Source organism: Pseudophryne corroboree, assembly GCF_028390025.1.
Source record: "Pseudophryne corroboree isolate aPseCor3 chromosome 3 unlocalized genomic scaffold, aPseCor3.hap2 SUPER_3_unloc_9, whole genome shotgun sequence".
In the NCBI taxonomy this organism is placed as follows: domain Eukaryota; kingdom Metazoa; phylum Chordata; class Amphibia; order Anura; family Myobatrachidae; genus Pseudophryne; species Pseudophryne corroboree.
In genome coordinates, this window is record NW_026967585.1 from 2,665,661 (window position 1) to 2,737,749 (window position 72,089).

General features: G+C 46.4%; 2 protein-coding genes across 3 annotated transcripts; one reads left to right on the forward strand and one right to left on the reverse strand.

Annotated features, from left to right (window-relative positions):
* Positions 1-15,099: 15,099 nt before the first annotated feature.
* On the forward strand, positions 15,100-36,857 carry LOC134984867 (zinc finger protein OZF-like). Its single transcript, XM_063950344.1, has 2 exons — positions 15,100-15,353; positions 34,583-36,857. The coding sequence occupies exons 1-2, from the start codon at positions 15,116-15,118 to the stop codon at positions 35,875-35,877; spliced, it is 1,533 nt and encodes a 510-aa protein (XP_063806414.1). The 5' UTR covers positions 15,100-15,115; the 3' UTR covers positions 35,878-36,857.
* A 30,549-nt stretch (positions 36,858-67,406) lies between these two features.
* On the reverse strand, positions 67,407-71,979 carry LOC134984885 (zinc finger protein OZF-like). 2 transcript variants are annotated; one of them, XM_063950361.1, is made up of 3 exons: positions 71,897-71,979; positions 71,077-71,524; positions 67,407-68,754 (listed from the first exon to the last, which is right to left on the reverse strand). In XM_063950361.1, exons 2-3 carry the CDS (start codon positions 71,327-71,329, stop codon positions 67,541-67,543), a joined length of 1,467 nt encoding a protein of 488 aa, XP_063806431.1. In that variant the 5' UTR covers positions 71,330-71,524; positions 71,897-71,979; the 3' UTR covers positions 67,407-67,540. The 2 variants fall into 2 exon arrangements, with proteins under 2 accessions (XP_063806431.1, XP_063806430.1); XM_063950360.1 differs by having other exon boundaries at positions 67,407-68,757.
* Between the last annotated feature and the right edge of the window lie 110 nt (positions 71,980-72,089).

A 72,089-nucleotide genomic window follows, 5' to 3' on the forward strand; every position in this document is an offset into this window, starting at 1 on the left:
ACAGGCTGAGCTGTTTGTGATTGCGATGCAGCACCTCCAAAGCTGCTGCCGGCGCCGCTGAGGAAATCCTGGGCGCGGGTCTCGCGGTCGTGTCATGTGATGCCTCACGTCAGCCGGTCTGCTGACCGATGTATTTAATTTTTTTACAGAGGGCGGGAGCTCAGCCAGGTTGTGTCTGTCGCGGTTGAGGCAGCTGCGTAGTCCTAACATGAGAGTGGGAGACTGGCTGCTGGGCTGGCTGCCTGTAGCTCCTGCAGCTCCTCAGGTAGTTCTCCCATGGGGTTTTAATGGAGCCGGACGAGGTTCAAGGGTAGCGCCAAAGGAGAACAGGCTGAACCAGTGACTGGCTGTCTCCGGTGCTCTCACTGACAGCAGTATTAGTCAGTTCTGTGCCTCACAAATCGGGGAGACTCGGTCGACGGGTAGGGGAGAGGGGAGGTAATGTATAATAAATTAAGATGGCTGGGTGTGGCACATACTGCCCCTATCATGCTGCTAATATTATCAATAACAGCATAATACTGGGTGATGTCTTTGTTTTCAGCACTGTTTTGTTTTCTTTTGGGATTTTTTTAATACTGGCTTATAGTGGTGTTTATACATTGTATGTTTATTTGAGCCTGCGGGGAAAGGGGGGGAGCGGCCCTCCGATATTCATTAGAAACTGTTCGGTGGCCCCCCAGCTTAAATAATTGCCCACCCCTGGCCTAGCTGCTTGTTCCCGGAGCCGCGCCGTCACCCCCCTCACAGAAGACAGAAGCCGGGTGAGTATGAGAAGAACAGAAGACATCAGACGGCAGAAGACTTCAGTAACGGAAGTAAGTACAGCGGTAGCGCTGCGCTCCATGCTCCCACACACCAACGGCACTCACAGGGTGCAGGGCGCTGGGGGGGAGCGCCCTGGGCAGCAGTTACTGAGGGTCTTTTCACTGGCAAGAGTTGGTGCCCGGGCACCGTGTACGATACCCCCGCCAGTATGAAGCAGCGCGCCATTGCTCCCACACACCAACGGCTTTACAAGGGTGCAGGGCGCAGGGGGGGGGGGAGCCCTGGGCAGCAATATACTCTCCATTAAGCCTGGTTAAACACGTATAGAGTGCATAGGCTCTGTATACGGACCCCTGCCAGCATAAAAAGCTAAAATATTAGCGGGGCTGAAGCACGCCAAGAAGGGGTGGGGCTTAGCCCTCACAACATGATTCAGCGCCATTTTCTACATGTCCCCGCCAAAACAGTGTACAGTGTAAACGAAGGGGGGGGGGGGGGGGGGGCACAGTGATTAGTGCAATATAGTATGAAATATAGCACTATCTTATATAATGGGCATGTAATCATTGTGTTGTGCATATGTGTCTGTGTTTTCCCTGTCAGATATACCCACTATAGCTTTTCAGTACACATGTCGACATGTGTGAGTGCTCTGTCGCAAACAGCTATGGGATGCTCTCTGTCGGCATCGCCGACTCCTGTTGATACTTGATTCAGTAGATGAAGTGTCAGCAGGTCGGTAGTATAATGCTTTTCAAAGTAAACACTGTAGGGGAGACACAGTAGTATGTGGGTGACTTTGTCGGCACCAACTGTTATTACTGGGTGAAAATTAACATACTGTAACTAACCTGTATATATATTTATATGTATATGTGTGGTACTGTTCCATGGGCCTCTACCTCGAGCACAGACATGGTAGTATTTGTGGGGGTGTGATATTAAAATTATATATGTATAATTCCCTCTGACCCCTCGGGGTTGCAGGAATGTTATTTTGCCTGGTTACTACTCCCTCCTATCGACGAATACTAGGTTTCCTGTCAGATCCACAACTGGGGCATTCAGTACATGGTCATACACATTCAGAACACATGTCACTAGGGACCCGGACAATCCGCTTATATGTATGGTGTGTGTGTGTGTGTATGTATGTATATAATAAATATATATATATATATATATATATATATATGCAGGATATGTGTGTATTACATTATGTATATTCATATTATGATTTCCAATGAATGCTGAAGTAAAAGTATTCCTTCTCATGTGCTGGTCGCTCTGTTGATAAAGCTCTAGGTCGGCCGTGACGAGTTGGTCTCAGATCCTCACAAGGAGTCCGAATGTTTATTATTTTCCCACCGTAGATAGAATACTGTAAAAGTCAACTCCTGGTCTGCACGGGGCCCTGTCACAAAGGATCGTACACAGGAAGCTAAGTGATATTTTATTTCTATGCTTTGGAGTTATTTGCATTTCATGCGCATGGAGGAGTGTTTGTATTCAGAAAGGCATCCGATAGAATTACCCTATAGAGAGAGGGGGTGTGTCTTATGTTGGTTCCTCTCTATAACATGGCGGCAGGCTGCCGTGCGACTGCAGGAGGTGTGGCCGGGGGAATGCTGAGGCTGACTCCGAGAGATACTGGAGTGTTTCCCTGGGACGGTGTACCACTGTTTGGGGAGGCCTCAGTTCAGTCACTCTGGGTGGATACCACTGGTAAGTCTAACTTTGTGAGTTAGATTCCCTCACAACGGTTGGTGACGCATTCTGCTGTGGGATGCAGTCATTTCAACCGGTTCGATACCGTTCTTTTTTCCCTTTCTGTGCAGATAGTGGAAGGTGAAAAGTAAGAGTTCTGCAGCCTTGTCAGGTTCGCAGAAGTTGATGTCGTTTTCTGTTTCTACCACATCCACCGCATGTCGCTGGGTCTATCTGGCTGGAGCCCACTTCTGTGGGAACTCGTCTACTACTCTTCAGTCAGTCCGGGAATGGACTTGGACCTGTGAGTTAATTATAGAATCCAAAGGGGGACATACTGGCGTTTACAGATGGTTTCCCTCACTGATTTTTCAAATAGATCTTGCCGTTTCCCCTCTGGAAGGGGAGGTAGTACGCGACGCCATACCAGAGTTGCTTCAAGGTCAGGGCATTGTCCTGCCGTCCCTGGTAAAAAAAAAAGGGGGAAAACAGAGATTTCTCCTTACGAAGTTGAGCTACAGGATGGAATCTCTCAGGCCAGGGAGCTCCAGTACGTAGAGGTAGAAAGGGGTTAAATGCATTGTTCTCCACATTCAGCTTACCTGGGTTGATGTCCAGGACTGTCTTTGCCATTTCACTGGAGTGATGGCAGTAGGATGGTATTCTATCACCAGTGAGAGCCATTGTTATTCTGTACTGAGACACTCTCCTGATTAAGGCGAGGTCAGGACACAAGTGCAAATCGTTGTTTCTCTCTGACTGTTCTTCAACACAGGGGAAGGCTGTTGTTCCCAACGACGTAGACGTCGGAGGTGGGTATCAGAGTAGATACTGAACGGTTGAGGTTCTGTGTGTTCCTGTGGAAAGAGGTCTGAGGATCCAGAGTCGGATCAGATTTGCAGTGACAATCCATCAATATGTTTCGTTGATGAAGAAGATGGTGCGGCCTAAGAGGCTTTTCGGTGAGCAGGTCAAATGCCAGAGTGGTTTCACGGGGCCAGTTGGAAATGTGGTCCGAATCTCACCTGCACATGCGCCAGAATATAATCCTAATGGCCAGGATATCGCTCCTGTGGTGTCTGCTCAGTTCTCACCTCCTAGAGAGACGAAGGTTCGGAATCCAGGATGAGATCCTGGTGTCCATGCATGCAGATCTCCGATACTGGGGAGCAGTCCTTGCAAGGGAAGTATTTCCAGAGGAAAAGGTCAAGCTGGGAAGCTTGTCTGCAATAAGCTTTCTTGAATTAAGAGCTATTTTCAGTGAACATATGCTTAGTGTTCTGCCCGTGTTAATTCTGTCGGGCGACTTGACAGCAGTGGTGTAAGTAAGCCGCTAGGGCGGAACAAGGAGCAAAGCGGCAATGGCAGATGCCGTAAAAGTTTTCTGCTGGGTGGAAAGACTGGTAAACACTATATTAGCAGTCTTCGTTCCGGATGTGAACGACGGAGAAATAGTTTCCTCTGCAGACGCGATTTCCATCCGGGAGAAATACTGTCATCATCGAGAAGTTTCGCTGAAGCGACAAGTCCTTGAGGAGTGCCTCAATTGGACATGTTGGCGTCTCGCCTCAACGAGAGATCTCAGGGATATTGTTTCAAGTCAGGGGACACTCAAGCTATAGCAGTGGACGTCCTCGGGACACCTTGGATGTTTTCAGACATCACAGACCGTGTGTCCCCTCCGTTTTCACTCTTCTGAAGGTGATAAATGTAAGAAGAACAAAGGTTCAGGCGATCCTCATTGTTCCGGTCTAAACAAGGAGGGCTTGGTATCCAGTTCTTCCAGATTTACTCATAGAAGATCCCTGGCCTCTTCCTCTACGTGAGGAACTGTTACAGCAAGATCCGGGCGTGTATCAAGACTTACCGCTGCTGCGTTTGACGGAGTGGCGGTTGAACGCCATATCCTAGCCAGAAAGGGTATTCCCAGTGAAGTCATTTCCACTCTTCTTCAGGCTAGAAAAGAAGTAACGGGAAAGTCTTACCACCGTGTTTGGAGAAAATATGTGTCTTGGTATGAATCCAAGAAGGCTACTACGGAAGCTTCAGCTGGGTCATTCTTCTCCATTCTTTGCAAGCAGGTGTGGGTGCAGGCCTAAAGTTAGGCTTCATTCAAGTGCGGTTTTGGCCTTATAAATTTTCTTTCAAGAAAGAATTGGCGACCTTTCCGGATGTTTGGACCTTCGTGAAAGGAGTACTGCACATCCAACCTCCATTTGTGCCCCCATTGGCACCGTGGGACCTTGACGTGGTGTTGCATTTTCTTGTGTCACAATGATTGGAACCATTATGAAAGGTTGTGTTAAAATTTCTCTCTTGGAGAGTGGTCATGCTTTTGGCTTTGGCATCCGCAAGGCAAGTGTCGGAAGTAGCAGCTGGGTCTCACAAGAGCCACTGTTTGATCTTCCAGGTGGATAGAGCGGAATTGAGAACTCGGATAATAGTTCTGCCAAAAGTGGTTTCGGTGTTTCGCAGAAACCAGCCTATTTGATGACTGTGGTTACTTAAGCATTGGCTGATTCAAAGTCTCTCGATGTAGCCAGGGCTTTGAATATTTATGTTGCCAATTTGGCTCAGATTGGGGAAACAGAGACTCTGTTTGTCCTGTATGCTCCCAGCGTGATTGGGGCGCCTGCGTCTCTGCAGTCGGTTACACACTAGATCTGTGATCCGATTCGGCGTGCTCGTTCTACGGCTGGATTGCCATTACCGAATTCGGTGGTGACCTATTCTACTAGGAAGGTGGGCTCTTCTTGGGCGGATGCCCGAGGAGTCTTGGCGGTTCAACTTTGCCGAGCGGATACTTGGTCGGGTTCAAACACTTTTGCTAAGCTCTACAAGTTTGATACCCTGGCTGATGGGGACCTCATGTTTGCTCAATCGGTGCTGCAGAGTCGTCCGCACTATCCCGCCCGGTCTGGAGCTTTAGTATAAACCCCATGGCCCTTACGGAGTCCCCAGCATCCTCTAGGATGTATGAGAAAATAGGATTTTAATACCTACCGGTAAATCCTTTTCTCTTAGTCTGTAGAGGATGCTGGGCGCCCGTCCCAGTGCGTACTGTATCTGCAGTTATTGGGTATGGTTACACTCTTGTGGTGTTTCTTTTCTGTCAGGCTGTTGCTGACGTTGTTCATGCCATGGCATGCGGTGTCTTATTATTGGTTGTGTTGACACACTGGTTGTGTTACATATTCTCTCAGCATGTGGCTGTGTATTTTTCATGCCATTGGCTGGTATTCTATTGAATGCCACGTTCTGCGGTATGTTCATGGTGTGAGCTGGTATGACACTCACCGTGTTTAAACAATAAATTATGTCCGTCTCACTGGGCACAGAGGAGGAGGGGCATAGAGGGAGGAGCCAGTTCACACCCATTCAAAGTCTTATAGTGTGCCCATGTCTCCTGTGGCTCCCGTCTATACCCCATGGTCCTTACGGAGTCCCCAGCATCCTCTACGGACTAAGAGAAAAGGATTTACCGGTAGGTATTAAAATCCTATTATTATTATTATAATAATACGGGGGGAGCAGACTGTGGTGTCCTGTTTTTAATATTATACAGAGGAAGCAGCCTGTGGTGTCCTGTTATTATTATTATTATTATTATTATTATACAGGGTGAGCAGTCTGTAGTGTCCTGTTTTAGTTGTTGTTATTTATTATACAGATGGAGCAGCCTGTGGTGTCCTGTAATTATTATTATTATTATACAGGGTGAGCAGCCTGTGGTGTCCTGTTATTTATTATACAGGGTGAGCAGCCTGTGGTGTCCTGTAATTATTATACAGGGTGAGCAGCCTGTTGTGTCCTGTTATTTATTATACAGGGTGAGCAGCCTGTGGTGTCCTGTAATTATTATACAGGGTGAGCAGCCTGTGGTGTCCTGTTATTATTATACAGGAGGAGCAGCCTGTGGTGTCCTGTTATTATTATTATACAGGGTGAGCAGCCTGTGGTGTCCTGTAATTATTATACAGGAGTAGCAGCCTGTGGTGTCCTGTTATTATTATTATACAGGGTGAGCAGCCTGTGGTGTCCTGTTATTATTATACAGGGTGAGCAGCCTGTGGTGTCCTGTTATTATTATTATACAGGGTGAGCAGCCTGTGATGTCCTGTTATTATTATACAGGGTGAGCGGCCTGTGGTGTCCTGTTATTATTATACAGGGTGAGCAGCCTGTGGTGTCCTGTTATTATTATACAGGGTGAGCAGCCTGTGGTGTCCTGTTATTATTATACAGGGTGAGCAGCCTGTGGTGTCCTGTTATTATTATACAGGGTGAGCAGCCTGTGGTGTCCTGTAATTATTATTATTATTATTATTATTATTTTTATTATTATACAGTGTGAGCAGCCTGTGGTGTCCTGTTATTATTATACAGGGGGAGCAGCCTGTGGTGTCCTGTAATAATTATTATTATTATTATTATACAGGGTGAGCAGCCTGTGGTGTCCTGTAATTATTATTATTATTATACAGGGTGAGCAGCCTGTGGTGTCCTGTAATTATTATTATTATACAGGGTGAGCAGCCTGTGGTGTCCTGTTATTATTATACAGGGTGAGCAGCCTGTGGTGTCCTGTAATTATTATTATTATTATTATTATTATTATTATACAGGGTGAGCAGCCTGTGGTGTCCTGTTATTATTATTATTATTATACAGGGTGAGCAGCCTGTGGTGTCCTGTTATTATTATACAGGGTGAGCAGCCTGTGGTGTCCTGTTATTATTATACAGGGTGAGCAGCCTGTGGTGTCCTGTTGTTGTTGTTATTATTATTATTATTATTATTATTATACAGGGTGAGCAGCCTGTGGTGTCCTGTTATTATTATACAGGGTGAGCAGCCTGTGGTGTCCTGTTATTATTATTATACAGGGTGAGCAGCCTGTGGTGTCCTGTTATTATTATACAGGGTGAGCGGCCTGTGGTGTCCTGTTATTATTATACAGGGTGAGCAGCCTGTGGTGTCCTGTTATTATTATACAGGGTGAGCAGCCTGTGGTGTCCTGTTATTATTATACAGGGTGAGCAGCCTGTGGTGTCCTGTTATTATTATACAGGGTGAGCAGCCTGTGGTGTCCTGTAATTATTATTATTATTATTATTATTATTATTATTATTATTATTATTATACAGTGTGAGCAGCCTGTGGTGTCCTGTTATTATTATACAGGGGGAGCAGCCTGTGGTGTCCTGTAATTATTATTATTATTATTATTATACAGGGTGAGCAGCCTGTGGTGTCCTGTAATTATTATTATTATTATTATTATTATACAGGGTGAGCAGCCTGTGGTGTCCTGTAATTATTATTATTATACAGGGTGAGCAGCCTGTGGTGTCCTGTTATTATTATACAGGGTGAGCAGCCTGTGGTGTCCTGTAATTATTATTATTATTATTATTATTATTATACAGGGTGAGCAGCCTGTGGTGTCCTGTTATTATTATACAGGGTGAGCAGCCTGTGGTGTCCTGTTATTATAGTGTTCCTTCTAGGCTATCTCAGCAGGGTGCTGCCCCCTGCCCTGTCTCGGTGCACACTGCAGGACCAGAAATCGTCCCCTTGTATACAGAATGCAGCAGTCAGAGTGCAGGTTACAATGTTGTCATCTACTCCTTGCCCACCTCTGATATTGGAACACAATTTCTATCCTTAGAGAACTGGATGGCAGAGGAGGCACTGTAACTAACACAGAACTCTGATAAAGAGGAAAAGAACAGGGAAAGCAGTGAGCATGTACTGCTTACAGTATTTCCCTAGTAGAACAGACTTATTTTTTTCCTATATATTTTAACCCATTGTTTAACTTTTCTGTTTTATAACACATAGAAGACTGGACATATACAGTATGTTTCTCAGTACAGATGTTAGGGGTCTTATATGTATGTATGGGTATATGATTTACTAAAGGCAAAATGTATGTACATAAACTATAAACATATACGCTATGCTTTGTGTGCAAAGCGTCACATCAAAAATGTGCCCTTCAAAACAAAAATGTGCCCTCTTCACTGCTCAGCACCCTGCCCTAAAAATATCCTAGAGGGAACACTATATTATAATACAGGGGGAGTAGCCTGTGGTGTCCTTTTATTATTATTATTATTATTATTATTATTATTATACAGGAGGAGCAACCTTTGTTGTCCTATTATTAATATTATAAAGAACGAGTAGCTAGTGTTATTTTTATACTGGGGTGCAGCCTTTAGTGTCGTTGTTGTTATTATTATTATTATTGTTATTAATTTTATTATATGTAATTGTGGGGATTGAAAATATTGCTCAAATTCTAGGATATATTAAAGCAAGGCCCATCCTGGCATGTGTAACAGGTGATAATTGGAGCAGTATGAAGCAAATGTATATCAGACTCCTCGTAGTGTCACTGTGACATCACTTATACCTATAGTAATAATACAGGGACATGACTGGGGAGGTGAGAAGATCTGGGATAGTCACTCTGACGTCACATATATATATATATATATATATATATATATATAGAAATAATACAAGGACATGACTGGGGAGGTTAGGGGGTCCGGGATAGTCACTCTGATGTCACTTATATATATAGAAATAATACAAGGACATGACTGGGGAGGTGAGGGGGTTTGGGAGCATCACAGTGACATCACTTATATCTATAGTAATAATACAGGGACTTGACTGGGAAGGTGAGGGAATCTGGGAGTGTCAGTGTGGCATCACTTATATCTATAGTAATACAGGGACATGACTGGGAAGGTAAGGGGATATGGGAATGTCACAGTGACATCACTAATATCTATAGTTATAATACAGGGACATGACTGGGGAGGTGAGGGGGACCTGGGACTGCCACAGTGACAAGAGAAAGAAAGTAGACTTCTTTGTGAGCGCACTCTTGTGAAGAAATAATGAGATATTCTCAAAGAATAAAACTTAACTTTTATTACAAATGATTAAGAAATTATTTAATCTCCTGAGAACAAATAATGTCTCTTGCCGCCTGTTTCCTGCCGCCTTTCCCTTGCCTATCTCCTGCCACCCGCACCCTGCTGCCCACCTGCCTGTCACCTGCCACCTTTCACCTGCCTGTCACCTGCCACCTTTCCCCTGCCTGTCTCCGGCCACCTTTTCCCTTGCGTGTCTCCAGCAACCTTTCCCTTGCCTGTCTCCTGCAGCCTTTCCCCTGCCCAACCTTTCCCCTGCCTGTCACCTGCAACCTTTCCCCTGCCTGTCGCCTGCAACCTTTTCCCTGCCTGTCGCCTGCAACCTTTTCCCTGCCTGTCTCATGCAGCCTTTCCCCTGCCTGTCTCCTGCAGCCTTTCCCCTGCCTGTCTCCTGCAACCTTTCCCCTGCCTGTCTCCTGCCGCCTTTCCACTGCCTGTCTCCTGCCACCCCCTTGCCTGTCTCCTGCCACCTTTGCTACACCAGCGGCTGGATGTGTGAAACCTGAGGTCACGGAGACTGTACGCCGCAGCTCCATGAATGAGGCCATGAAATTTCCATCAGGAGACCCTGTCCCTTCACAACCAATTCTCACCCTTACACCACTTCATGGCTGCAGCCATACTTGTCTGACAACTCAGGACACCTAGAGCACATGCTCCGTACGGGCGTGCACATGAGCGGTGTACCGAACATCAGTTAATTGTGACTCCACCCACAATAGCGCTACAATCTAGATCCGTCCCACTATGCAGTACAGCCTTATGGGGCTTGGTCACAGGAACCTCGGAGACACTGACCAGGACTCTATGGCTGTGGGGAGGGGGAATAGGATACTAAATGGCCACTCTATTCCACATTAACTATGTTACATGTGCAATATGTTTTATGTATTATATTTATTCCAGGAACTCCAGCTGTGAGGAACGGAGTCTTTATTACACATCACATGTTCTGTATTCTCTCTGATTCACCGAGGATGGACAAGGACAGGAGTCACAGGACTGAGAGTATAATAAAAATCACCCTGGAGATCATCTACCTACTGACTGGGGAGGTGAGTGGATCTGGGAGCATCACAGTGACCTTATATCTATAGTAATAATACAGGGACATGACTGGGATGGTGAGTGGATCTGGGAGTGTCACAGTGACATCATTTATATCTATAGTAATAATACAGGCACATGACTGGGGAGGTGATAGGATCTGTGAGCATCACTGTGATCTTATAGCTATAGTAATAACAAAGGGACATGACTGGGGAGGCGAGGGAATCTGAGCATCACTGTGACATCACCTATATCTAAATTAATAATACAAGGACATGACTGGGGAGGTGTGGCGGATCTGGGAGTGGTACAGTGATGTCACTTGTATCTATAGTAATAATACAGGGACATGACTAGGGAGGTGTGTGGCTCTTGAGGCTATACAGTGAAATTACTTTTATCTATAGTAATGATACAGGGACGTGACTGGGGAGGTGAGGGGATCTGGGTGCATCACTGTGACATCACTAATATCTATAGTCATAATACAGGGATATGACTAGGGAGGTGAGGGAATCAGAGCGTCACCGTGAGGTCACATATCTATAGTAATAATACAGGGATGTCACTGGGGAGGTGAGAGGTCTTAGAGCATCACAGTGACATCACTTATATCTATAGTAATAATACAGGGACATGACTGGAGAGTTGAGAGGATTTTGAAGCGTTACTGATAAGTAACTTATATCTATAGTTATAATACAGGGACTTGACTGTGGAAGTGGGGGGATCTGGGAGCGTCACAGTGACATCACTTATATCAATAGTAATAATACAGGGACATGACTGGGAAGGTGAGGGGATCTGGGAGCGTCAGAGTGATGTCACTTATATCTATAGTAATAATACAGGGACATGACTGGAAAGGTAAGGGGATCTGGGAGCGGCGCAGTGATGTCACATATCTATAGTAATAACACAGGGACATGACTGGAGAGGTGAGGAGGTCTGGGAGCGTCACAGTGAGATCACTTATTTCTATAGTAATAATACAGGGACGTGACTGGGGAGGTATGGGGATCTGGGAGCGGAACAGTGATGTCACTTATATCTGTAGTAATAATACAGGGACATAACTGGGGAGGTGAAGGGATCTGGGAGTGTCACAGTGGCATTGCTTATATCTATAGAAACAATACAAGGTTATGACTGGGGAGGTGAAGGGATCTGGGAGCATCACTTTGACGTCACATATATCTATAGCTATAATACAGGGACATGACTGGGGAGGTGAGGGGATTTGGGAGCGTCACAGTGATGTCACTTTTGTCTATAGTAATAATACAGGGACATGACTGGGGATGTGAGGGAATCTGGGAGTGTCACAGTGACATCACATATATCTATAGTAATAATTCAGGGACATGACTGGGGAGGTGAGGCGATCTGGGTGCGTCACAGTGACATCACTTATATCTATAGTAATAATTCCGGGACATGACTGGGGAGGTGAGGGGATCTGGGAGTGTCACAGTGACATCACTTAAATCTATAGTAATAATACAGGGATATGATTGGGGAGGTGAGGTGATCTGTGAGTGTCACTATATCATCACATATCTATAGTAATAATACAGAGACATGCCTGGGGAGGTGAGGGGATCTGGGAGTGTATATATTGATATATGATGTCTCCACCATTACACAGGATTACACAATAGTGAAGAAGACATCCAATGAGTATGAGACACCCAGCAGCCATCCCCGTGTATCAGGAGGACTGAGTAGAACCCAGAGTCCAATCACGGTGCCTCCACCTCACTCACTGATACATGAGAGACACAGTGACAAGAAGATCCTGGAACTCGCCAACAAGATCATTCAGTTGCTGACTGGAGAGGTGACTGCTGGGAATGGGACATTATACAGTAACACCAGGAGATGTGGCTCGGTGATGACTGGAGAGGTGACTGCTGGGAATGGGGCATTATACAGTAACACCGGGGGACGTGTCTGGGTGATGACTGGGGAGGTGACTGCTGGGAATGGGACATTATACAGTAACACCAGGGAATGTGTCTGGGTGATAACTGGAGAGGTGACTGCTGGGAATGGAGCATTATACAGTAACACCAGGGAATGTGTCTGGGTGATGACTGGAGAGGTGACTGCTGGGAATGGGGCATTATACAGTAACACCAGGGAATGTGTCTGGGTGATAACTGGAGAGGTGATGCTGGGAATGGGACATTATACAGTAGCAACAGGTGACGTGTCTGGACGATGACTGGAGAGGTGACTGCTGGGAATGGGACATTATACAGTAACACCAGGGGACATGTCAGGGTGATGACTGGAGAGGTGACTGCTGGGAATGGGACATTATACAGTAACACCAGGGAACGTGTTTGGGTGATAACTGAAGAGGTGACTGCTGGGAATGGGATATATAGAGTAACACCGGGGAAACGTGTCTGGGTGATGACTGGAGAGGTGACTGCTGGGAATGGGGCATTATACAGTAACACTGTGGCACGTGTCTGGGTGATGACTGGAGAGGTGACTGCCGGGAATGGAGCATTATACATTAACACCAGGGGATGTGTCTGGGTGATGACTGGAGAGGTGACTGCTGAGAATTGGGCATTATACAGTAACACCAGGGGATGTGTCTGGGTGACGACTGGAGATATGACTTCCGGGAATGGAGCATTATACAGTAACACCAGGGGATGTGTCTGGGTGATGACTGAAGAGGTGACTGCTGGGAACTGGCTATATACAGAAAAAACGGAGGCTGTGTCTGGATGATGACTGGAGAGGTGACTGCTGGGAATGGGACATTATACAGTAACACCAGGGGATGTGTCTGGGTGATGACTGGAGAGGTGACTGCTGGGATTGGGATGTATACAGTAACACCGGGGGACGTGTGTGGGTGATGACTGGGTAGTGACTGCTGGGAATGGGACATTATACAGTAACACCAGGGGACGTGTCTGGGTGATGACTGGAGAGGTGACTGCTGGGAATGGGGCATTATACAGTAACACCGGGGGATGTGTCTGGGTGATGACTGGAGAGGTGACTGCTGGGAATGGGGCATTATACAGTAACACCAGGGGACGTGTCTGAGTGATGACTGGAGAGGTGACTGCTGGGAATGGGGCATTATGTAGTAACACCGGGGGATGTGTATGGATGATGACTGGAGAGGTGACTGCTGGGAATGGGACATTATACAGTAACACCAGGGGACGTGTCTGGGTGATGACTGGAGAGGTGACTGCTTGGATTGGGGCATTATACAGTAACACCGGGGGATGTGTCTGGGTGATGCCTGGAGAGGTGACTGCTGGGAATGGGACATTATACAGTAACATCGTGGGCGTGTCTGATGACTGGGGCATTATACAGTAACACCAGGGGACGTGTCTGAGTGATGACTGGAGAGGTGACTGCTGGGAATGGGGCATTATACAGTAACACCAGGGGACGTGTCTGGGTGATGACTGGAGAGGTGACTGCTGGGAATGGGACATTATACAGTAACACCAGGGAACGTGTTTGGGGGATAACTGAAGAGGAGACTGCTGGGAATGGTAATTATAGAGTAACACCGGGGGAACGTGTGTGGGTGATGACTGGAGAGGTGATTGCAGGGAATTGGGCATTATACAGTAATTCCGGGAGACGTGTCTGGGTGATGACTGGAGAGGTGACTGCTGGGAATGTGATATATACAGTAACATCGGGGGACGTGTGTGGGTGATGACTGGAGAATGACTACTGGGAATGGGGCATTATACAGTAACACCGGGGGATATGTCTGGGTGATGACTGGAGAGGTGACTGCTGGAAATGGGGCATTATACAATAACACCAGGGGGCTGTGTCTGGATGATGACTGGAGAGGTGACTGCTGGGAATGGGACATTATACAGTAACACCAGGGGATGTGTCTGGGTGAAGACTGGAGGGGTGACTGCTGGGAATGGGACATTATACAGTAACAACAGGGGATGTGTCTGGGTGATGACTGGAGAGGTGAGTGCTGGGAATGGGACATTATACAGTAACAACAGGGGATGTGTCTGAGTGATGACTGGAGAGGTGACTGCTTGGAATGGGACATTATACAGTAACATCGGGGGGATGTGTCTGGGTGATGACTGGAGAGGTGACTGCTGGGAATGGGGCATTATACAGTAACACCAGGGGACGTGTCTGGGTGATGACTGGAGAGGTGACTGCTGGGAATGGGGCATTATACAGTAACACCAGGGGATGTCTGAGTGATGACTGGAGAGGTGACTGCTGGGAATGGGACATTATACAGTAACACCAGGGGATGTGTCTGGGTGAAGACTGGAGAGGTGACTGCTGGGAATGGGACATTATATAGTATCACCGGGGAAGTGTCTGGGTGATGACTGGAGAAGTGACTGCTGAGAATGGGACATTATATTTGTATTGTTTAATCTATTACTGAAATCAACAATTTTACAATATTTTATTAATGGTTTACATAGGGTGAAGCACAATTAAATAATATTAAAGTCAAAGATACAGAGGGAGAAGAAGAGACGTATGTGACTGATATAAAGGCAGAAGATATAGAGGGAGAAGAAGAGACGTATGTGACTGATATAAAGGCAGAAGATATAGAGGGAGAAGAAGAGACGTATGTGACTGATATGAAGGCAGAAGATATAGAGGGAGAAGAAGAGACGTATGTGACTGATATAAAGGCAGAAGATATAGAGGAAGAAGAAGAGACGTATGTGACTGATATGAAGGCAGAAGATATAGAGGGAGAAGAAGAGACGTATGTGACTGATATAAAGGCAGAAGATCTAGAGGGAGAAGAAGAGACGTATGTGAGGAGTGATCAGCAGTGTAAGGAGGAGGAGATCCCTACAGTTATCAGCACAGGTGAGTAGTAAACAATTATTACAAAAAAGAGTCCCATATTCTCCTTTCTCAGTCACTACAGCAATCTCTTATCCTACACCCTCCTCTGTCAGTAGAAATTAGGGAACTGTATTTGCATAGTAGGGGTGTCAGGAGCCATCAGCCCCTATTATACTCCTGCTCTCCCCCTCACATCATGTCACTGTGTGTTACCAGCCCAGAGATCTGACCAGTCTCCTCCCCACACTCTCTGGTGTATCTCATACATCAGGAGCCATTAGACCCTATTATACTCCTGCTCTCCCCTCACATCATGTCACTGTGTGTTACCAGCCCAGAGATCTGACCAGTCTCCTCCCCACACTCTCTGGTATATCTCATACATCAGGAGCCATCAGCCCCTATTATACTCCTGCTCTCCTCCTCACATCATGTCACTGTGTTACCAGCCCAGAGATCTGACCAGTCTCCTCCCCACACTCTCTGGTATATCTCATACATCAGGAGCCATCAGCCCCTATTATACTCCTGCTGTCCTCCTCACATCATGTCACTGTGTGTTACCAGCCCAGAGATCTGACCAGTCTCCTCCCCACACTCTCTGGTATATCTCATACATCAGGAGCCATCAGCCCCTATTATACTCTTGCTCTCCTCCTCACTTCATGTCACTGTATGTTACCAGCCCAGAGATCTGACCAGTCTCCTCCCCACACTCTCTGGTCTCTGGTGTATCTCATACAATCAGGAGACATCAGCCCCTGTTATACGCCTGCTCTCCTCCTCATATCTTGTTACTGTGTGTCACCAGAAGCCATACTGTGTGCTAGCAGTACCTCCACCTATGGTATTACATGCCCTGAGAGTGTCCCTGTTAGCACACGCCAGTCTATGTTTAAACCACTCATTTCTGGCATTGTGCAGCTGCTTGTTGGGGCACAGGCTCGGGGTTCCTCATGCCACGTGACACAATGCTTAGGAAATATCTGGTGCAGCCCCTGTCATGTATCCACATGCTCCTGTAACAGCCGGCCTCAGGGAATTGGCTAATGAACGGCTCCTATTACTGAGTTGGAAGCATCTGAGTCTTGCTACCGTCACCTTAGGTATATAATACATTTATTGAGCTTGTGTATGGGAACCAGCATTGAGGATCCTGCACATTCCCTGCTGATTACCTGTCCCCTGGCACTTGTATGACGGCCTTCTCTGGCTTCTGATCCATGGCCTTAAGGGCACACCAATGGTTCCTAATGGAAGTATCTTCACGTTCACGTCTAAGGAGGAGGACAGGGCCTCTTGCAATATTCTGGTGCCTTCAGCATCCATTAATATATAATCCTGCAATCTCCAAGGTGGTAAAGGAGGAGTAGCGGGAAAAGGCGACCAGGACCCTATCAGAGGGGTGTGATCAGACCATGAAATTACTGTCTGTAGAAAAATTCAAGTCACCAGGTTCTGTGATAAATACGGAGACTGACACAGGACATATCATAAAGGAGAAGCATTTATTTCTCTAAGTTACAACAATGAGAACCTGCAAATAACAAGTTATACTCAGTTACAGTAATAGGAAGAACAAATTAGAATACTCTGCTCCTATCTCAGATGTTTCATGATCTGTCCCAGATGATGGTCATCGATTAAGTAGTTTAAACAGTATAGTTCAGTCGCCCTCAGGGTCCCCCTTTAATAACTCTGTCTGAATTTATTAAACTGAGGTGGGTTTATAGAAGTCTATATCCGCTGCAGACAGAACTAGCTTCAATCAGAACTGACCTGCTATGTGTAAGTCTCTAGACTTTATACCCTGCAAGGATACGCTAACATTGTCTTACCAGATATTACATTCAGGTCTGTGATGCTGGGTGCAGTAGTCATTCATTATAACATAATTTATCTTATCCTGGACAACTGTCCCCTTTCACCTACTTATGAACACAATACCCCAAACATCTTACTAGACAGTTACCATCTGAGATACTGATAATAGGAAGATATATTTATTATAATCAGCCAGCCTAAAAGTTGTGTATATTCTTCCCACTCACTATGTCCTTCACACTCGGTCAAAGGACAAATTCAGCTAATAAAGGGAGCATTACTGGTCTGTTCATCAGTGGTGGAGGATCTATCAAGATGAGGGTCTGGAGCAAGAGTAAAATCTCCCGTAAAGAGAAGTGCAATTTCTTGTAGCTTTTGAAAAAAAAATATGTAAGAAATTGGGGCTGTCTGGCATGAAGGGCATAGAGAGAAGTGAGGGTGACATATTTATTATGAATATTCCCAACTAGAATCCAATATCTACCATTGCATTCCACCCACTTGCTTTCCAGGTGAAAGGGGCAGGATCTATGAGAAAGGATGGCTACACCACAGGAGATATATCATGCTGGGTAGTTATTGGTAAACTGAGGGGGAGAGTGCAATGGAACATGTGATTCCTAAGTGGCTACCACCGCCACCTTCTGGTCAGCGAAATATTTTATTGCAAGACGTCTCTTACGGGGAGAAATAAGACCTTTTACATTAAGACTTAAAAACGTCACTATGATAGAGATCAGATCATGGTATGAAACATCTAGGATCATCTGTGTAAAGTCCAATAGAGTCTGTAGAACGTGTGCATACTTCAAACTATCAAATCACAGAAAATATAAAATAGGGAACAAATATGGGAGACAAACAGAAATAGTGTCCATAAAGGAGCTAGAGATTCCGTCACTAGGGTACCGTGACAGAAAGGTAGAAAAAGGTGGCAGTCGGGCCTAAAAGGGAAACTCACCGACTACCCCAAGTAGCCATACGAGAGTGCAAAATCTAGTCATCGTAGTAACAATTGTACAAAGAAATATCAAATCTCAATGTATCCAATGTATCCAAAGGAGGTAAAGGCCTGATATCCAATGTAGGAACTACCAATACATTTATAAAGGAAACAGGATGTTAGACGAATCAGTCATGCTTTGCCTGAACACCCAAACATTCTAGAAAGGTATTATGAAACGTAACAGTGGAAAGAATGTCAAACCATATAGCAATTTAATAGCACAGAAATAAAGAGTAAAAAATATATGTTTTAAACCCATAACAGGAGCAAATAAATCTGTGCCAAACATAGATCCATGCCCAGTAACTTAGTCCCAGTTGTCACATGTTACAGTAGGAAACAAACTCTGAGTGTCTGCAAAAGTCTTACTATTTTAGCATATTACTTCGAGACGGAAGACAACTCCTCCGGGATTGGTTTAGGTTAAGTGTCATGAAGGACTGTCAACAGTAGTGTCCCACTTTTTCAGAATAGCAGGAGAAATATCTGCAGATTATCCAGGAACTCAGCTGTGCCTGAGGAAGACAAAGCAGTCCGTAGAATGCGTTCTTTAATATGAAATAAGTGGACCCTGAGCAGAGTGTCCCTTGGTGCCTGGATAGGGGCCTGTTTGGACTTTGAGAGTCTATGGATCCTATCAATAAGAAGGTCCGCGGCAGAAGCCTGCGGAGGAAGTTTCTGAAAAGAGGACCGTGGCATTATCATAAAGCTCAGCATTTGTAGCAGAATCCGGAACACCCATTATTCTGATATTATTTCTCGGAGACCTGTCTTCTAAATCAACGACTTTATCACGAATAGAGACCGTGTCTTCCTGAAGGGTGTCATGTGCTGAAATCAGATCTTTGTGCGACACAACAATCTCTTTCATCTTAGTCTGTACAAGTGCCAATCTCACTGATACTGGACCTCAAAGCTTGAATATTAGAGTTAAGTTCTGAGGTTATTTCAGTCCTTAAATGTGGATAACATAGAATGTATAGAGCAGGGGTGGCCAACCAGTCAGTGACAAAGAGCCAAAAAACCTTGTTAGGTACGTCAAAGAGCCGACATCGAGCTGATGGCGCGCATGCAAAAATGGAATGTGGCCTTGTGCCTGCTAGACCACACCCCTGGTATAAAATACACTGCAAAAGCCAGAACGACATAAAATTAATTTTTTAAAGCCAGGTCCATTGAAATAAGCTACTTTCACAAAAAATAATTGAAAAAGCCAGATTCACATAATAAACGTCAGCTCCCATGTGTCACTCCAGCCAACACCCTCCTGTCACTCCAGCCAGCTCCCCCATCTGTCACTCCTGCTAGCACCCTCCTATGTCATTCTAGCCAGCTCCCCCATGTCACTCCAGCCAGCTCTTCCATGTGTCACTACTGCCAAGACCCTCCTGTGTCACTCCAGCCGGCTCCCTCCCGCGTCACTCCTGCCAGGACCCTCTCCTGTGTCACTCCAGCCAGGTCTCCCATGTGTCACTACTGCCAAGATCCTGCTGTCACTCCAGCCAGCTCCCCCATGTGTCACTCCTGCTACCACCCTCCTAGGTCACTCCAGCCAGCTATCCCATGTGTAACTCCTGCTGTCACCCTCCTATGTCACTCCAGCCATATCTCTCATGTGTCACTACTTCCAGCACCCTCCCACGTCACTCCTGCCAGGACCCTCCTGTGTCTCTCCAGCCAGCTCTGCCATGTGTCACTTTAGCCCACCCTCATGTATGACTACAGCCCCTCCATCAACTCGTACCATTGCAGCAGTCCCTAATGTGTCCTATGTTTGCTTGTGGGTGTCTCACCTCTAGTATTTGACTCCTTCAGTTTTCAGTCCCTGTAGTGCTGCTGCGTGTCTGGCTGGAGTGCAGCGGTTTCTGTATCTGTTGTGGTCACATGATTTAGAGCATGCATGTCCAAACTGCGGCCCTCCAGCTGTTGTAAAACTACATATCCCAGCATGCCCTGACACAGTTTTGCTGTCAGAGAATGCTAAAGCTGTGTCAGGGCATGCTGGGATGTGTAGTTTCTCAACAGCTGGAGGGCCGCAGTTTGGACATGCCTGATTTAGAGTGATGGGAGCCACATTTGAATAAACAAAGAGCCACATGCGGCTCAAGAGCCACAGGTTGGCCACCGCTGGTATAGAGCGTAAAGTAACAGGACCATCTAGAGTGTCTTAAGACGTCTTCAGCCATTACAGCTGGGCTGTGCATCTGACAAGAAGAAGCAGATGTGTTGTAGTGGTCTCAGGAGGACCACTTGAATTCGAGGTACCAAATAGATGGACAGGCGGGGCCAATTTGGTACCTTTTAACTTTTTTTGGAGGCATGGTAAGCCGGCTACAAAGAGACTGAACTCTCAGAGATAGGAAAATACAAACGATCTATAAATAAAAGGAGCAGTAGTACGCTGTCAGGAGGTTACATCAAGATGACTCAGTTCAAAATGACATTCTTAGTCGGGGTGACAGGGGAATCCGAGCCAAAATTTCAAGTAAACCTGATGTAATGCAAGTCAAATAACACAGTAATGACCGAGATATTCCACTAGAGGTCAGCGTGATCACAGACGTGAAGTACTCAGCACAGAGAGACACAAAAGGCAAAATATATTCAGTGAATAAATCCACAAAATAATATACTGGGAGGTTGTAATCAGAGTGTAATGAGCTGTACTCAGATGATACTTGATACTGGGCTCTGCATGTAGACTGAGAGGAAGTAGATGATAGTGGTACCATATAAATAGAAGGTAGTTTCACCTCCAGGCAAATGCTTCAATTTAGTGTAATGACCCCGGTCCAGCCTCAGGACATTTATTTAGCAGCATATAACAATTTTACACATTATTGAAGGCAGAAGGCAAAGCATGTGATGGCCGGGTACCAGGATCCAAAATGGCAGCCACCTCACTTCCCAATATCACCGCCAGTCTCCAGTGACTATGGGCAGCCCGTTCTGTTCCCATCAGTAGCGGGAGGTGCGCACTCGTGTGATCGGGAGAGCAAGTGCTCCCGCCTGAGCCAAAAGTGTCTGCAAGTCAGGTGGCCGGAGCGTGCAGGAAAGACTGGGCGCACTTGGTCCCAGAATACAGCCGTGGCTTCAGCAGCATCAGTAGGCTGCGGCAGTGAACGGTGAGCGGAGCGAGCAGCTTTAGGGCAGTAGGAGTGGGGGACTTAATAGATTGGGGTTTTTTATTAATTCAAAAGTTTTTATTGAGAATTTTTCATATACAGTACAGAAAAGGGAAACAAACTACAAACCCTCCCCAGCAACTGAGATACAATACAATAGTAACACTGCATTTGGTAGTCTCAAGAAAATCATACAGATGAATAAGATACACAAATAAATAACTGTGTGAAATATCCTTGTATCACGTGTGGTCCTTGTGTTCAGACACATACTGAAGTGCATGAGTATAGTAAAGTCAACGAATCATAATCATACCAACTGACATTTTAGTTAAGCAACACCATGCGACCAACAGCATTTTAGTCAGAGACACATCTACCGGTGCTTATACGGTGAGTTCAATCACCTCTCCCAGATGCAATAGTATTTTGTTTCAGCATGTCTACTCATATATACATACTTTTCGTGTTTGACAACCTCGTTAGTAAGAGAGATCCAGGCCGCGGTACAAGGGCCGCTAGTGGACATCCACAGTCTGGCTATACAGACCTTGGCCAGCATACAGGGGTTGGCAATATACCGTTGCATGTTTTTATCAAGAGCATCGTCATCAAAAGCCGCTAGCAAACCTGTAGCAGGTGTGCAAGCGTTTGAGTGTATCACGGTGGAAATCAGAACGCAAATAATCTCAACCCAAAATAAATTAACCACAGGGCAGGACCATAAAAGTTGCCAGAACGTGCCCTCCAACAAGTTCCATTTAGGGCACCTAGAATCCCCCTACCCCCCAGCCAAAGCAGACGTATAGGTGTAATGTATACTCTGTGCAGTATGAATCATTGAATCTGCTGAAATCTCGCTGAAGTGGATGAGGTGCGAGGACCAGTCAGGGCAGAGTCCCATGCATCCTGAGAATGGGGCCCCAGGTCCGCCTCCCATTGTGAACGAAGGCGTGGCATGTCAGTCACATGGTGTGAAGCGAGCAGGCTAGAGTATATCTGGGACGTAAGGTGGGAACCATCCAGGGATAGTAGCATTAGCCTAACAGGGGACTGTTGTAGCTGGATCGAGTTGTCAGGGAATTGGGCGGAGCAGGCGTGCCGCAACTGTAGGTAGCGATAAAAATAAGTATAGGGAATCGGATAATCCGATTGTAGTTGTGAGAATGATTTAAACACATTCCCAGAGTATAACTGCCCAATAGCATTAGTGATGAGCAGGTTCGGTTTCTCGGAAACCAGAGCCCCACGAACTTCACCTTTTTTACACGGGTCCGAGGCAGGTTCGAACCTTCCCGCCTTGCTCGGCTAACCCGAGCGCGCCCGAACGTCATCATCCCGCTGTCAGATTCTCGCGAGATTCGGAATCTATATAAGCAGCCGCGCGTCGCCGCCATTTTCACTCGTGCATTGGAGATGATAGGGAGAGGACGTGGCTGGCGTCCTCTCCGTTTATTGTAGAAGACAGTTGATTGGTTGTTTATTGCTTAATTGTGGGGATGATTGGGGAGCAGCTGTTAGGAGTACAGTGCAGAGTTTTGCTGATAAGTGACCACCAGTTTTTATCCGTTCTCTGCCTGAAAAAAACGCTCCATACCATATCTGTGCTCAGTGTGCTGCATAATATATTTGTGCTGAGTGCTCACACTGCTTAATTGTGGGGACTGGGGAGCAGCTATAGCAGGAGTACAGTGCAGAGTTTTGCTGACAGTGACCACCAGTATACGTTGTCTGCCTGAAAAACATTCCATATCTGTGCTCAGTGTGCTGCTTTATAGTGAGGTCTGTGGACCACCAGTATAATTAATATTATATAGGAGGAGTACAGTGCAGAGTGCACTGCTGTACCTACCTCTGTGTCGTCATCCATTAAGTATACTATCCATCTACATTCTATACCTGTGGTGCATTTTAGTTGTGCGCAGTATATATAGTAGTAGGCCATTGCTATATATACTGGCATATAATTCCACACATTAAAATATGGAGAACAAAAATGTGGATGTTAAAATAGGGAAAGATCAAGATCCACTTCCACCTCGTGCTGAAGCTGCTGCCACTAGTCATGGCCGAGACGATGAAATGCCATCAACGTCGTCTGCCAAAGCCGATTCCCAATGTCATAGTACAGAGCATGTAAAATAAAAATAAAAAAGTTCAGTAAAATGACCCAAAAATCAAAATTTAAAGCGTCTGAGGAGAAGCGTAAATTTGCCAATATGCCATTTACGACACGGAGTGGCAAGGAACGGCTGAGGCCCTGGCCTATGTTCATGGCTAGTGGTTCAGCTTCACATGAGGATGGAAGCACTCATCCTCTCACTAGAAAACTGCAATGCCACTCCTAGATGGGCCAGGTGTTTGTGTCGGCCACTTGGGTCGCTTAGCTTAGTCACACAGCTACCTCATTGCGCCTCTTTTTTTCTTTGCATCATGTGCTGTTTGGGGACTATTTTTTTGAAGGGCCATCCTGCCTGACACTGCAGTGCCACTCCTAGATGAGCCAGGTTGTTTGTGTCGGCCACTTGTGTCGCTTAGCTTAGCCATCCAGCGACCTCGGTGCAAATTTTAGGATTAAAAATAATATTGTGAGGTGTGAGGTGTTCAGAATAGACTGGAAATGAGTGGAAATTATGGTTATTTAGGTTAATAATACTATGGGATCAAAATGACCCCCAAATTCTATGATTTAAGCTGTTTTTTAGGGTTTTTTTAAAAAAACACCCGAATCCAAAACACACCCGAATCCGACAAAAAAATTTCGGTGAAGTTTTGCCAAAACACGGCCGCGGAACCGAACCCAAAACCAAAGCCCGAAAAATTTCCGGTGCACATCACTAAATAGCATAGATACCCCATCTGCCCTAAGACCCCTCAGTTCCTTAAACCCAGTGGTACCATCTAATGGGGCATCCGGGTCCCAGCCCTCACTCAAAAGCAGAATCCCAGCTTGCTTCCAAATCATCACAGCCTGCTTAAATATATCGGTAAGCCAATTAACTTGTTCTTACCAGACAGCAAGCAGTGCAGTGGAGTGAGTCTAGGAACCAAAGCAGATACCACCAGAGAGGGAAGATCCAACCCGGCCTCGTCCCTAAGCCAGTCATAAATATGTGTCAGTTGTGTGGCCCAATAATAAAATTCCCCGTGCTTCTTATAGAATTCTACAGGTATGCCGTCCAGCCCCGGCGCTTTACCGCCAGGGAAGAACTTTATGGCCCTCTCCAGCTCAGCCAGAGAAATCGGGGAATCAAGAAAATCGCGTGCATCAGGGGTCAGTGTCAGCAGAGAGACCGCATCAAGATACGACAGATGGTCCTCATCCGTGCATGTCAACCTAGTGCTATATAAATGATTATAGTAGTCAAGAAATTCATTGTCACGGGTTTGGTCATACACAGTACCGTCACGGCCTACCAGACGAACCACAGTATTAGACGGTTGCTCAGTATGCGCCAATCTGGCCATAAAAGCACCGTAAGTCTTTCCAGGGACGGATCTATGTTGTTTTTATAGTCCCCCAGGCTAATGACTGGAGCATCAGGGAATATAGCAAGAAATTCTGCTGTTTTTTGAAGGACTTCCGGGGAATACGGGGGTGGTATATAAAGTGCTTGTTATGCACACCAGTGCCTGCAGGAATGTACTGGTGTTTGAACGGATAGGGATGCAAAACAAATGAACTCACAGACAGACTGGGGAATATGACATTACGTACACAGAAGGTGATAGGGTAACAAAATAAACACAAAGTGAACAGAGAAGCCCAGAGGCTAAGAAACTGGGTGTCTCCCTAGTATTAGTAATGCTCAGATGGAAAAAGCAAGATGTTGTGTTTTAATACGTAGAGAACCCGAAATGATGTTGCTAAGGGCAACAGCAAAACCCTAAAGGGTCACCAACGGGTGTGGCAGTAAACTCCTTGGTCAGAGATGGAATGATAGACACAAGGAGAGTCTCCACAATCCTAATCCTCACATGCAGTGCACAGGTTCAGCTTACTGCCACTAAACTGACACCTGAACACCTTGCACAGTGAGACAGGATTTAGGCAGGCAAATCTGAGAATACAGCCGCAAACTTGCTAAGTTCACAGAGTAGCAAAAGAACCCCAGCAAGTTAAACGACTGACTCCAGTCTTACTGCTAGGTCTGGATTGGCAGAGTGTAGTACCAAATCCCCAGGCCTATTTGCAGTAAGCAACAACAAATACAAAGCTACACAGTACTGGCTAACTTTCAGGAACTGACTAACCAACAAAGATTCAGCAGCATCTGCTTAACCTGAGAAGAGGCCTTATATAGCAGGTGCTGTCCACGCCCCACTCAGACCTCACAGACTGTGAGCACAAAAACCAGCACCGGATCCCCTGCCGTGCACAGAGCCTGTAACCACTGCACAGCAAAAGACCCGAACCGGAGTATCAGCTGCGCTCAGGTTACTCTGCTAGCACTTGTCTCCCAGTTGCCTTGACGACGTGGCAGCACAGGGCAGGAGACCCTAACAGTACCCCCCCCTCTGACGAGGGGTCAAAGAACCCCTACCACCGGGTTTATCCGGGAACTGCGAGAAGAAAGAGCGTATCAGTCTGGGGGCATGAAGATCACAACTGCGCACCCACGACCGCTCCTCCGGGCCATACCCCTTCCAGTGCACCAAAAATGACAGCCGACCCCGAACCATCTTGGAGTCAAGAATCCTTTCAACAACAAACTCCCTCTGGCCACGTATCAGAAGAGGGGAAGGTCTTCCACTGGAAGAAGGATTACTAATCGCCCGTTTTAAAAGGGAACAATGAAATGTTTTATTGATACCCAAAGAACGGGGCAGATCTAACTGAAATGCCACCGGATTGATAACCCTGGTGATCTTATAAGGGCCGATGAACCGGGGGCCTAACTTATGAGATGGCTGTCTCAACTTCAAATTCTTGGTAGACAACCAGACGAAGTCTCCTAATTTGAAGCTGCAGGGTCTTTTCCGCTTATCAAAAACCCTTTTGGTCACTAATGACACAGACACAAGGGCTTTCTTCACCTTCCTCCAAATACCTCTAAGGACCGAAACCACAGAGGAACCACCAGGCGTGGAGTCCAGGGGCTCAAAAGAATTGGCCTTAGGATGATGCCCATACACACAAAGGAAGGGAGAGATCCCTGTAGCAGAGTGAGCTGCGTTGTTATAGGCAAACTCCGCCATGGACAGATGAGCAACCCAGTCAGTCTGACACTTGAAGACATAACACCTGAGGAACTGCTCCAAGGACTGGTTCACCCTTTCAGTCTGCCCATTAGACTGCGGATGGTAGCCTGACGACAAGCTGACAGAAATCTGGAGATCGGAACAAAATGCCCTCCAGAATTTGGCCACAAACTGGGATCAGCGGTCAGAGACCACATCAAGTGGCAACCCGTGGAGACGCACAACATGCAGCATTAATAATTCAGACAGGTGTCTGGCCGATGGCAGCCCAACCAGTGGAACGAAGTGCGCCATCTTCGAAAACCTGTCAACGACAACCCAGATGGCTGTCATCCCCGAGGATTTGGGCAAGTCCACCACAAAATCCATTGAAATGTGGGTCCATGGCTTAGATGGGATAGAGAGTGGATGTAATGGGCCAACAGGAACCCCTCTAGGAGTCTTATTTCGGGCACAGATGTCACATGCCCGAACCCACTGATCCACATCCTTAGCCCCCGAGGGCCACCACACCGCCCTAGATAGCAACTCCCGAGTTCTGGCAATACCCGGGTGACCTGCCGACTTCTTGGCATGGAATTCCAGGAACACTCACTGTCTTAACCTAGGAGACACAAACAAAAGACCTACCGGAAGGTCTGGAGGAGCCTGCTCCTGTGCTCTAAGGACTAATGATAAGAGGTCCTGGGTAATGCCCACTTTAATACATGATGGGAACACAATGGGCAACGGCTCCTCGGTGGTCTCCTGGATTGGAGCAAAACTCTGCGAGAGCGCATCAGCCTTGATGTTTTTTGACCCAGGGCGATATGTTATCAAAAAATTAAAGCGAGCAAAAAATAAAGCCCATCGTGCCTGCCTGGCATTGAGACGCTTCGCTGACTCTAAATATGCCAGATTCTTATGGTCGGTGAGAATCGAGACCACAAACTTAGCCCCCTCAAGCCAGTGTCTCCACTTCTCGAGTGCATCCTTAATAGCCAACAATTCCCGGTTACCCACGTCATAATTCATCTCGGCAGGCGAAAATTTACGGGAAAAGTAAGCACAGGGATGAAGGCGATTATCAGACACTCCCATCTGAGAGAGCACTGCCCCAATACCCATCTCAGAGGCATCCACCTCCACCACAAAAGGACGCTCTGGATCTGGGTGTCGCAGCACCTTGGCCGATACAAATGCCCTTTTGAGACGGGCAAAAGCCGCTTTAGCCTCACAAGACCAGTGAGCAACATCCGCCCCTTTCTTAGAGAGTGCCACCAAGGGCGCCACTATAGACGAAAATCCAGCGATAAATCGTCTATAAAAATTTGCAAAGCCCAGGAAACGCTGAAGTGCCTTCAAACTAGTGGGCTGCACCCAATCCAGGACTGCCTGTACCTTGGAACCCACCATTTGGAAACCTTCTGGGGAGATAATATATCCTAGAAATGCGATTTGCTGAACTTCAAATTCGCACTTCTCCAGCTTCGCCCCAAGCCGGTGGTCTCTGAGTTTCTGGAGGACTAAGCGTACATGCTTCCGATGTTCCTCCAGGGAATGGGAGAAGATTAGGATGTCATCTAAGTATACAACTAAGAATCTATCCAAATATTCCCTGAGTACATCATTCATGAAATCCTGGAAGACTGCCGGGGCATTACAGAGCCCAAAAGGCATCACCAAATATTCATAATGCCCTGAGTGGGTATTAAAGGCAGTCTTCCATTCATCCCCCTCTCTTATTCGGATTAGATTGTACGCACCGCATAGGTCAATCTTAGAAAAAATGGTGGCAGTACGAAGCTGGTCAAACAAGACCGAAATGAGAGGCAGTGGGTATGAGCTTTTAATTGTGATACGGTTCAATTCCCTGAAGTCGATGCAGGGTCGCAATGAACCGTCCTTTTTACCCACGAAGAAGAACCCCGACCCAGCTGGAGACTGTGAAGGTCTGATAAATCCCTTAGCCAAGTTCTCCTGAATGTACTCTGCCATAGCCTGAGTCTCAGGACGTGACAGGGAGTACAACCTGCTCTTGGGAAGCTTAGCATTTGGCAACAAATCAATGGCACAGTCATAGGGGCGATTGGGAGGTAGTACCTCTGCAACTTTTTTGGAGAACATGTCCGCAAAATCTGCATAACACCCTGGCAATCCTGGCAAACTTAGCTGTGAGAGCCTGACTGGAAGGCTCAAGCAACTCCTGAAACAATCAGTACCCCAACTAAGAATCTCCCCAGAGACCCAGTCAAATTGAGGATTGTGGGCCCTTAACCAGGGTAACCCCAACACCAATGGGGCAAAAGTACAGACAGTCACATAAAAGGCCAATTTTTCAGAGTGTGTGGCTCCAATAAACAAAGAAAACTGGCTAGTGCAAGAGGTAATTTTACCTTGGGATAATGGTTCCCCGTTTAACCCACAAATCTCAATTTCCGATGCCAAGGGTACTAAGGGAACAGAGTGTTCCAGGGCGAATTGGCGGTCCATAAAAACCCCGTCGGCCCCACTGTCCACAAAGGCCTCAGTCTTGACAGTTTGACCGAGGATCTTCAAGGTCACCGGAATGATAAGTCTTCTTGGGAAATTCTGACTTCTGGCCTTACAGGATATTTCCCATCATCGTCAGGCCCTGAAGTTTTCCGGATTTTCTGGGCATGATACTACCACATGACCTTTATTCCCACAGTACAAACACAACCCCTGCTGTCTCCTCCGCGTCTTCTCACGCGAGGAGAGGCGGGTAGCCCCAATCTGCATAGGCTCCTCGGAAAATTCCTTAGAGTCTGAGGTTCCCTTGGGAAAGAAGGAAACCTCGGTCTCCCTTTCAAGCCTACGCTCTCTCAGCCGTCTATCCACCCGGATGGATAACTGCATGAGCTGATCCAAGCTATCAGGCAAGGGATATTGTACCAGTTGGTCTTTTATCTGGTTAAAAAGACCTCTTCGGTACTGGTGTCTCAGGGCTGGGTCATTCCACTGGGTATCATGGGCCAACCTCCGAAACTCCGTACAGTAAACCTCAACTGGCCTTCGACCTTGCTTAAGGATCGAAATCTTAGCCTCGGCTGAGGCCGTCTTGTCAGGGTCATCATACAACATGCCCAGGGCCGTAAAAAAAAGCATCAACACTTTTAAGCGACGGACAGTCAGGCTGCAACCCATATGCCCAGACCTGGGGGTCTTCTTGTAGCAAGGAAATCACTATGCCCACCCGCTGAATCTCCGACCCAGAAGACTGAGGCCTAAGCCGGAAGTATAGCTTGGAGCTCTCCTTGAAACAAAAGAACTGCGAGCGATCTCCAGAAAAACGATCCGGGAGATTTACTTTCGGCTCCTTAACCCCTGAAGGTGCTGCTGCTGCGGGAGCTCCGCCAGCGGCCTGGGAGGTGTGCATTTTAATGGACAAATCATTAAATTGTCGAGTCAGGACCTGCACCTGATCGACCACCTGTTGCAACGTATTTTGAGGGGTATGCTCCATATTCCCACAAAATTTCAACAGGAGTATTAGGCTGCTGAATATGTTATGCACACCAGTGCCTGCAGGAATGTACTGGTGTCTGAACGGATAGGGATGCAAAACAAATGAACTCACAGACAGACTGGGGAATATGACATTACGTACACAGAAGGTGATAGGGTAACAAAATAAACACAAAGTGAACAGAGAAGCCCAGAGGCTAAGAAACTGGGTGTCTCCCTAGTATTAGTATTGCTCAGATGGAAAAAGCAAGATGTTGTGTTTTAATACGTAGAGAACCCGAAATGCTGTTGCTAAGGGCAACAGCAAAACCCTAAAGGGTTACCAACGGGTGTGGCAGTAAACTCCTTGGTCAGAGATGGAATGATAGACACAAGGAGAGTCTCCACAATCCTAATCCTCACTTGCAGTGCACAGGTTCAGCTTACTGCCACTAAACTGACACCTGAACACCTTGCACAGTGAGACAGGATTTAGGCAGGCAAATCTGAGAATACAGCCGCAAACTTGCTAAATTCACAGATTAGCAAAAGAACCCCAGCAAGTTAAACGACTGACTCCAGTCTTACTGCTAGGTCTGGATTGGCATAGTGTAGTACCAAATCCCCAGGCCTATTTGCAGTAAGCAACAACAAATACAAAAGCTACACAGTACTGGCTAACTTTCAGGAACTGACTAACCAACAAAGATTCAGCAGCATCTGCTTAACCTGAGAAGAGGCCTTATATAGCAGGTGCTGTCCACGCCCCACTCAGACCTCACAGACTGTGAGCACAAAAACCAGCACCGGATCCCCTGCCGTGCACAGAGCCTGTAACCACTGCACAGCAAAAGACCCGAACCGGAGTATCAGCTGCGCTCAGGTTACTCTGCTAGCACTTGTCTCCCGGTTGCCATGACGACGTGGCAGCACAGGGCAGGAGACCCTAACAGTGCTATCAGCACAAGAGATACGGAGTGAATCTGGCACTTCATAAAAACTGATCTACCCCAGGGGTCAATTTGCACCTGCTCTATCGTGAACGGAATATGTTTCCTGACCAAGATGGAGACCCCTCGAGAAGAGGAGGTATTGGTTGAGTGGTAAGTCCAACCCACCCACGGTTTTTTCAAAGACAGAACTCTAGCCCCAACTAGGTGGGTCTCCATCAGACAAATGATGTCCGCCCCAAATTGCTTGAGCTGTCTAAGGACCAGCATCCTTTTAACCTTGTCATTGAGGCCTTGTACATTCCAGGAGAGAAATTTAATTAAATTAGTTGTCATAGTACCATAGTGTGTCGTAGAACCGAGACTCCGCCAGCCCACACATCATCCAGCATGTAACACATTGCACTCCCAATATCACAGAAATACACATTTCCCACATACCACAATGCAGTTGAAGAAGAAAAAAAAACACATCTCAGCAGTTGTAAAAACAGTCCTGGTACCTACTCCCCCAGTTACTGCCCCAAACCTTTACTCCCAAATCCCACACCCTCCTCCCTGTATACCACCCCAAACATTGGCATACTTGGATCCCTACAACAAAAACTAGCCCCTCTCCCCCCTTCTACCGAAAAAAAGTATCAAAATTCTAAATACCCAATGGCAAACTGGCAGGCAAAAAATACAGTGGCGACTAGACATGTCTCAGCGCCCTCCATACATTTAAGGCATCCCCCCACAGGGAAAACTGCAAGAACATTCTATATAACATAACATTGTAGCATGAAGCATAAACTCTAAAAGGCCCCAAACCCCGAGATTCCCCTAAGTGGAACCTATTCAATGCCTAACTGACTAAGTCAGACCCCCTGACTACCCCTACCCAGCTACCAGCCAGCAAGGGAACACACTGTAGAGCCCACCCAGAGCCCATGAACTTAGTAGTTACACAAAGTGGAAATAGGTGGCCGACTTTCGATATATTCCCCCTAGCACCTCTACAAATAGCAAAAAATTAGGTCTAAATGTAAAAGAGAGCGTCCACAGCAGAAGGTTAGCCACGCATCCTTAATCCTCAGCCATAGCCCGTCTCGCTGGCCTGGCAGTGTCCAGCCACACAGAGGCCTCCCGAGGAGTGGAAAAGAATTTCGCCTCCATCCACCACAATTCTCCACTTAGAAGGGAATAGCATGGCATAAGATATGTTCAGCTCATGAAGACGTCTCTTAACGGGTAAATTGGGCCCTATTCTTTTGGACTTCCACCCCAAAATCAGGCAATACGGATACGCGGGAGCCATTCCACAACAGCGGGCTCTTAGTACAATTCAGTCGCAAAACATCTCTGTCGCAGTAATTAAGGAGCTCAGCTATCAAGGTACGAGGAGGCGCCCCAGGTGGAGGAGGATGGAAGGGGACTCTATGAGCTCTTTCCACGGTGAAAAAGGGCGAGAAGGATTCCATTCCGTAACTGTCAGTGAGCCATTTTTCCACAAATTTCTCAGGAGACTGTCCCTCCTCACGTTCCGGGAGACCTACGAATCGCACATTACATCTCCTCAAACGCCCCTCCATATCCAGCAGTTTGTGTTGTACACCCGTTAATTGGGCAATAATGGTAGTGACCTTGGCCCCCAGCGGCTTCACTGAGTCCTCAAGGGTGGACGTACGGGCCTCCACCTCACCCACACGTTCCCGTACCCTCTAAAGGTCATGACGTATAATAGACAGGTCAGATTGAACCTGACCAATTTTTTACGCCAGCCTAGCCTCGCTAGCTGCCACAGCCTCCAGGACCTTCTGTAGGGCAGCATCAGGAGAAGCATCCAAGGCGGCCGAGCCACGCAGAGATTTAGGCGGAGGAGAGGAGTCACGGTCAGGGGTCACCTCTTTACAGATAGGATTAGACGACTGGGAGTATTTCTTCAGCTTAGCAGCAGCTGATTGCTGCGGTTTCACCATTTTGCTGTAGTACAAGGAGAGGTGCTCAGGCAGAGGACAATAGTATAGAATAAAATAGCAGAGATACTGTGCAGGGTATAAATCAAACCAAGCATCGATCATAGAAAAGCAAATGCCCACACTTCCAAAAAACACAGGCACTGTAGAGGTAAAATGGCGGCATTTCCCACCTCTGTATGTCTCACATTGCAATCACTGTAGAGCATGGGGATCACAAGCATCCAGGGGTCCCAGCAGATATAAACAGTAGAGCAGTTCACATATCAGCAGGGAGTTACTGGGGCTAGAGCAGGCAGTAATAGGGCTCAGGCAGATGTATTCTTCCCGCTCTCAGCAGGCGCTCATCTCCCCCCGCAGGGTGGGTGTATGTGTGGCAATGGCGTCAGGGCTGGGGCTCAGGAGAACAGGAACAGCAGGGCACAAGCGTATAGCAGACCTTACCCCGCTGATCCGCTGTCTCCACCATCTTCTGCACCCGGCGCTGTCCTGTGCATGAGCCACAGCTTCAGCTCCAGCCCCTCCCATCTTTGATGGCGCGGCGTCTTCCCGCGCGCCAATCCCCGCAGTACTCTCTGGGTCCTCACTAGCATGGCGGCCGCAGTACACAGTCCGGAGCAGGATCAGCGGGGTCAGCGCAAGTTCCCCCACACCACAGATGCCGCACAGGGCACAGCAGGGACACCAGGATACGGAATCAGGATAGTTGGTATGGAGAGCGCTGATCAAAGGCTGCTTACTCCATGTCTGTAAAGCCACGCCCCCCTAATAGATTGGGTCTTAGTCCTAGCGGCGGCTGAGAGCTATCAGGTAGGGTAGATAAGAGGCCACTTAGTGAGGAGAGCTCCAGAAAACACATCTGGATGGACCTCTCCCCTCTTATTTTATATACTCACAGGGGTGACAGGTGTGGTACATCTCTGCAAAGTCAGATCCAATCTCTTTCTCATCAGACTCTGCTGTCTTCCCTGCACTCTCACTCAGATGTTCACTGCTGCCAGTAGCACACGTATGAGAAGCAGAAGTATGGCGGCAGCTGTATAGATTCTGATATGTAATTCTCTGTTTCATACCGTACACACATCATCCTTATTACTATTGAGACAATAGAGGTAAGACACTGATGATGGGGGTGTAAAAATGGATTATAAACTAGCAGATGATGATTGCAGTTTATTATATGGCGTATTGCATGTAAAGTACCTTGTTCCACACCTACTCTGCTGTAGCAATATACCTTATATAAGGACGAGTAACAAATGTACAGGCTTACCAGCATATGGGCACACACATAAAGGAATGCTACCTTACCAATGCTTCCAGGAGTAACGTTAGGAGACATTTCTCTGATCCATCAGCTCATATGACTGATGTTATTGTTCATCTAGAATCTCCAATTCATACGATATGTTCCCCATCCATTGTTTTACATTGGTGCTGACATAGGACTTGGCGAGTGACTACATCTCCATTTATACTTCATGGTTAGTTACCAGTACAAGAGAGAGATATATCTAAGTCTTATTATAAAATTACATTTGTTATTGTGAGTGTTCTCAGGAGGGTGGACACAATGATAGTCTGAGACACAATATTATAAAGCCTTCATTAAAAATGATGTTTTATGATACACACACATTTACAATTAAGTGTCCCAGAGAGTCATCTTCTATTGTTTACAAGATTAATATTGTTACAGAAAATGTCATATTTCCATAATGTATTTTATTTCCAGCAGATGGACACACAAGCAGGAATATCTCAGAAGGACATCTAATGTTATCCCCGGATTGTGACATAAAAGATAATGACAGTAGACAGGATTCTCAAGGAGATAACCCCATTACCCCAATTATACATCCAGCTCTATCAGCTGATCCCTCTGATCCTGGGAAATGTTCTTCTGATCACTCTGATATTGGTGCATCTGTTACAGCTCTGACAGTAGATACAGTGTTTCCCTGTTCTATAGATGCCAAATGTTTTACACAGAACACAAAGCCTATTAACCCACACACAGGTAAGGCAGGTGAAATGCCACTGATATGTTCTGAGTGTGGGAAATGTTTTACACTGAAATCACATCTTGTTGTACATCAGCGAAGTCACACAGGTGAGAAACCATTTCCATGTTCTGAGTGTGGGAAATGTTTTACACTGAAATCACAACTTGTTGCACATCAGCGTAGTCACACAGGCGAGAAGTCATTTCCGTGTTCTGAGTGTGGGAAATGTTTTGCACACAAATCATATCTTGTTACACATCAAAGAAGTCACACAGGTGAAAGGCCATTTTCTTGCTCTGAGTGTGGGAAATGTTGTTTATTTGAATCACGTCTTGTTATACATCAGCGAAGTCACACAGGTGAGAAGCCATTTTCTTGCTCTGAGTGTGGGAAATGTTTTGCACACAAATCAGCTCTAGTTAGACACAACAGAAGTCACACAGGTGAGAAGCCATTTTCTTGTTCTGAGTGTGGGAAATGTTTTACACAAAAATCACATTTTGTTACACATCAGCATCGTCACACAGGTGAGAAGCCATTTTCTTGCTCTGAGTGTGGGAAATGTTTTACATCTAAATCACAACTTGTTACACATCAGCGATGTCACACAGATGAGAAGCCGTTTTCTTGCTCTGATTGTGGGAAATATTTTACACGGAAATCACAACTTATTACACATCAGAGAAGTCACACAGGTGAGAAGCCATTTCCATGTTCTGAATGTGGGAAATGTTTTGCACACAAATCAGATCTTGTTAAACATCAGAGAACTCACACATGTGAGAATCCATTTCCATGTTCTGAGTGTGGGAAATGTTTTACCCAGAAATCAAGTCTTGTTACACATCAGAGAAGTCACACAGGTGAGAAGCCATTTTCCTGTTCTGAGTGTGGGAAATGTTTTGCACGGAAATCAGTTCTTATTAAACATCAGCGAAGTCACACAGGTGAGAAGCCATTTCCATGTTCTGAGAAATCAGCTCTTATTGCACACAATAGACATCACTCAGGTGAGGAACCATTTTAATCTTCTGGAGTATACTCATCATTGCCATGCGTTGTTCTTCAAGGTTTTTATCCTATCTTCTATGCTTTTTGCAATATACATGTTACCGCAGTGTGAAATAATCAGATGTCATGCCCTCATCTACTGCTATGCAGATGACCTGTCTTTTGCTCCGGGTACTGAGAACCCAGTACCATTCCTAAATGGTTGTCTAGCTGAGCTCCAGGTGTGGGTGATGCCAGTTGGCTGTGACTCAGTCCTGGTGAAACAGGTTCTTATGATAGATGCTCACCAACAAAGGGCAGGGCTACAACTCAGCTTTGCAAACCAACCAGACTTACGCTTGGGGGTTCAGAGTTACAAAATGCTGATCCTGTGCGGAATCTTGGTGTACTGGATGGTGGAGTGACACTTAGACATCAGGTATCTGCCACAATCAGATCCTTATGTGAGGAACATAGCCAGACTCCAGCACTTATTTCCCTCAGAAGATCTACCTACAGTCATACATGCACTTGTATCATCACGCATAGAGTACTGCAATGTCCTCTACCTGGGTCTCCCAGCAAAATAATTGCACCGTTTGTAGCTTGTACAGAATGCAGCAGCCAGGCTGTTACCTAACCAGCTCGTTCCTGCCACATAACACCCATTCTCTACTCCCTTCACCGGCTGCCCGTAAGATGGGGACTCTATTACATAATCTTACTGACTCTCCCAGCCCTACATGACCAGGGACCATGGTACCAGAAGCAGCTTCTGCCTCCTTACTGCCCTGCTTGCTTCCATCTGCAGATGGACTATTACCAGCAGTGCCAAAAATCCCCAAGAAGTTCTGAGATGCCAGGGATGAGACAGGGTTGTGGTACTAGTGCTGTAGCGGGGGCTGCTGGAGGCACTGTCTTTGGGTAATATTGTCCCCAAGCAGTGCTAAGGTGTCAGAGGGGAGACAGGGCAGTGACAGTATTGGGGGAGACAGGGAGGTGGCAGTAGTGGGAGAGGACAGGGCGGGTGGCAGTAGTGGGGGGAGACAGGGCAGTGGCAGTTGTGGGGCAGGTGGTGACAGTAGTGGAGAGGAGACAGGGTGGGTGGCGGTAGTGAAGGAGACAGGGTGGGTGGCAGTATTGAGGGGAGAAAGGGCGGATGGTCACCGTGCAGTACCAGGGGCTGCTGGAGGCAGTAAAGAGGTGTATGGGTCCCGCACAGAATCAGTTGATAATTAGACTTAATGATGATTTTGCTTCCTTATTTCTAATTAATCCCTTGTATGTGTTACTGTTATTTGCTGTGTCAGCCTTTATGTGTGTTCTGTATAATAATCCTGAAAGTAGTGCTGCTACCGATCTCATTTGTAGTAACTTGGAAAAGATGAGATATGAGGTGCACTCTGGAAGCTTATAGGGGTTAATCAGAAATGAACGCAGATGTGACATCACGCAGCCTCCCGGAAAATGGTCCTGGCCCGCCCGTGTTCACCCCTCAGGGATGCGGCCACAATGATTGTCTGCGCGGCCGCTGCACATGTGCATTTTGTCACCACCACCAAACTGCTCCGGGCCGCTATTGTGGCTGGGTCTGAATGACCCCCATAGGGTTTTGGCTCTCCTGATATGAATCTGTTTTACTTACCTGCAATACTATAATGTAACTTGAATTGTTTTTGTGCTTTAAAGGATATTTTATCCATGTTGTGCAGAGCAAAGTATTTTTTAAGTTTAAAATATAGAGAAAAATCTGTGTATTAAAGATATGAAATAAAGTTGTTTAAAAACAAAAGATTTCCGTTGAGTCTTTTTATGTGTCTGTGTATTATCTTATTTCCAGATAATTGTTGCTATGGTGACAGAAACAATTTCCTGTTAATGTGTCACTTGTATTGTTACTTTTGTGTCCAGCGGGTGGGCTCAGAAATGTTATCCTTTTCCTCGCAGCCCCAGTTGCTGGAGAAAATTAAGGAGGAGCTGTTGACGGGTCACGTTCCGCTTGAGTTGACAATTTTCTCACCAGCAGGTCTTTCCACCTCTGCAGACTTGTGTCCGGAAAGAGAGATACAACGTAGGCTTTAAACCTAGGATCGAGCACGGTGGCCAAAATGTAGTGCTCTGATTTCAACACATTGACCACCCTTGAATCCCGGCAAAGCGAATGAAGGGCTCCATCCACAAGTATTTCCAGGTAAGACGTTAAGTCTGAGGGACTATGCACAGGCCCAAATGATAATTGTTTTTTGATCCTTCTATGTATGAACCAACCGATAGAGGGAATAATCCAAAAGTGTTAATACCAAAGATTAGCTAATCTGGTTGGAGGTGCGCCATTAAGCAAAATGTAATGACTGGTTAGGGGGTGTAATACCAATCAATCGAGGAGATACGCCAGGATCAGATGAAAAAGCATATATGGTTTATTTTGCATCTAGGCCCATATGGGTGTCAGCAGAGCACGCAGGCTCAGTGAGACAATTTGCGTTACAGTCATTACAGCTTATATAGTATACAATACACATAACATCAGAAATGGCTTACTTGACCGGGAACACAGTTCGTCTTTATTACAGGCATCCAAATACAATACTTATTCATAATTATGGGCCAGGAATGACCCCGGGCAGTCACTTAGGGGCCACGAGTTAGTAATAAAGCACTATACACCACTCTCAGCCCCCTAATGACGGAAAGTGGCCCTTATCAGTAGATACATACACATAAAGCACAATTAACAAAAAGCAGGTGCAGAGAAAAACAACACTTATACATGGTTCAGAATATATATTTTCTGCACCTAGGAATATATTGATACATCAAGCTTTTAACCCTATACGCAGTCAGTCCCAGTATAAGGGGTCTAAATTTCTCTGACAATTCCTCCCTCTGACAAATTCCTTTTGTCACACACAACTATCCACTTTTTCATAAATAGCCCTTTCGTCACCTATGTCACTTGCTCGAAGGATCTGAAAGGTACTAACAGAAGGTATTTCAGGCTCCAACGGCAGACCAGGGGGCATCACCCCTCTGGACATTGGAACATACAAAGGGAGCTGAAAAGTAGAGGGAAGTGGACCCATTGCAGATCTTGAAATACTCTGACACCCTTTACTAACGATCATTGGCACACCCTTCAGACACAGGTAAAAAGTAATAATACCAATCCTCCAATTACTACATACTGCAACAATCCGGCTATCAGAGCTGATACGCCTCTACCTAAGAATCCAAACAGATTCCATCTTTCTCCTCCTATCTTCCTTATTCCTTCCTGCATCTTTTCCACTTCTCTGTGTCCTTCCACTATATCTGAATTGTCTGCAATGTAAGTGCAACACTCCTGTCCTATGAAGGCACATGTTTCTCCCTCTGAGGCCAGCACTTGGTCTAAAGCAAACCTATTTTGCAGCGCCACTTTACACACTTGAGCCAACTCTTCATTAATTTCTCGTATGGCATGACTAGTTTCATTTATTATTCTATCCATATAGTGAGTGTACGCTTCCAGTCTTTCTGACAGAATTCCTACCCCTACCTGAGGAAAAAGTGAGTAAAAGAATTGCTCCCATCTATTCTTGTACACTATGCCTCTCCTTGCCCTGTAAAATACTTCTATCATCAATATTACGTGGAGCCCCATGTCATTTTCTTGTGATCCTTAACATAGGGGCTATTTAAGAAAGGACACATTTATATGAACATTTACTGCCAACCCTGAGTAAGCATTTTTTTTACAGAACCAGTAAAAACCTCTAGGGAGTACAACACCTCCTACCGTTACATTTGTAAGTAAGGCTGAAAGAAATGAGTGAGTGATGTTACCTGATGTACTATAGGGGTTCTGGCCATGAATGTCTACTCTTTCTTCTCAAGTTCTAAACATGGAGTTATTGACATTGTCATAAATATCCCTAAATGTATGTCTTCCCCAATCCTTCCCATTCAGTACCAGGACTCCTTTGGGACATTCAGTGTCCCCCATCTTCTGTCTGTTAACTATACGTATGGCCCTTGTCCCACCATCATCTAGTGTTCCTTGAGCTAAATCATTATGAACCACACAAATGGCAGGCTGCCCCACTCTGGCTACTCTTGCTAAAGGGGGGAGTTTATTCTCCTCAGAGGACTAATTCTGGTACTATAAGTGGTTCCGGAAAAATTCTCTACCCAGTATCCCCAATCAAATCTCATGGCTTCTTCCCAAGTTACCGGAATGGCTATTAAGGGTATCCCTGATTCAGCAGTCATTGGCAAATGTGTACATACCCCACAGTCAGTCTCATTGTTAACACTTGCAATGGCCTTATGAATGGCAGGTATAGCATTCTTTCCTTTTATCTCATGTCCATAGTCAGTGATGTGAGTCTCCAGCATGACAGGAGTTAAGACAGAGATCAGGATCCAAAGTATCTTCATTTTCTTCACGGGTAGAGAAGCTCTGCTTCTTTCCGGCTTAGGTGGCAACTCACCATGGGGCTATATTGTATCCTTTCTGGCAGTCACGGTCCTGTGAGCAACACAGGTAAGGTGGTCTGCAGGATGTCCTCGGGTTCACTCCGGGGCGGGTCTGATCGGACCTCTTTTGCAGTGTGATGCGTGTACTCAGGTGGATCTTTTGCCGACTCTCGCCACTGTCGGAGTCGTTAACAGCACCTGGAATGGTCCCTCCCACCGCTCGGACAAGGAACTGCAACGTAAAAAGTTTATCATCACAAAGTCACCAGGCATTAGGTCATGGCAGGCCGCAGGACTGCTTGGTTGTTGAGAAATGACAGCATTGTGAGTTTTCTTGCTCTATCTACTCATATTAATCAAATATTTAACAGTCACATCTTGGGCGGTAGAGAGGTCTGGCGCTGGGACCATCATAAGATTAGGCAACTTTCCAAATAGAATTTCATACGGGGAAATACGTAATGGCCCCGTGGGCGTGGTTCGGATAGAATGCAAAACAAGAGGCAAAGCCTCAGGCCACAAGAGTCCAGTTTGTTTGGTACATTTTTGCAATTTATTTTTCACAGTTTGATTTAATCGTTCAATTTTTGCACTTGACTGGGGGTGGTAGGGCACATGTAATTGCTGCTTTATGCCCATCATTTCACACATTTCTCTAAAAACCCTTCCAGTAAAATGCGTACCTTGGTCAGAAGAGATAACCTGGGGAAGTCCATACCTGCAGACTAAGTCCTGTACTATCTTCTTGGCTGTTATACTAGCTGTTGCTATAGCTACAAGCAATGCTCCACCCACCTGCTAAACAGTTAAAGTCACAACATACTGCAATTGTCTTACCTTTGGGAACTGAATGTAATCAATTTGTATCCCCTGAAATGGTCCCTCTGTGGCGGGAAGGTGTGATGGTATTGTAGGCACTTTTCTACCTGGATTGTTTTGGAGACAAATTAGACAGACTTCACAAAATTTAGAAGCCAATGCAGAGAATCCAGGGGCGTACCAGTAGGTCCTGACTAAATTAGTCATTGCAGTTTTAGATGCATGGGTCAGACCATAAGTGACCTGAGCTAATGCAGGTAAAAGTGATCTGGGGGCCACTGGCTTGCCTTCTCTATTGCGCCACAAACCATCAGCATCTGGCTGGCATCCTTCCCGCTCCCAGGTGGAGATTTCCTGTGGACTGGAGGTTAATTGCATAGAAATCAATGCTTGTGTATCAGGTATACATATTTCAGACATTACATACACTTGCTCTTTTAACATAGTCGTGGACTTTACTATTCGATCAACTCTGGCATTTCCTTTTGACACCTCATCTCTGCCAGAAGTGTGGGCCTGGCACTTTATGACAGCAATTTGTTCAGGTTCCATTACTGCTTCTAAAAGCTCTCGCACCTTGTCTGCATGCGCAATAGGTTCTTCATTAGATGTTATGAAATTTCTCATTTTCTACAGACAAAATTTGCACCACACCAAACGCATAGTGCGAGTCAGTGTAAAGTTTACAACAGTGTCAGTTTACAATTTTACCCTTTGCTAATTGGCAAGCTCTGGTCAATGCTACAAGCTCAGCACTTTGAGCTGAGTTAGGGGCTGGCAGGAGTCTGGCTTCCAGCGTTTCAGTCTGTGTATACACAGCATATGCAGACCCCAGGCTGACATCTTCTCGTCGTAATCAGCTTTCATCTACGAACAGTGTTAAATCTGCATGCAGGATGGATTCATCAGCGAGGCCAGGGCTGTGTGTCTTGTGTGTCCCCACCTTCCCCTCCTCCCTCTGAGTCTGGAAAGACTCATCCCTTACAAGCAGAAGGGTGGTGAGATTCAATGTATTGCAGCGCTGGATAATGATATTACTGGGTGCTAGCAAAGTCAGTTCCCCCTTAGTGAGCCGTGAAGTGGTTAAATGTTGTGTCTGCTTGCAAGTAAGTAAAGTAAGTACCGCATGAGGCACATACAGATACAATGGTTGATTCAGGACAATATCTGCAGATTTGTGAACTAAGATTGCGGCAGCAGCCACTGCTCGCAAACACACCGGCAAGGCTCTGCCAACTGGGTCCAAAACCCCACTGTAGTATGCCACAGGGCGTTGTTTATCGCCATGCCGCTGAGTTAACACACCTGCAGAATGTCTCATCGCTTTATGACAAAACAGGGACAAAGCTTGTTCTAATGTGGAATGCCTAGCGCTGATGATGGTGTCAATGCCTCTTTTGTCCACAATTGCTCAGGGATTTCTGAAAGCCAGCCTGGCAGCGCCTGTGAGACAGGCATAAGCCTGTTGTCATTATACTGCCACAGGGCGTCTCGTACGGCATCAGTGTGTTGCTCTGGAACATGCAGAGAGAATCCAGCAGGCGAGCAGCTGATATAACATCGAAGTTTTGCGAGGAGATCGCGACTAAGCAAACTGACAGGGGCACTAGTGGACAACAACAAAAAGCGTGTTTGTAAGAGGACATAGGAGTAAATTTACTAAGGTGGGAGATTTTTAGAACTGGTGATGTTGCCCATGACAACCAATCAGATTATATCTATTATTTGCTAGAAGCAGCTAGATAAATGGTAAGTAGATTCTGATTGGTTGGCATGGGCAACATCACCAGTTCTAAAAATCTCCCACCTTAGTAAATTTACCCCATAGCGTGACAGTCAAGGGCTCTGAAAGCGTCATTTCAACGGGACTGTTTGAGATTCCTACTGCAGTGACAGTTTTGTCAGAGGTAGGAAAATCCTGACTACCTGCTATTGATAAAACAGAGGCTCCGGTGTCTAGTAAACAAGAAATTGGCTTATTATTTATTATTAAATTTACCATGGGATGATTATCTGTAGCCAATACAGGATACACCGGAGCCTTGACTTTCTGTCAATCTCTATTCCCGGGACGGTGTCTAACGTCCCTATGATTGTAGTTGTCAGATGATTTAAGTCTCCCCTGCACGGAGGGTTTTTTACAATCATATGACAAGTGTCCCTTTTCCTGGCAGTTGTAGCACACTATATCTCTCCGGGGAGCGGGCCCCCTCCCACTGGACAGTGCCTTGTGTATTGGCTGAGCACTTTGCTCAGCTGCTTTAATCTGCATATTCATTCATTTCTGTTGTCTGTTTATCCTTTTTCACTAAACTATTTTCAAAATCAATTATGGCAGGGAATGTTTTGTTAAATGCTGTTTCTAGGTCTTACCATTTGGCAACTAGTTGATCACTATTAAGCTTATCAGCAGTAGAATCCTATTTTAAATTGCTGCATCAGGGACGTATAATCATTGGGTTTAAATACAGCAAGTAGTAATTGCAAAACATCTCTTTATGTGGCTGGGGAATATTTTTAGTTAGAAATAAATTATCCCAAGCTGCTTTGATCTTTCCTGGGGTCTTGCATCTTTTCTGCTAGGGATCTAAGGTCTGATACCGCCCAGGGAACATGCTTGGAGTATGTAACAGCCGGCCCCACACCCCCAGCTGGAGGGGCTGTGATAAGCCTGACCGGGTATAGGGTCGGATGCAACGTACCAGGATCTGCAGGGGTTAAGGTCTGCGGTATCATGCGTTGACCTCTACCTGTGCCTAAAAGTATTACAACGTAGTCCAGTGTCCCTGAACATGAACTGAAGTTTCCTGTAGTGTAGTGTTATCAGGGGTGGTCTTCTGTATGCCGGCGGCCAGGCTCCTGACGTCCAGCATCCTGGCGCCGGAATCCCGACCGCCGGTATACCGACATTTATTCTCCCTTGTGGGGGTCCACGACCCTCCTGGAGGGAGAATAAATAGCATGGCGCAGCGTGGTGAGCGCAGCGCGCCTGCAAGGGGCTCATTTGCGCTAGCCCAGCTGTTGGTATGCCGGCGGTCGGGATTCCGGTGCCGCTATGCTGGTCGCCGGGAGCCCGGACGCCGGCATACACTACTACACCCATTATCAGAGAGGGAAGAAATGGCAGCAGCAACTTAAGGGGTTTCTATGGACCGTTCACCCTCTACTCTTCTTATAGAGGAAGGAGCAGAGGCAATGATCAGGGAAGTGTCTATTGCCAGTGTCCCTTAACTCTGCGGGTTCTCGATAATCTGATGCAAATGGGGGTATAATGCCTCCTCCCTTTCTCTAATTTCCTTAACTGTGTGTTATTAAGACCGTATTTTTGCCGCATAAGGTGGAGGGTTTTGTATTGGAGGTGACAATAAAAGTGCATCAGCTACCCACAAACAATAAAATTTACATTCATTGCAACTTATCAACTTATTTCCTAAATGATTCAAAACATTTGCATGAAAGGTACCTGTAAAAGGAAAGGTTAGATAATTCTGTGTTCTCTTATTCCATTCTTTCAAGGATTTCACCGCAATATCACCATACTCGCAACTCCTAACACTAGCCGGTGCACTCAGAGGGAATCCCTCTTTGTGGACTGATTTTGCCCCATTTGCCTTCCTCTAGTGTACACAATTTTATCTCAAAAACCGGCTCTCACAAGCAAATGGAGTCTCCTGCCACAGCAGGGAGATGAATCAATTATTTTCAATACAGTAAAGTATACCCACAAGTGTCACGTCTGACGAGAGTGCTAAACCTCTCTCTCCTCAGGCTGTTATAAGTTTCTCAACAAAAATGATCACACAGCTCTATTTCCTATCAAGTACTCACAATGCCTGCTATGAGAGAGGGTCCCACAATTTTCCTTATACCTTCATCATACCTTGGGCAAGAAAAAGTCACACAAATATATCTCTTTCCCCCCTGCGTTATAAAGGCAGATATGAGAAGCTTTACCTTTTCTCCGTCCCTGGCACGGGTACAGAGTTCAGTTTACACACAAGTACTCAGCGTCATTCATCTCTTACATACATACATCGCAACACAAAGTACTTGTAGCAGCTATTGCATCAGTTTAACCCTATACATTTCCAACCTTCAATGCTTATTAACACAACTGTAAGTTATACAATGTATACCTTTTATATTATTGATGGAAAAAATAAGGTTAGAACCTGAAAATAAGGTAAAAGCAATATATAAAGCAATATATGCACAAGTTTGAGTATTGCAGTAAATAGAAATAGTAATGCTTTCTGGAAAGAATGGTGTTAGATGTTAGTTCTAGAAAGAGAAGTATTATTCATACATTTCATACATATCTATAGACACAGAAAAATATGCTTTTTCGTCTATTCCTTACCTCAGGAGCGAGGTTCTTTTTGGACCGAGCACTGCACACACGGGACAGACGTGCTGTATCACTATGCCGCAGAAAAAGGGAAGGTGTGATGAAAGTTTCTCACCTTACAGCGCTGTTTAGTTTCTGCCGCAGAAGACCCAGCAGTCGTGTCATCCTGTATGCGAAGCTAATCGTCCAACCGGGCATGGAAACACCAAATGTAATAGCAATCAATCGAGGAGATACGCCAGGATCAGATGAAAAAGCATATGTGGTTTATTTTGCATCTAGGCCCAGATGGGTGTCAGCAGAGCACGCAGGCTCAGTGAGACAATTTGCGTTACAGTCATTACAGCTTATATAGTATACAATACACATAACATCAGAAATGGCTTACGTGACCGGGAACACAGTTCGTCTTTATTACAGTCATCCAAATACAATACTTATTCATAATTATGGGCCAGGAAATGCCCCGGGCAGTCACTTAGGGGCCACGAGTTAGTAATAAAGCACTACTCTCAGCCCCCTAATGACGCAAAGTGGCCCTTATCAGTAGATACATACACATAAAGCACAATTAACAAAAAGCAGGTGCAGACAAAAGAACACTTTTTTATACATGGTTCAGAATATATGTTTTCTGCACCTAGGAATATATTGATACATCAAGCTTTTAACACTATAAGCATTCAGTCCCAGTATAAGGGGTCTAAATTTCTCTGACAGTTGTTTTTGTAACCCCCCTTTCAGTAATTATAAGTTGGTGTGTTGGAACCCGGCATTTTAAATACAATCTGCTGTCGTGTCTCCTTTCCCTGCTAAGGTTATAAAGTGTATTTTAGTCACACGTGTAGCTGCTAAGTGCTCACGGCGTGTCTGCGGGTGTGTACGCGCTGCGTGTACTTTGTACAGCCAGCGTGGCGTTAGTACGGGGCCTTGTACGCAATTAATGTAAAAAGTACGTAGGCTAAGGATTAATTACAGTGGCCGCAGCAGCTCCATTTAAAGTGTATTGAATGTCTTTTTAAAGTGTTGCTTTTAGTCCTGTATGTAAATCAGCATTTACAGAAATGTATCTGCCCAGTGGAGGAGTCAGGAGACATCAGCCCCTATTATACTCCTGCTCTCTCCCTCACATCATGTCACTGTGTGTTACCAGCCCAGAGATCTGACCAGTCTCCTCCCCACACTCTCTGGTGTATCTCATACATCAGGAACCATCAGCCTCTATCATACTCCTGCTCTCCCCCTCACATCATGTCACTGTGTGTTACCAGCCCAGAGATCTGACCAGTCTCCTTCCCACAATCCCTGGTGTATCTCATACATCAGGAGCCATCAGCCCCTATTATACTCCTGCTCTCCACCTCACATCATGTCACTGTGTGTTACCAGCCCAGAGATCTGACCAGTCTCCTCCCCACACTCTCTGGTGTATCTCATACATCAGGAGCCATCAGCCCCTATTATACTCCTGCTCTCCTCCTCACATCATGTCACTGTGTGTTACCAGCCCAGAGATCTAACCAGTCTCCTCCCCACACTCTCTGGTGTATCTCATACATCAGGAGCCATCAGCCCCTATTATACTCCTGCTCTCCCCCTCACATCATGTCACTGTGTGTTACCTGCCCAGAGATCTGACCAGTCTCCTTCCCACAATCCCTGGTGTATCTCATACATCAGAGCCATCAGCCCCTATTATACTCCTGCTCTCCCCCTCACATCATGTCACTGTGTGTTACCTGCCCAGAGATCTGACCAGTCTCTTCCCACACTCTCTGGTGTATCTCATACATCAGGAGACATCAGCCCCTATTATACTCCTGCTCTCCTCCTCACATCATGTCACTGTGTGTTACCAGCCCAGATATCTGACCAGTCTCCTCCCCACACTCTCTTGTGTATCTCATACATCAGGAGCCATCAGCCCCTATTATACTCCTGCTCTCCCCCTCACATCATGTCACTGTGTGTTACCAGCCCAGAGATCTGACCAGTCTCCTCCCCACACTCTCTGGTGTATCTCATACATCAGGAGCCATCAGCCCCTATTATACTCCTGCTCTCCTCCTCACATCATGTCACTGTGTGTTACCAGCCCAGATATCTGACCAGTCTCCTCCCCACACTCTCTGGTGTATCTCATACATCAGAGCCATCAGCCCCTATTATACTCCTGCTCTGCCCCTCACATCATGTCACTGTGTGTTACCAGCCCAGAGATCTGACCAGTCTCCTCCCCACACTCTCTGGTGTATCTCATACATCAGAGCCATCAGCCCCTATTATACTCCTGCTCTCTCCCTCACATCATGTCACTGTGTGTTACCAGCCCAGAGATCTGACCAGTCTCCTCCCCACACTCTCTGGTGTATCTCATACATCAGGAGCCATCAGCCCCTATTATACTCCTGCTCTCCCCCTCACATCATGTCACTGTGTGTTACCTGCCCAGAGATCTGACCAGTCTCCTTCCCACAATCCCTGGTGTATCTCATACATCAGAGCCATCAGCCCCTATTATACTCCTGCTCTCCCCCTCACATCATGTCACTGTGTGTTACCTGCCCAGAGATCTGACCAGTCTCTTCCCACACTCTCTGGTGTATCTCATACATCAGGAGACATCAGCCCCTATTATACTCCTGCTCTCCTCCTCACATCATGTCACTGTGTGTTACCAGCCCAGATATCTGACCAGTCTCCTCCCCACACTCTCTTGTGTATCTCATACATCAGGAGCCATCAGCCCCTGTTATACTCCTGCTCTCCCCCTCACATCATGTCACTGTGTGTTACCAGCCCAGAGATCTGACCAGTCTCCTCCCCACACTCTCTGGTGTATCTCATACATCAGGAGCCATCAGCCCCTATTATACTCCTGCTCTCCTCCTCACATCATGTCACTGTGTGTTACCAGCCCAGATATCTGACCAGTCTCCTCCCCACACTCACTGGTGTATCTCATACATCAGAGCCATCAGCCCCTATTATACTCCTGCTCTGCCCCTCACATCATGTCACTGTGTGTTACCAGCCCAGAGATCTGACCAGTCTCCTCCCCACACTCTCTGGTGTATCTCATACATCAGAGCCATCAGCCCCTATTATACTCCTGCTCTCTCCCTCACATCATGTCACTGTGTGTTACCAGCCCAGAGATCTGACCAGTCTCCTCCCCACACTCTCTGGTGTATCTCATACATCAGGAGCCATCAGCCCCTATTATACTCCTGCTCTCCTCCTCACATCATGTCACTGTGTGTTACCAGCCCAGATATCTGGCCAGTCTCCTCCCCACACTTTCTTGTGTATCTCGTACATCAGGAGCCATCAGCCCCTATTATACTCCTGCTCTCTCCCTCACATGTCACTGTGTGCCACCAGCCCAGAGATCTGGCCAGCTTCCTCCCCACACTCTTTCAGTGTATGTTATACTCCATTCCAACCTTCATAGTATTTTTCATTAAACATAAAAGCAATGCCAGAACTATAGTACTGGTTAATGTCAGTTACAGAATTATACAATGTACCATGTAACATCCTGGGTCTTCTCTACTCATTTATAGTAATTTGCCATTTTTGAACATAACCTATACAATATTTAATTTGTTTCATGAAAATTCATATTTGCATAATGTATTTTATTTCCAGCAGATGGACACACAAGAAGGAATATTTCAGAAGGACATCTGATGGTAACCCCCAGATTGTGAAATAAAAGATGACAGTAGACAGGATTCTCCAGGAGATAACCCCATTACCCCAATTTTACATCCAGCTTTATCAGTTGATACCTCTGATCCTGGGAAATGTTTTCCTGTTCACTCTGATATTGGTGCATCTGTTACAGCTCTGAGAGTAGATACAGAGTTTCCCTGTTCTATAGATGCCAAATGTTTTACACAGTACACAAAGCTTATTACCCATCAGAGAGGTAAGGCAGGTGAGAAACCATATTCCTGTTCTGAGTGTGGGAAATGTTTTATACGGAAATCAGATCTTATTACACATCAGAGAAGTCACACAGGTGAGAAGGCATTTCCATGTTCTGAGTGTGGGAAATGTTTTACATACAAATCACTTCTTGTAATACATAAGAGAACACATACAGGTGAGAAAACATATTCCTGTTCGGAGTGTGGGAAATGTTTTACATACAAAACAACTGTTGATGAACATAAAAGAAATCACACAGGTACATCTCAATTTCCATGTTCTGAGTGTGGGAAATATTTTGCATGGAAATCAGATCTTATTACACATCAGCGAAGTCACACGGGTGAGAAGCCATTTCCATGTTCTGAGTGTGGGAAATGTTTTGCACTCAAATCAGATCTTATTAAACATGAGAGAAGTCACACAGGTGAGAAACCATTTCCATTCTCGAAAGTATGAGAAAAAAAACAGCTCTGTTGCACACAATAGATATCACACAGGTGAGGAACCTTTTTAATCTCCTCACCATTGCCATGCAATGTTCCTCAAAGTCCTGTCCTATCTCCTATGCTTTTTGCAATATAACTGCTGCCACTAGGTGAAACAATCAGACTTCATGCCCTTGTCTACCACTGCTGTGTAGATGATCTGTCTGTTGCTCCAGGTATTGAGAACCAAATACCAATCTTAAATGGCTGTCTAGCTGAGCTCCAGGCGTGGGTGATACCAGTTGTCTGTGACTCAGTCCTGGTGAAACAGAGGTCATTATGGTAGAAGCTCACCAACAAAAGGCAGGGCTACAGCATTGCCAATCAACTGAACTTATGCAGGTGGGTATCGTAGGATTCATAGAAATTGTAGTGAGATAACCAAAAGTCAGAAACAAATAGAATTTTATGGCAAATGCTTTTTAGAAAATTGTTATCCAAAAACCGTAGTTGAACAAGCATTAAAAGAGGCCCTAAGTCTGAACAGGGAGGAATTATTAGAATATAAAAGTAAACCTGATAATAGACCAGAAGGGAAAGACACTTTATTATTCATTACGAGATATAACACTTATGAAAAGCACACCAAAGAGGTCCTGAAAAAGCATTGGAATATTTTACTCCTAGACCCCGGACTTGGAGGTGTATTACCACATGAACCTCAGGTGGTCTTCAGAAGGGCTCAGAGTTTTAAGGACGTTTTGGCTCCTAGTAAGGTCACTACAAGAGAGACAAGGAAGCCCTTAGATTGTCATGGGTGTTTTCAATATGGTAAATGTGAGCATATTGGGGGTAATTCAGACCTGGTCGCTGCTTTGATTCGCATCGCAAGTGGCATGTCACGATCCGGGTATCTGGACGCCATTTCTTACCCATCAGATGCCTCCTAAGGCTGGCTCAGCGCTCCAGGACCGGATCCCATCTGTTATCCTGATGTTTACATGCCTGTATCCTCTCCTGTCACTCTGAGACGCTGTCACAGTAAACGCCATATTACACCTGGCATGGCGTCTCCCGCGGCCTCCGCCGCCGTCCCTGAGCTTCTGCATGCAGAGTGTCTGAGTCGCGATTACGTCAGCCGCGGCCTCCGCTGTGTCCGCGTGGTTGGATGTGCACCTGTCAGCCTGGCGCCTCCTGTCTCCGGTGGTCGGCGCCGCCATTACTGTTTTCATTTCCACATGGATTACAAACCAAACTTCCCTCCAAGTGTCTGCATGGGCGCAGCCATCTTGGATTCTGTCAGCTGATTATTTCCACCAATCTGTTCTCAGTATTGATAATCTGCATAATTGCCTAGCCAATCCCTTCCTTGCTGCGGGTATAAGTATGTTGTACCTGAGCAAGGAAGGTGTCAGTGCTTTGGTTGTCAAACCTAGTTCCTGTTTGTCTCTCTCCTGTGATTGTCTTCCAGGTTCCAGCTCCTGTCTCAAGACTTCCACCATAGAGACCCGCACCAGCATTCCACCTGCGGTGTAGCCTGACTCTCTGCTCCATTTTGGATTCATCTGTTTCCAGCTACAACATTACCTGCTTCCAGCCCAGCTTCCAGCAGAGTACAGCTTCTCTTAAAGGGCCGGTGTCCTTTCTGCAGTTTACCACTCTCCACCGGTATTATTATTTCTTCGCTCTCAAGCTCTACATTTCATTCATATTGCATCGCTCTCAAGCTTCATTTATTATTTTACTGGTTCCAGCCAGTACCCACTCCGTGCCAACATCTGTCTGGTTCCAACCAGAACTCACAGCAGCTATTTTATTTACAGCAGTCCAGCTTTCCCTGGAACACCAGCTGGTACGATCCTGGGCTTTCCTCATTGCTACAGTCGGGCCTGGTAAGGACTTTCCAACTCGCAGATAATAAGAACTGTCTCATACTACCAGAGCTCTGTGGCCCCTGCCACCCTGTAGTACCCAGGAACTGTATTATTTATCTGCTGATTTTATGTTTCTTTTACTGCTACTGTGATGCATGGAGTTTGTCATAAATAAACATCATTGACTTTTATTCAAGTTGTCGTGGTCACGCCTTCGGGCGGTTATTCCTCATGTTACTTACATGTCCAGGGGTCTGATACAACCTCCCAGGTTCCGGTACATCTCAGCCCCTACAACTGAGGCTGCCTCCCGTCAGCTCAGGCCCTCAGTTGTGACAGTAAGCACTGACCTAATGAATCCAGCCAGAGACCAGGATCAAGCGGCCAGGCCGATGCAAGAACTGGCAGCCCGACTAGAACATCAGGAGGCTGCACAGGGCCACATCATCCGCTGTCTCCAGGATCTCTCTACTCGGCTGGATGGGATTCAGACAACTCTCCGTGGATCAGGCGCAGGGGAGTCAGAACATTTATAGGTTGGGGGGGGCAAGATAGATCCTCATTTTGGCGCCCCTCGGGGTGGAGCCAACAGGGAGGAAGAGGCGATACTGTGGGGATGAAAAGGAGGCAGCACCACGGTGGGGAAGAGGCCGCACCATGTAGATGGAGGCCGGGAGCACCACTGACGGAGGTGCTGCGATGGGGAAAGGAGGAGCATGGGACTGCAGCATTGCGCTGGCAAGCACCATTGTGTAGGTGAGGCTGGCCCCCAGGGGAGCAGGCAGGGTCTGAAACAGAAATATTGGGGCCCCCTTCCCCACCTCTACCCCATACATCCCCATCCACTGCCACTACAATTCCCCTTAGGGTAGCAGGAGAGACAGGGGAGTGAGAGAGAAACAAAGAGGGTGTCGGCGAGAGAGGAGCAAGAGAGAGTGTCAGGGAGAGCGAGCAGCATACGCGCACGCAGGGGGGATCTGAGTACCTAAGAACCCCCCATGCCACCAATCATGGCATGTAGGGGAACTCCTCTCAGGCTGATCTCCCGTAGTGGAGCTGAGAGCCTGGCGCATGGTAGTGGTGCAGTCTTCCATATCTTCACTCCCTTCCACAGCACTGACTTCAGAGCAGCAAGGTGAGGTGTCCATGGCAGGGGCGGGTGGGCGCCGGTATTTAATAATGAATTAAGCTCTCCTTGACCAGCATGAGTGCAGGGACTGTGGCAGGGGGGATAGTGAGGAATGATCATGGTGCCAGCCTGTTTACTGACTATGTTGTGGTTGTGGTGCCTGTGTGCTATCAGTTCCTGGAGGGGAGGAAGGGGGTCTTGCTGCCTGTGCTGCCGGTCTATGGAGGCCATATTATTATTATTTTTTACATATATCATATATATACTGTAATATACGAGATATATATATATATATATATATATATAATATGAGGCATTAGTATGAGCCGAAATTCACATTATAGCACACAGTATGAGCCGAAATTCACATTATAGCACACAGGATGAGCCAAAATTCACATTATAGCACACGGTATGAGCCGCAATTCACATTACAACACACAGAATGAGCCAAAATTCACATTATGCCACACAGAATGAGACACAATTCAGGGAGATTGGCAGCAGGGACGTAGGTACAGGGAGAGGGGGGTGTAGTATTGTATGCCGGTGGCCGGGCTTCTGGCGGCCAGCATACCGGCGCCGGAATCCCGACCGCCGGCATACCGACAGCTGGGCGAGTGCAAATGAGCCCCTTGCGGGCACGGTGGCGAGAGCACTATCTATTCTCCCACCAGGGGGGTCGTGGACCCCCAAGAGGGAGAAAAGGTTTTGGGATTCCAGCACCGGTATACTGTGCGCTGGGATTCCAACAGCCGGGAACCTACATACCATCCGGGAGAGGGACAGGGAGAGTGACAGAGGGACAGGGAGAGATGGTTTGGGAGAGTGACCACAGGGACAAAGGGAGAGAGGAACGCAGCAGAGTAAAATTACCTATTGAGCAGCGGCGATGCGGAGGAGGCTGTGGTCTGCGGTGCGGTGGATGAGAAGGCTGTGGTCGGCGCGTGGCGGTGGAGGCTGTGGGCGTTGGAGATGATGCGGAGGAGGAGGAGGCTCTGGGAGTTGGCGGAGGTGCAGAGGAGACGGAGGGTGGCGGCAGGGGCGGATCCAGAAGAAAATAATAGGTGTGGCACCATGGAAGGGGCAAGTACATTTGCGTGCGGCTTCGGTGCATGTGGGGTGGCGCTTCTTATACAATGACCACAGTTGTAGCCCTCATTATGCAATGTCCACTGTACTGGTAGTGCCCCTTATATAGACCCCATAGTAGTGGTGTCCTTTATGCAATGCCCGTATTGCTCCCAGTAGTAATGTTGCCTGTAGTAATGCCCCCAGTCATTATGCCCCCAGTGGTAATGCCCCTGCAGTTATGACCCCAGTAGTTTACCTCCCCCCTTTAGTTTAGCCTCCCAGTGGTAATGCCCCCACTAGTTTAGCCACCAGTAGTAATGCCCCCCTGTAGTTTGCCCCATTGTAGTTTAGCCCCTGTAGTTATGCCCCCCTTATAGTTTAGCCTCCAGTAGTAATGCCCCCAGTAGTTTGGCCCCTGTAGTTATGCCCCCAGTAGTTTGGCCCCCCTGTAGTTTAGCCCCCAAGTAGTAATGCCCCTGTAGTTTAGCCCCCAAGTAGTAATGCCCCTGTAGTTTAGCCCCCAAGTAGTAATGCCCCTGTAGTTAAGCCGCCAGTAGTAATGCCCTCCTGTAGTATGCCCCCAGTAGTTAGCACCTTTGTAGTTGGCCCCCAGTAATAATGTCCCCCAGTAGCTTGCCCCCAGTAGATGTCCCCCAGTAATAATGTCCTCCAGTAGTTTGCCCCCAGTAGTAATGCCCCCTAGGACTTTGCCCCCAATAGATGACCCCCCAGTAGTAATGCCCCCAGTAGATACCCCCCAGTAATAATGCCCCCAGTAGCTGCCCCCAATAGATGACCCCCCCAGTAGTAATGCCCCAAGTAGATGCCCCTCAGTAATAATGCCCCCAGTAAAAATGTCCCCCATTAGGTGCCCCCAATAGATGACCCCCCAGTAGTAATGCCCCCTGTAAGTGCCCCCCAGTAATAATGCCCCCAGTAGCTGCCCCCCCCGTAGTGATGCCCCCAGTTATAATGCCCCCAGTAGTAATCCCCCCCAGTAGTAATGCCCCTTGTTGATGCCCCCCCAGTAGTAATGTCCCCCCGTAGTTTTCCCCCAGGAGATGCCCCCGCTGCATTAAGGAAGAAAAAAACATAATACTTACCGAGCCCCGTTCCCGCGCCGCTGCAGTCCTCCTCCTGGCAGGCGTCCTCTCCTCAGTACTATGAGAGAGACGTCATGACTGACGTCTCTCCCATAGCGCACGGCGCAGTGACAGCGCCGGAAGCCGGAGCTCAGTACTGAGCTCCGGCTACCGCTGTGCAGGGAGACGGGCGCCCGCTGGCAACACAATCTCAGCGGGCGCCCGTCATCTCCCTGTGCGGCGCCGACGCCGCGGGGGGGACGGGGACGGGGGGAGGCCACAAATGACAGGGGGGGCACGGGCCCGAGTGCCCCTCCCCTGGATCCGCCACTGGGTGGCGGTGATGCAGCAGAGGAGGCAGAGGGCGGCGACGGTGCAAGAGAGGAGGCGGCTGTGGTCGGCGACCTTTGGTGCATTTCCTATGACCGCCACTACTATTTCAAATCTGCCACGGACTGGCAGCCAGTCAGGAGCGGCTGCACGGCTGATCTTGAATGGCTGCCAGTTCGAGAGAGGTCTGTGACATGTGGATGCGGTGGCTTGGATCTACTTCAGTCAGTTCTGCCCACTTTGAGCACTGTAAAATATATATATATATATATATATATATATATATATATTTATTATTTTTTATATGATGTACATATATGGACCCCCCCTCCCTTAGAAATCCTGCACTTGCCAGAGGGGGAGAGAGAGGGAGTGGGCGGGAGAGACTCTTACCTGGCAGACACAACCAAGTCCCCAGCCACAGGTCTGTAATCAAAGGAGGACACTTCTCGGCATTAGGCCACGCCCCCTTATCACCCGCGAATCGCGGCACTTCTCTGGGGCCGTGAACCAGCCCTGGTAAGGGGAGGGGGGGAGTGGGCGGCGGCCAGCCCCATTGAACTGGGTCGAGGAGGGTCACTCAGCACACAGGCGCATCCTGCCGCTGCTGCTCAGTCCCTGCACGGAGGTTGTGATGTGCGGTCTTTCAGCTGACCGCACATCGCTCCTCCTGTATATCGGCAGCGGCGCCTCTCATATTTTGGGGGGGGCGAGCTACCCCCTTGCCCCCCCAGTTCCGACGCCTCTGATCAGGCGCGTCTGGTGCGTCAACCACAGTGACTCCAGCTATAACCCCACCCACCTTACCCATTTCTGCTCCACGTCTTCATCTTCCAACGCCAGCAAAATTTGACGGATCTCCAAGATTCTGCAGGGGATTTCTCAACCAGTGTGAGATTCAGTTTGAGCTACAACCTGGCAATTTTCCCAGTGACCGTACAAAAATTGCCTACATTATTTCTCTTCTCAGTGGCTCAGCCCTTGATTGGGCATCACCGTTATGGGAGAGGTCTGACACCCTGCTATCTTCTTATACTGCATTCGTGTCAACATTCAGGCGCATCTTCAACGAGCCAGGCCGGGTAACCTCAGCTTCATCCGAGATTCTCTGTTTACGCCAGGGGTCACGTACTGTAGGACAATATCTGATACAGTTCCAGATCCTGGCATCCGAACTGGCATGGAACGACGAGGCCCTGTATGCTGCATTCTGGCATGGCTTATCTGAGCGTATTAAAGATGAGTTAGCTACCAGAGACTTACCTTCTAAGTTAGATGAGCTAATCTCACTCTGCACGAAAGTTGATTTACGTTTCAGAGAGAGAGCAACTGAGCGTGGAAGATCATCTGCTCCAAAATCTTCTGCTCCTCCTCCTCGCCAACTGTCACCAACTAAAGATGAGCCCATGCAAATTGGCCGTTCCCGTTTAACTCCTGCTGAGCGCCGAAGACGTCTCTCCGAGTCTCTCTGTCTTTATTGTGCAGCTCCGTCTCACACCATTAATGCCTGTCCCAAACGTCCGGGAAACTCCAAATCCTAGCTCGCCAAGGAGAGGGCCGGCTAGGAGTAATGATCTCCTCTCCATCTCCTCAAGATTGTAATCTCCCAGTCTCGCTTCAAGTTGCTCAACGTTATCGGAACGTTATTGCCCTCCTTGATTCCGGAGCAGCTGGGAACTTTATTACCGAAGCCTATGTTAAACGGTGGTCCCTACCCACCGAGAGACTTCCTTCGTCCATTTCTTTAACTGCCGTGGATGGCAGCAAAATTTTTGATGCAGTTATTTCTTTAAGGACTCTACCAGTTCGTCTGAGAGTGGGAGTTCTTCATTCCGAACTAATTTCTTTTTTAGTGACTCCAAGAGCCACGCATCCTGTGGTCCTGGGCCTCCCATGGCTCCGTCTTCACAATCCTACAATTGATTGGACGACTACGCAAATCCTGGCATGGGGTTCCTCCTGTGCTGAGACATGTTTGTTTAAAGTATTGCCTGTCTGTTCTTCCTCCCCCAGGTCGTCTGATGTTCCACCTCCTCCATATCAAGATTTCACGGATGTGTTCAGTAAAGCTTCTGCCGATATCCTTCCTCCTCATAGAGAATGGGACTGCCCGATTGATCTCGTTCCAGGGAAGGTTCCACTTATCCGTTGTCTCTGCCTGAGACGCATTCTATGGAGGAATACATTAAAGAGAACCTAGCAAAGGGGTTCATTCGACCTTCTTCTTCTCCAGCCGGCGCAGGCTTCTTTTTTGTAAAGAAGAAAGATGGTGGTCATGCGGCCGTGCATCAACTACAGAGGTTTGAACGACATTACCATCAAGAACCGCTATCCTTTACCCCTGATTACTGAGCTCTTTGACAGAGTTAGCGGAGCTACCATCTTTACAAAGCTGGACTTGAGAGGTGCATACAATCTCATCCGGATCCGTGAGGGTGACGAGTGGAAGACCGCCTTTAACACCCGTGACGGACATTATGAGTACCTCGTCATGCCCTTCGGATTGAGCAATGCTCCAGCTGTCTTCCAGCATTTTGTCAATGAGATCTTCAGAGACATTCTATACCGTCATGTCGTGGTCTATCTTGACGATATCCTCATTTTTGCCAACGATTTAGAGGAACATCGTTTTTGGGTTAAAGAGGTTCTGTCCCGTCTCCGTGTCAATCATCTCTATTGCAAATTAGAGAAATGCGTCTTTGAAGTCAAGTCCATTCCGTTTCTAGGGTACATTGTGTCCGGTTCCGGACTAGAGATGGATCCTGAGAAACTACAAGCAATCCAAAATTGGCCGGTACCCTTAACCCTCAAAGGGGTCCAGAGGTTCTTAGGGTTCGCCAACTATTACCGAAAGTTTATACGAGACTTTTCCACCATTGTGGCGCCTATTACTGCTTTCACTAAGAAGGGTGCTAACCCGTCCAAGTGGTCTGAAGAAGCCATGCAAGCATTTCATCTTTTAAAACAAAGGTTCATCTCTGCGCCTGTTCTGAAACAGCCTGACATCGACTCTCCTTTCATCTTAGAGGTGGATGCCTCCTCCGTTGGAGTAGGAGCGGTGTTATCTCAGAGGGCTAAAGATGGCCATTTACACCCTTGCAGTTTCTTCTCCCGGAAGTTCTCCCCAGCTGAGCGCAACTATGCCATTGGCGACCAGGAGTTGCTAGCCATCAAGCTCGCTCTAGAAGAGTGGAGATATCTGTTGGAGGGAGCTTCTCATTCTATCACCATACTTACAGACCACAAGAACCTTTTATATCTGAAAGGCGCACAATGTCTCAACCCTCGTCAGGCCAGATGGGCACTTTTCTTTTCCAGGTTCGACTTTAAGCTCCAGTTCTGTCCGGGCTCTCAGAATCGCAAGGCCGATGCCCTTTCCCGCTCATGGGAGCAAGAAAATGGGTCAGAGTCTTCAGACAAGCATCCTATTATAAATCCGTTGGCATTCTCCACGGTAGGGATGGACTCTACGCCCCCATCAGGGAAAAGTTTTGTGAAACCGATGCTAAGGAAGAAGCTCATGCATTGGGCCCATGCTTCCCGTTTTGCCGGACATACAGGTATCCAAAAAACCCTGGAGTTTATCTCTAGGTCCTATTGGTGGCCAACTCTGAAAAAGGACGTCTTGGAGTTTATTGCATCTTGCCCAAAGTGTGCTCAACATAAGGTATCCCGCCAGTCGCCTGCGGGGCAACTGGTTCCACTATCTGTTCCCCGTCGACCTTGGACCCATTTGTCGATGGATTTTATTACAGATTTACCCATGTGCAACAAGTTCAATACCATCTGGGTGGTAGTTGACCGGTTCACCAAGATGGCACACTTCATTCCTCTCACCGGTCTTCCGTCAGCTTCCAAGTTGGCTCAAGTATTTATACAAGAGATCTTTCGACTCCACGGTCTTCCTGAAGAAATTATCTCAGATCGAGGAGTTCAATTCACAGCCAAATTCTGGCGAAGTTTATGTCAAGTCCTCCAAGTCAAGCTAAAGTTTTCCACGGCTTACCATCCTCAGACCAATGGTCAAACCGAGAGGGTGAATCAGGACTTGGAGGCCTTCCTCCGCATCTATGTGTCCTCCTCTCAAGATGACTGGGTTCAATTACTTCCCTGGGCCGAGTTCTGTCATAACAACCAGTATCATTCTTCATCTGCTTCAACACCATTCTTCACTAACTTTGGATTCCACCCTAAAGTCCCTGAGTTCCAACCGCTTCCAGCAACTTCTGTTCCCGCAGTGGATATCACCTTGCATCAGTTTGCCAATATCTGGAAGAGCGTACGATCAGCTCTGCTCAAGGCATCGTTCAGGTACAAGAAGTTTGCGGATAAGAAGCGTCGAGCAGTTCCTGCTCTCAAGGTGGGTGATCGGGTATGGTTATCCACGAAGAATTTGAGGTTAAGAGTTCCCAGTATGAAGTTTGCACCTCGCTATATCGGTCCTTTCAAGATTGAACAAGTCATCAATCCTGTTGCTTACAGACTCCAGTTGCCTCCCTTCTTAAAAATACCCAGGACATTCCATGTTTCCTTCTTGAAACCGCTGATCTTGAATCGGTTTCATTCCTCACTTCCTCCAACTCCGAAAGTCCAAACTCAACGAGGCGTTGAGTATGAAGTGGCCAAGATCCTGGACTCACGTCACCGTTACGATCAACTACAATATCTTATTGACTGGAAGGGTTATGGCCCTGAGGAACGTTCATGGACCAATGCTTCTGATGTCCATGCTCCTGCCTTGGTCCGGAGATTCCATTCCAAGTTTCCTCAAAAGCCAAAGAAGTGTCCTGGGGCCACTCCTAAAGGGGGGGGGGTGCTGTCACGATCCGGGTATCTGGACGCCATTTCTTACCCATCAGATGCCTCCTAAGGCTGGCTCAGCGCTCCAGGACCGGATCCCATCTGTTATCCTGATGTTTACATGCCTGTATCCTCTCCTGTCACTCTGAGACGCTGTCACAGTAAACGCCATATTACACCTGGCATGGCGTCTCCCGCGGCCTCCGCCGCCGTCCCTGAGCTTCTGCATGCAGAGTGTCTGAGTCGCGATTACGTCAGCCGCGGCCTCCGCTGTGTCCGCGTGGTTGGATGTGCACCTGTCAGCCTGGCGCCTCCTGTCTCCGGTGGTCGGCGCCGCCATTACTGTTTTCATTTCCACATGGATTACAAACCAAACTTCCCTCCAAGTGTCTGCATGGGCGCAGCCATCTTGGATTCTGTCAGCTGATTATTTCCACCAATCTGTTCTCAGTATTGATAATCTGCATAATTGCCTAGCCAATCCCTTCCTTGCTGCGGGTATAAGTATGTTGTACCTGAGCAAGGAAGGTGTCAGTGCTTTGGTTGTCAAACCTAGTTCCTGTTTGTCTCTCTCCTGTGATTGTCTTCCAGGTTCCAGCTCCTGTCTCAAGACTTCCACCATAGAGACCCGCACCAACATTCCACCTGCGGTGTAGCCTGACTCTCTGCTCCATTTTGGATTCATCTGTTTCCAGCTACAACATTACCTGCTTCCAGCCCAGCTTCCAGCAGAGTACAGCTTCTCTTAAAGGGCCGGTGTCCTTTCTGCAGTTTACCACTCTCCACCGGTATTATTATTTCTTCGCTCTCAAGCTCTACATTTCATTCATATTGCATCGCTCTCAAGCTTCATTTATTATTTTACTGGTTCCAGCCAGTACCCACTCCGTGCCAACATCTGTCTGGTTCCAACCAGAACTCACAGCAGCTATTTTATTTACAGCAGTCCAGCTTTCCCTGGAACACCAGCTGGTACGACCCTGGGCTTTCCTCATTGCTATAGTTGAGCCTGGTAAGGACTTTCCAACTTGCAGATAATAAGAACTGTCTCATACTACCAGAGCTCTGTGGCCCCTGCCATCCTGTAGTACCCAGGAACTGTATTATTTCTCTGCTGATTTTATGTTTCTTTTACTGCTGCTGTGTTACGGAGTTTGTCATAAATAAACATCATTGACTTTTATTCAAGTTGTCGTGGTCACGCCTTCGGGCGGTTATTCCTCATGTTACTTACATGTCCAGGGGTCTGATACAACCTCCCAGGTTCCGGTACATCTCAGCCCCTACAACTGAGGCTGCCTCCCGTTGCTCAGGCCCTCAGTTGTGACATGGCGGGTCTTAGCCAAATGTGCACGCGCGAAGCCAGAAGTGCACATGTGCTGCCTCGCTGTGTGATGAATGTGCTTTTCTATTTGCTGTCAGGCAATGACAAAGAGGCGTGGTGAAGGCGGTGCGGGGGCATGGCTTTGCAGGATAGTGAAGGGGTGTGAACAGCTGCAAAGCAAATCGCTGTTAGTGCACACTGGGCGTTCACAGCTGGTAAGTCTTGGGCTGCGCACGACTTGCAAACGCTCAGCGCGGGTGTACTGTCCAGCATCATCCAGCGATTAGTTGCAAATCACACACACCTGTATGCAATTCATCTGCCTCCACAGCTCATTTCACCTCCAGCTCCCTCTGAGATGGAATGTAGGTTATGAAACCCTGCAACACACAATCTGCAACACACACAACACACCCTGCAACACACACGTGCAACACACACACCACACCCTGCAACACACATGTGCAACACACACCACACCCTGCAACACACACCACACCCTGCAACACACACGTGTAACACACAATCTGCAACACAACACCATACCTCCCAACTGTCCCGATTTTCGCGGGACAGTCCTGTTTTATGGGGACTGTCCCACTGTCCTACCCGTGGGCCGCAGTGTCCCGCAGTGGGGGGGGGGGGCAGTTGGGAGGCTCTGTCTGTCGCTGCCCTACTTAGCAGAGCAGCGGTGAATAGACGCTGTGCGCACAGCGTCTATTCATTGGAGACTGAGGGAGAGGGGGCATGCCAGCGGCTCACAGAGCGCTGGCCATGACCCCTCAGTGACGAAAACAGGGATGTGGCTCGCGATCGTGGGTCCTCCCGCGAAGCCACGCCCCTTTTCTTAGGCCTCGCCCCCTTTTAGGGGGCATGCACGGCTTCGCCGCGCGTGTATCCCTCTTTGCAGATGGGAAAAGTTGTGAGGTATGCAACACACCCTGCAACACAATCTATACACATTTGTTTCCAAATATTACATGTGTAGTGCACATGTACAACATGTGTTGTTTGACAAGCAATTGAATACAATACACACAACTGTTTGTTATTTGGAAGGCCCTCTTTCTGCGGTTGATTACTACATTTGTGTGTGTTCCATAAAACAACATTCCCACCATAATGCTCCTTTACGGTGACCATATGAACCCTTTTCCTGCCTCACACATGGATTACACAGGTTCTGGCTGACTTCACGTCTACATTTCAGCTGGTAACTGTGCTGCAGATCTGTAACAATTGCATTTCCTCTTTTCCATCTTGTGGAGACTTAATAAATTAGAATTGGGGAGGAAAAATAAGAAGTCATCTGTTCCGTTGATGCACTTGGACAGAACCAATTATATCATAAGAAATAACCTTTATTAGATATACATATATACATATATACATATATATACATATATATATATATATACATATATATACATTAAAATGAGACATACGTTAATATGTTTATCCCAAACTCGCAGTGAAACATAAGGTTTAAAATCACAAAACAAACATGTATGTGAATAGAAAAAATAAAGAAATGTGAAAGATTAAAAAACGTGTCCACGAGTGATTCTTTGCTGTACCGATTTCACAAAATTATTTCGCTATGTTGTAAATATTCAAATGACTTGATGGTGTGATGTTACAAAATATCTATTCAGCCTACAATATGACCACTAGAGCTTGTCATTGGTATACCATTCACTAAATATAAATGAACCCCCAGGAAATCATCCCTGTTCACAGAATTATAAGGGTAAGTGATTGTAACCGTCTTATCAACAAAAAGCTAAGGATTTAAAGTGCAGATTGGAAAAAAGTGGCTATGACAGTAAGAGAATTGAGCAAGCACTGGGTGATGTAGAGGTACTGGACAGAAAAACTCTAGGTAATGATATAAAACATCAGAAGGAAGGAAATTATGAATGGGCTTTTATTACAGGTTTTAACACAACATAAGTTATTAGAAAGGTCATTTAGAAAAAATTGGAACATCCTAAAAAAGGAGCCAATAGTTGGGGATGTAATTCTAGACCACCCTATTTTTATTTATAAAAAAGCCCCGAATCTGAAAAACTCCTTGGTAAGAAGTCATCTTCCACCAAAAAGGAGAGAAGGCAGGATTTTAACAAAAGGGTTTCACCGATGCGGGATTTGCATCAGGTGTAGGGAAATAAAAAATGACGGTTCCAAGAAATTAGATTCAATATGCATTAATGGGAAAACTGCCAAAATACATGATTTTATTACTTGTAATGTTAAGAATGTTTTATATTTTATTGAGTGCTCTTGTCATTTATTTTATATTGGCCGTACCACAAGACCACTGAAAGTACGAATAAGCGAACATTGCAGAAATATAAAAAATGGATGTAAAAAATGGATTGACTACACACGCTCTGTCTAACCACTTTAAAATCCATCACAACAAATCTCTAAAACACATCATTAGATTTGCGGGTTTTAAATTAATTAAATGCTCCAACAAACAAAGGGATATTATGTTGATTTTAGCTAAAAATGAAATGCAGGTTATATATGAACTTAATACACTACACCCATCTGGACTGAGTAATGATTTTGAATTGAAATGTTTTTTTTATAATTTTTTAATAAAATTTATTTTTATGCATTTATTTCTGGATATTTATGTATGTCTTTTAAATTCTAGCCTATCTGGACAGAAGCCAAGAAGAAACTCTCTTACAGTCCCCTATGTTTTAATTTTGATATTGGACGTATGATTTACGAGGGCTGATATGATTGTGAAGAGGCACTTCCGGGTTTGGTTGGCAATCCTGCTCCCAGAATGGTTGGCGGAAGCAGGGATCAACTAAACCACAGCACTTCTGGCCTTGGTTGGCGCAACAACGTGGGCGGAAGTGAACGGCCGGGATCATCCGGCCTCAGTTCACCATGGATACCATTGGCGGGGCTGGCGGAAGCCGGTGCCCGAGACTTCCGGTTGGCGAACATGCACTGGGGAGGTTGGCGGAAGCGGGGACTAGACATCACCAATAAGGGAAAGAAATAGTCCTTTTGATAGATGCGATTGGCCTCCACAGCCTCACCGGAAGTGACACGACGCAATCATGATCAGCCCCTTAATATGATTGGAGGAGATTGTAACTATGGGAACACACAGCTGTTCAAAATAATTGCACAAAAACGAGGATTGGTTGAACATTAAATTCTGGATCATCAGACTGCCCCTCATCTCACCTTGAAAAAGACCTGCAGCAAAGCAGGTGGAAAAGCGTTGGTTATTGAGGGATCAGCAGTGGACCTTGCAGCTTCTGTGGTACATTTGGGTTGCAGAACTTTTGCCAAGAACGGAGTCCGGTCCGCTCATCCGGAGAGGCGATTGGACATTTTAAGAACTTGTTTGAAAACTATTTCATTGGTTCTCAGACCTGCTGGTAATTTTTCTGACTCCCCTCATACAGAGACTGTGCTAGTCCTTTCTTGTTATATTTGCATATCTATGTCATGTTTGTATGTCAGTATTAAACTGTTGTTACTGTGCTACACATGATATTCCTCTCTCTTTTTCACATGTGAACCTATGAATTGAAATATATTCGTTGAGGAAAAATTACTCCTGGCTATCTATTTTCAAGATAAGAAATTATTTTATTGCTTCACCTTGTTCACTATTATGCTGGATTTGTGATTTCACTTAGTCACTCTAATAAGTTACGCTCATCATTAGCGCCTGAGGTAATACATCCCCACCAGCCATATATACCCTTGTTACTTTGGCGTTATCTGGAGAAAGACTCCGCGGGGTTTGTTTTACCTCTGAGCTGCTTCATTTTTGGTTTGTTGCGCGATTCCAGATTGTCCAATTAGAACATTCCTATATTGTATGCAGTATAGATATTGCCAGTCTGTACACTGTCATTCCCAGTGAGGCTGGTATATGCGCTGTACGAAAATTACTGACAGGCAACCCGTTATATGTTGGTCCAGATATTGAGTTTGTGCTAGATCTTCTAACTCTGACGCTAACATATAATTATTTCATTTTCGATGGCAGGTTTTACCTGCAGACAGCAGGTTGTGCTATGGGGTCCCCTGTGGCCCCGTCCTATGCAAATGCTTACATGTTCTCTGCAGAGCAAGATATCTTTTTCAGTGACAGGTCTGTCTCGGAATCCATCATCATGTACTTACGGTACATAGATGACGTGTTTGTCATTTGGTCACAGTCAGAGGAGATGTTCCGGGAATTTATGAATTTTCATAACTCTACGGAACATCCGATCAAATTTACCTTTCATATCAGCAAAGAGTGTGTCAATTTCCTTGATGTACTAGTACAGTGTAAGGAGGGCATTTTATCCACGACCTGTATCACAAAAACACTGACCGCAATACGCTGCTTCACTTTGAAAGTTTTCACCCCCTCTCATGCAAATTGGGTTTACCCTATTCTCAGTTCCTGTGGGCGGTGAGAATTTGCAGTGATAAATCCAAAGCTACCATACAAATTGACAACATGATTAGCAAATTTAGACAGAGGGGATACCCTCTTGAAACGTTGTTTGCGCTAAGAACAAAGCTCTCAATATGAATCGGGATACTTTATTGGCCAAAAAGAGAAAAAAATTGGCAGCACCCGGTTTCCATGGGTTAATCACTATAATGTTAACAGTAGGGCAATTGCCAAAACTACCAAATCCCTGTGGCCCGTGGTACAGACTGACAAGGATCTGAATCTTACGGGAACAGCCATTATGCCCACATACACGAGAGGTTGTAATTTACGTGACTGGCTAGTCAGATCTGATGTGACTGGTCTGCACTCCAGAGTGAACAAAACATCTTTTTGTCTTTACGAAAAGGTTGCTTTAGATGCCTTGATTGCACTACATGTAGATCTCTCCTTTCCGGGAGCACGTTCAGGCATCCGTTCAGTGGAAGAAAATACACCATTAAGCATAGGGTCACGTGCACTACTAGATTTATTATATATCTTATCAGCTGCCCATGCGAATTGCATTATGTCGGCAAAACAGACTGTACACTAAGGGAACGTATGGCTAATCACAAATTGGTCATTCGAAAGGCCATACAAAGTGGGACTAGCGACCAGCCGGTTGCTCGACACTTTGCCCTAGCCAAACATAACATCGCCTGTTTAAAATATATCATTATAGATCACGAACCTGCAAATCTGAGAGGTGGGAATAGATCACTTTATTGCAGAAAGAATCCAGATGGATTCATGAGCTGCAAACTCTTTCTCCCAAAGGCTTTAACGAGTCTCTTGGTCTTCTTTGCTTTTTATAATGATGTATAGATGTGGTCAGCAACCTTTATATTCATAATCACCTAGAAGTGTGTATCTACATATATGATCTGTATTTATTACATGGCATCTGTACTTGTTCCTGGTTTGTTTAAATTGTTTTGTGTATAACAATTCTTGTTTCTATGTTTCAGTTTGTATCTATTATGAAATCTCCGGTAGGCGGGCGGCATGAAGACGTCATCTGTGGGCGTCAGAACGCTGCAACCACGCCGAAATTCATTGCACATGAGGGGGGATATAAGGTATGTCTGTTTTTATTTTCTGTGACCTGAGTGCCGCCCATTGCTTTGTATGTTTGTCCCGTCGCTGCATGGGTACCGGACTTTAACTCATGTCGTGGGAGTGCTGCCACAAATTGACTTATATATATAATTGTGCCCAAGGCTGATTATTGCATCTACAACAGATATAGGGGCTTATGTGACAGCCTGTGAGATACAGATGTGGGGTGACACTGGCACAGCTGCCCATATATAAAGTGGCAATCATTATTAGGCAGAGCGGAGGTGTAGCAGGGACATGACAGTCAGATCGTATCCCTATTATTAGGTAATAAGCGCTCACCCCCGTCACCTCCAGGATGGTACTCCCACACTCCTCTGGGCAATCCAGTTCCAGAAACTACCACTCATGCTAGAAAGTGACCCCCCCCCCCTCCCCCATCCACACAATGAGAGCAGGTGATCTTACAGAACAGGTAACAGGGAAACAACAGAAACATAAAACTACAGGTATGAGATGTAATGTGACACAAGTGATAGATGTGAGAGGTCACATAGAGCCGGGATCAGGATACGTTGTGTATTGAGAGGTCAGAGAGAAAGCTTCCCCCATGTTGGATGGTAACGCTGAAGCCTTGCCCTTTGTAGGTGTGACTTCTCTCATGTCGAACAAGATTTGATTTTTGTATAAAACATTTCCCACACTCAGAACATGGAAATGGTTTCTCACCTGTGTGTATTCTCCCATGTGTAACAAGTTCTGATTTCTGTACAAAACATTTCCCACACTCAGAACATGGAAATGGCTTCTCACCTGTGTGATGTCTCTCATGTCTAATAAGTTGTGACTTAACTATAAAACATTTCCCACACTCAGAACATGGAAATGGTTCTTCACCTGTATGACTTATCTCATGTCTAACAAGTTGTGACTTATGTATAAAACATTTCCCACACTCAGAACATGGAAATGGCTTCTCACCTGTGTGACTTCTGTGATGTGTAACAAGATATGATTTCTGTACAAAACATTTCCCACACTCAGAACATTGAAATGGTTTCTCACCGGTGTGTTTTCTCTCATGCATAACAAGATGTGATTTCTCTAGAAAACATTTCCCACACTCAGAACATGGAAATGGTTTCTCACCTGTATGACTTCTTCTCTCATGTCTAACAAGATGTGACTTATCTATAAAACATTTCCCACACTCAGAACATGGAAATGGCCTATCACCTGTATGGATTTTCACATGTCTAAGAAGATGTGATTTCAGTGTAAAACATTTCCCACACTCGGAACATGGAAATGGTTTCTCACCTGTGTGACTTCTCTCATGTATAACAAGAGCTGATTTTTGTATAAAACATTTTCCACACTCAGAACATGGAAATGGCTTCTCTCCTGTGTGACTTCTCTCATGTCTTACAAGAAGTGATTTGTATGTAAAACATTTCCCACACTCAGAACATGAAAATGGCCTCTGTCCTGCCTTAGCTGGCTGATGGGTAATACGTTTTGTGTTCTGTGTAAAACATTTGGCATCTATAGGACAGGGAAACACTGTATCTACTCTCAGAGCTGTAACAGATGCACCAATATCAGAGTGATCAGGAGAACATTTCCCAGGATCAGAGGGACCAGCTGATAGAGCTGGATGTATAATTGGGGTAATGGGGTTAGCTCCTGGAGAATCCTGTCTACTGTCATTATCTTTTATGTCACAATCCGGGGATAACTTTAGATGTCCTTCTGAGATATTCCTGCTTGTGTGTCCATCTGCTGGAAATAAAATACATTATGGAAATGTGACATTTTCCTGTAACATTAATCTTATAATGAAAAATGTCTGTTCACTATAAAATGAGTAGACGAGACCCAGGGTGTTACAGTGTATAATATATAATTATATAAGTGACATTATTACATGTAAGCATTGCAGTTATGTTTATTATTTTTTTAAACTAGGATGATTGGACTGGAGTATAACTAACACTGAGAGATAACGTGGGATTACTACAGGTGACATGAGCTGCTGCCATAATGTCTACTTGAAGAAGCCCAAATCTTTCTATCAGTAGCTGGAAGACTTCCTGATGTAGGTACCAGTCCCTTGGAAAATCCTGCCTCAGTCTCAGCTATTTGGCCACTGTATACTCTTAGCCTGCTACATGGAACGCGTGAGGTGACTCTCTCTACACAATATATCATCTTTCCCACCTCTGCCATAATCCCATTGCTTTCCTGGCACACCCACTGTCTGAGAATACTCGGAGACGCTTCTCCAGTAACTACTGATGGAAACATTGATCTACTGTCCATGCTGCTCTGATGTACATTACATTTATGTGACACATCTCTTCCCGTGACTATATACCTTATACTATCGTCCTGTAACACACAGTGACATGATGTGAGGGGAGAGCAGGAGTATAATAGGGGCTGATGGCTCCTGATGTATAAGATACACCAGAGAGTGTGGGGAGGAAACTGGTCAGATCTCTGGGCTGGTAACACATAGTGACATGATGTGAGGGGGAGAGCAGGAGTATAATAGGGGCTGATGGCTCCTGATGTATGAGATACACCAGAGAGTGTGGGGAGGAGACTGGTCAGATCTCTGGGTTGGTAACACATAGTGACATGATGTGAGGGGGAGAGCAGGAGTATAATTGGGGCTGCTGGCTCCTGATGTATGAGATACACCAGAGAGTGTGGGGAGGAGACTGGTCAGATCTCTGGGCTGGTAACACATAGTGACATGATGTGAGGGGGAGAGCAGGAGTATAATAGGGGCTGATGGCTCCTGATGTATGAGATACACCAGAGAGTGTGGGGAGACTGGTCAGATCTCTGGGCTGGTAACACAGTGACATGATATGAGGGGGAGAGCAGGGCTGCTGGCTCCTGATGTATGAGATACACCAGAGCGTGTGGGGAGGAGACTGGCCAGATATCTGGGCTGGTAACACACAGTGACATGATGTGAGGGGGAGAGCAGGAGTATAATTGGGGCTGCTGGCTCCTGATGTATGAGATACACCAGAGAGTGTGGGGAGGAGACTGGTCAGATCTCTGGGCTGGTAACACATAGTGACATGATGTGAGGGGGAGAGCAGGTGTATAATTGGGGCTGATGGCTCCTGATGTATGAGATATACCAGAGATTGTGGGGAGGAGACTGGTCACATCTCTGGGCTGGTAACACACAGCGACATGATGTGAGGGGGAGAGCAGGAGTATAATAGGGGCTGCTGGCCCCTGATGTATGAGATACACCAGAGAGTGTGGGGAGACTGGTCAGATCTCTTGGCTGGTGACACACAGTGACATGATGTGAGGGGGAGAGCAGGAGTATAATAGGGGCTGATGGCTCCTGATGTATGAGATACACCAGAGAGTGTGGGGAGGAGACTGTTCAGATCTCTGGGCTGGTAACACACAGTAACATGATGTGAGGGGGAGAGCAGGTGTATAATAAGGGCTGATGGCTCCTGATGTATGATATACACCAGAGAGTGTGAGGAGGAGACTGGTCAGATCTCTGGGCGGGTAACACACAGTGACATGATGTGAGGGGGAGAGCAGGAGTATAATAGGGGCTGATGGCTCCTGATGTATGAGATATACCAGAGATTGTGGGGAGGAGACTGGTCACATCTCTGGGCTGGTAACACACAGTGACATGATGTGAGGGGGAGAGCAGGAGTATAATAGGGGCTGATGGCTCCTGATGTATGAGATACACCAGAGAGTGTGGGGAGGAGACTGGTCAGATCTCTGGGCAGGTATCACACATTGACATGAAGTGAGGGGGGAGTGTAGGAGTATAATAGGGGCTGATGGCTCCTGATGTATGAGAAACACCAGAGAGTGTGGGGAGGAGACTGGTCAGATCTCTGGGCTGGTAACACAGTGACATGATGTTAGGGGGAGAGCAGGAGTATAATTGGGGCTGATGGCTCCTGACTCCCTCACAGGGCAGATACATTTCCCTCATTAGTTTGTACTGACAGAAGAGGGTGTAGGATAAGAGATTGTTGTAGTGACTGAGGAAGGAGAATATGTAACTCTGTTCTGTAATAAATGTTTATTACTCACCTGTGCTGATATCTGTAGGGATCTCCTCCTCCTTACACTGCTGATCACCCCTCACATACGTCCCTTCTTCTCCCTCTATATCTTCTGCCTTTATAACAGTCACATACGTCTCTTCTTCTCCCTCTATATCTTCTGCCTTTATATCAGTCACATACATCTCTTCTTCTCCCTCTATATCTTCTACCTTCATATCAGTCACATACGTCTCTTCTTCTCCCTCTATATCTTCTGCCTTTATATCAGTCACATACATCTCTTCTTCTCCCTCTATATCTTCTGCCTTTATATCAGTCACATACGTCTCTTCTTCTCCCTCTATATCTTCTGTCTTTATATCAGTCACATACGTCTCTTCTTCTTCCTCTGTATCTTCTGCCTTTATATCAGTCACATACGTCTCTTCTTCTCCCTCTACATTTTCTGTTTTAATATCAGACAGAAGTTGTACCTAAAAAGAAAAAAAACACTATAATGACATTTGCATACAGTCAGATTAAACTGAGGTTAAACATTATAATATCAGTGTATAAGACACACAGCTTCTCTACAGTTCATATAGTGATAGTCACTTTGGTATATTGGGGAGACCCTAAATCCCACCTACATGATCCTCCTGTGGGATCCTGTGATTCTCCTCTGTACAATACTGGGAATACAGAGGACGGGGACATCTCTCTGGGGTATCTCTGTTACTGGGCCCATCTGTAGGAGACACACAGTGACTGAGTACAGTGTATATATGTAAATATCAGATGATGTGTGTATATAGGGGCCCCCATACCTGCTCTCCCCTGTACAATACATGACAGTCTCCTCTTACCCAGTGATGTGAGGGGCCGGTGATTCTCCATCATCACGTCCTTGTACAGACCCCTGTGTTCCTCTATATACTCCTCCTCCTGCATGGAGACATAGTGACATCCTGACACCTTATAGACACTGGACACACACAGTGATACAGTCATCACCCAGACACATTCCCTGGTGCTATTGTATAATGCCCCTTTTCCAGC

Bases quoted from the DNA above. Each gene is read 5' to 3' on its own strand.
- LOC134984867 (XM_063950344.1), top strand. From the start codon at position 15,116: ATGAAGGCAGAAGATATAGAGGGAGAAGAAGAGACGTATGTGACTGAT. The intron at 15,354-34,582 runs GTGAGTAGTAAA...TATTTCCAGCAG, and splicing joins CCCTACAGTTATCAGCACAG to ATGGACACACAAGCAGGAAT.
- LOC134984885 (XM_063950360.1), bottom strand. From the start codon at position 71,329: ATGTATGTGACTGATATAAAGGCAGAAGATATAGAGGGAGAAGAAGAG. The intron at 68,758-71,076 runs GTGAGTAATAAA...TTTTATTTCCAG, and splicing joins CCCTACAGATATCAGCACAG to CAGATGGACACACAAGCAGG.